General features: G+C 36.7%; 2 protein-coding genes across 2 annotated transcripts; both read right to left on the bottom strand.

Annotated features, from left to right (window-relative positions):
• Nucleotides 1-33,436: 33,436 nt before the first annotated feature.
• On the bottom strand, nucleotides 33,437-35,097 carry LOC128664751 (gastrula zinc finger protein XlCGF7.1-like). Its single transcript, XM_053719561.1, has 3 exons — nucleotides 34,962-35,097; nucleotides 34,634-34,794; nucleotides 33,437-34,051 (listed from the first exon to the last, which is right to left on the bottom strand). The coding sequence occupies exons 1-3, from the start codon at nucleotides 35,095-35,097 to the stop codon at nucleotides 33,437-33,439; spliced, it is 912 nt and encodes a 303-aa protein (XP_053575536.1).
• Nucleotides 35,098-39,640: 4,543 nt separating this feature from the next.
• Nucleotides 39,641-57,627, bottom strand: LOC128649589 (zinc finger protein 84). The gene is made up of 4 exons (XM_053702944.1): nucleotides 57,533-57,627; nucleotides 51,472-51,598; nucleotides 44,836-44,922; nucleotides 39,641-44,471 (listed from the first exon to the last, which is right to left on the bottom strand). The coding sequence occupies exons 1-4, from the start codon at nucleotides 57,545-57,547 to the stop codon at nucleotides 41,350-41,352; spliced, it is 3,351 nt and encodes a 1,116-aa protein (XP_053558919.1). The 5' UTR covers nucleotides 57,548-57,627; the 3' UTR covers nucleotides 39,641-41,349.
• Nucleotides 57,628-72,089: the final 14,462 nt, after the last annotated feature.

Genomic DNA, 72,089 nt, shown 5'->3' with positions numbered 1-72,089 from the left:
AGTCCAAATTCGTGGGGGATACTGGAGTATAAAGCCACCACGTCAATAGTTATCCAGCTGTAATTTGGCTCCCATGTAGTTTGTTCCAATTTAGATAGGGCATGAGCAGTGTCCCGTACGTAACTTGGTAATCTGCGTACCAGTGGTTGCAGGAAATTATCGACCCATTTAGACAGTGGCTCCACTAGGGAGCCTATACCTGCCACAATGGGTCGTCCCTGGACATTTTCGAGACTCTTGTGGACCTTCGGGAAGTGGTGAAAGATGGGCATCACCGGATTATCAACTGACAAACAGTCAAAAGTATGTCTGTCAATGATGCCCATCTCCAAACCATCATCCAGGAGGTCCCTCAAGATCCGCCCAAAAGAGGTGGTGGGGTCTCTGGGTAGGATGGAATAGGCCTCGTTATCACCCAATTGTCTCAAGGCTTCCGCCACGTAGGCATCCCTGTCCATCACAACAACACTACCACCTTTATCAGATTGCCGAATGACAATGTTGATATTTTTTTGTAGGTTGGTAATGGCCTCCCTTTCCCTTCTAGTCAAATTTGAGTTATGGTTAGTATTAGTCTTGGAAAGAGTAGTGAGATCCTCCATGACTCTTTTGTGAAATACCTCAAGACTTTTACCCCTAATGTGTAAGGGATAAAAATTTGATGCAGATTTTAGTTTATGTTGGCCTATCGTGTCTTTGGGTATATGATCTATATTCCCTGATAGATCCTCCAGATTAGTGAGTGCACAAATATCAACAAAAGACATATTGTCAACATCAGAGCTCAAATTCACAGCTGATGGATCAATGATAGGTAATGATGTGTCAGTCTCAGTTTCTGGAAAGAATTTTCTCAGGGTTAGATCCCTCACTAATCTATTTACATCAAGAATTGTCTGAAACAAATCAAAATTCCTAGAGGGAACAAATCCCAGCCCATAGCTCAATACTCTCCTTTCGAGAGGAGTTAGGTTATAGGTAGATAGATTTATAACTGAATTATCCATCATTGGGGTCTGTATCATTGGTACCTGTGTCGTGGAGCTCCCCTGTTCTCCCTCAACTGGTATCTCTGTTGTTGAAAGTCCCCAGTGGCTGATTTCTGTCTGTTGCCCCGTCCCCCTCCCCTGGGTCGTCTCGGGCCCAACTGAAAAACCTGCTGTGTGTTGTCAGAGCTATCTTCAGTGCCCTGGGGGTTGGTAGACATATGGTAGTGATTGTTACCTCTTCTCTGGCGCCTCCCCCTTTTGGGAATAGCCCCTGAGTTTGCATGTTCCTTTAGTATACCTCTAGTTGGTTTATCACCCGTTATATTTATTGCTGCACATGCTTGGTAAGTAGGGGTTCCCTCATCCCCCTCGGAGCCAGAGTAACCATCTGATTCAAAACTAGAGGCAAACCTCTCTTCATCAGTTAACTCTGGCTCCGAATCGGAAAAGGCGACCCTCTTAGTAGCCTTCATTTTGGGTTGTATATATAAGTGATTGCCGAGCTGTAAATATTGTATGCGTCCCTTTCAAATCGCACTAATACTGAAGAACTTCTGGCTGTCATCTGTAGTATTGTATATATAAGTGATTGCCGAGCTGTAAATATTGTATGCGTCCCTTTAAAATCGCAATAATAATTCCGAACTTCCCGTCTGCCATCTGTAGTATTGTATATATAAGTGATTGCCGAGCTGTCAATATTGTATGCGTCCCATTCAAATGGCACTAATACTGAAGAACTTCCGGCTGTCATCTGTAGTATTATATATATATAAGTGATTTGCGATCTGACAATATTTATTAATTGTCCCATTGAAATCGCCTTAATAATGCTGTTCCAAACTGTTGTTTACGTATATGTTGTATTGTAGTATTGAGTGTTAAAGTTCCGAAAGGGGCGGTACAGTGGTGAATCTGTGATGTGTATGGTTGAATCTTCTAATGACGTCATGATATTATTACCCTGCCTATGTAGTTCATAAATCCTCATTGTGTTGTTGTATTTGACTAAATTGTTATTGTGTGCTGAATAAAATCTAAATGTGTGCTTTGTGGTTGCGTGATGGGTGATGCGTGTTATGTACATGTACGTATATATTGTGATTGTGTCCCACATATGCTGACTTCTATATAGCGGTCTGGCATTGTTGTTCCTTCCCATAAAGTGTCATGTTCTGTCTCAGGATATCATGTGAGAGCCTCATTGTCTGGAACAGTTGCTTTAAAGGAAGATTAGTAGAAGCCATACTGATTGAAAATGAAAACAAATTTATTTAAACAACAAAATACTTTGTTTAAGCAAATACTTGCAGAATATTTAAATATGCTACTCAGGTATGTTAAGACCACATACAGCAGGAGTGAAAATAAAGAAAACTAGTAAGCAGAGATGCAGATTCGAAAAGGAAAGTCTTTCTCTTGGTAATAACTGAGATGTAAGATTTGCACAAGGCAGAAAACAACTTGTAAACAGGTAGCAGGTTTAAAGGTAAAGTCTTTCTCCTTGTAATTGCTGAGTCCAGGAATTGCACAAGGCAGGAAACAACTTGCAAACTGGTAACAGGTTTAAAGGTAAAGTCTCTCTCCTTGTAATTGCTGAGTGCAGGAATTGCACAATGCAGGAAACAACTTGCAAACTGGTAACAGGTTTAAAGGTAAAGTCTCTCTCCTTGTAATTGCTGAGTGCAGGAAATGCACAAGGCAGGAAACAAACTTGAAGATTGGTAACAGGTTTAAAGGTAAAGGCTTTCTCCTGGTAATACCTTGTAAACAGGTGCAAAGGAAATCTTTCTCCTGGCAATGGCCAAGTGCAGGAATTGCATAAAGCAGGAAACAAACTTGTAGATTGGTAACAGGTTTAAAGGTAAAGGCTTTCTCCTGGTAATACCTTGTAAACAGGTGCAAAGGAAATCTTTCTCCAAAGAAATACAGGAAACAGGTTCTGACTTGACAAAACAGATCCAATGTGAAGACACAAATGCAGACTAAAAGCCATCCTTAAATAGGGAGGTTTTGCACAGGGTTGGTTCTGATTAATTCCAGAATTGAGAACACCTGTGTGTTGCACAGGTGAAATAACAAGTAAGGCAAATAGTTATTTATCAGATCTTTTAAGATCCATTCTATTGCTGGAACTGGCTGTGGCTCAACATGTAAGCAAACAGAAATAGCAACCACAGAGCTACAGGTTCAAATCCCCACACAGCCCTTCTTAGCAGAATGCCTCCCAGACCTTTTCTTTTTCTTTTTCGTCTGGAAGCTTGGTTCATGACAGATGCCCCCTCCAAAGAGCGCACTCTGGGCGCTCAAAGCCTGTTCAAACATTTGAAGGTGGGATTTACGAACAAGTGTTCCATTTGAAGCCCTAATACAATCAGATGGAATGGATTCTTTGCTTGGAACAGCTGCCTGAGATTGGGGACCCTTAGAAGATATCCCTGTAGGCATAACAAGAGCTGAAAAACCAAGACAGTTTTGATTTAGAGGTTCCTGATTATACCCAGCAGCTTGCAATGGACTGGCTGATGGGCAGGGTACCTCTGGGTAGGAAAAGACCTCTCCTTCAGAGTCAAGGAATTCGTTATCTGGGTCATATCTGCCTGATGGGTAGAGTACCTCCGGGTAAGGTATGACCTCTCCTTCAGAGTCCAGGAATTCATTTTCTGTGTCATTTATATCCAATTCAACCATCTCATCCAATTCTTTCTCAGTCAATGAGTAGCTGGGTGAAGGTGGTACAAGGAGGTGTGGATCTTTAGAATTGGCAGAGTCTGATTCAGCTGGAAGGTTTGTCACTTTTATGTCTGATGAGTGACTTTTGTTAGCTGGATCTCCAGCCAGGGCAGAAACAAGGTAATGTGCAGGATTTCCAGGAGGTATTTTTGCAGAGTTCCCCAATGTGGTTGATGCAGAAACAGACGCAGTGGTATGGGTAAGGGATGTAGTTGGAGTTGTACTCCCAATGACCATCTGTTTCAAATCAGGTACCATTTCTTGAAGCGTGTTAGAAACGGTTGTTTGTAGAATAGATGTATTCTCCATAGCTGGGTCATCTCCAGGGGTATCATACAGTTTGCTAGTGGAAGTATAATTTGCTCCCTTAACATCAGAGTTCATTTTCAACTTGGCTGTATCTTGACTTGATCCTCTAGGAGGTCTTACTGGACACCCTGTGATGCGGTGACCAGGTCCCCACCAATAGAAACAGAGGTTAAGTTGTCTTCGCCGAATTTTCTCCTCTTCTGTTAAGGGTTCTTTAAAACCTTTCCTTGTTTGGGAGGTAACTTTTGACAAGGTTTCGGTTGGGAGAGATAACATTTCCACCAGCTCCATAAAGTTAATTAGTATGTCCTTAATAAACTTTAACACTGAATCCAATATAGCAATAATCCCAGAGGGCTCTCTTTTAGGGTCTTCACATTCTGTCATGTTCTGTCTCAGGATATCATGTGAGAGCCTCATTGTCTGGAACAGTTGCTTTAAAGGAAGATTAGTAGAAGCCATACTGATTGAAAATGAAAACAAATTTATTTAAACAACAAAATACTTTGTTTAAGCAAATACTTGCAGAATATTTAAATATGCTACTCAGGTATGTTAAGACCACATACAGCAGGAGTGAAAATAAAGAAAACTAGTAAGCAGAGATGCAGATTCATAAAGGAAAGTCTTTCTCTTGGTAATAACTGAGATGTAAGATTTGCACAAGGCAGAAAACAACTTGTAAACAGGTAGCAGGTTTAAAGGTAAAGTCTTTCTCCTTGTAATTGCTGAGTCCAGGAATTGCACAATGCAGGAAACAACTTGCAAACTGGTAACAGGTTTAAAGGTAAAGTCTCTCTCCTTGTAATTGCTGAGTGCAGGAATTGCACAATGCAGGAAACAACTTGCAAACTGGTAACAGGTTTAAAGGTAAAGTCTCTCTCCTTGTAATTGCTGAGTGCAGGAATTGCACAAGGCAGGAAAAAAACTTGAAGATTGGTAACAGGTTTAAAGGTAAAGGCTTTCTCCTGGTAATACCTTGTAAACAGGTGCAAAGGAAATCTTTCTCCTGGCAATGGCCAAGTGCAGGAATTGCATAAAGCAGGAAACAAACTTGTAGATTGGTAACAGGTTTAAAGGTAAAGGCTTTCTCCTGGTAATACCTTGTAAACAGGTGCAAAGGAAATCTTTCTCCAAAGAAATACAGGAAACAGGTTCTGACTTGACAAAACAGATCCAATGTGAAGACACAAATGCAGACTAAAAGCCATCCTTAAATAGGGAGGTTTTGCACAGGGTTGGTTCTGATTAATTCCAGAATTGAGAACACCTGTGTGTTGCACAGGTGAAATAACAAGTAAGGCAAATAGTTATTTATCAGATCTTTTAAGATCCATGCTATTGCTGGAACTGGCTGTGGCTCAACATGTAAGCAAACAGAAATAGCAACCACAGCCCTTCTTAGCAGAATGCCTCCCAGACCTTTTCTTTTTCTTTTTCGTCTGGAGGCTTGGTTCATGACATAAAGTGACATCTGTAATCTGGTGTACTGATGTTCTTGTTGTACGTAATTCCTAATGGTTTCTGGTGATGGAATCATGATGTTAAAAGTACAGTAAAATACATATGTTGTGTTTTGTGATTCCTCTAGAGAATGTAATGTGTTTGTCCCCCATCATTTGAATGCACATGTATGAGTGAATGTTAAAAGTAATGTATGTGCATCCATGAGTGATCATGTGTTAAGCCTATGTAGATATGCTGTTGCTGCAAGCATATGAGTTGAATAACTGAAATGCAATAATAAAGGTAAATGAGAATTGTTTCCCATTGTGTAGTGTTTGTGAATCCTGAAAAGTTGACATTATTTTTGTGTCCGTTTAAATGTAATATTTTTAAAACTAAAATTTTGTTAATAGTGATGTTGAATTGTAGTTGATGTAATATAAAATTCTGAAAGAATGTAATGGTGTTGTGAATATTCAAACAGTAAAATCCATAAATCCACCATAGGGAAATAGTCATTTCTTGATCTATTTATCATAGCTGGGTCTAACGCATGAAATCATGTCTTTTCTAGCGCTGGTATTTGGAGTTTTTCTGTCTACGCTATTTGCGTGCGTTAGGGAAATGAGGGTTTCGCGTGCACGAGCACGTCTTCCCAATAGAAGTCAATGGAGGCTCTAAAAATTGGTAATTTTTTTTTTCTAAGACTGGTTTTCATCGTAAAGTGAGTGACGTCATGAGCATGTGTGAAAAAGTAACTAAATCGTGTTCTTTTTGTAATAAATAAATATTTTGTGTATGTCATGTGGTGTATATTGTTTGTATGCATCGATGAGTGTATGTTTGTGATAATGTTATTAGTTAGATGTAGGTATTTGAGGGTCTTTTCCCGTGTGTCAATGTAAGTCAATGGGAAAATGGATTTGTGTTGTTTTTTTTCAAACACCCGAGATCTCGCAACTTTAATCCTTTGTATTTTGCTGAAAAATTATTAAATATGAAAAATAAACATAGTGTAGTGTTTGTATGACTGTAAGTGTAGTTTGTGTAATATTTTTTATTTGATTCGTGGATGTTTTTTTTGTCGGTATATGTTTACTACTGGGTCTGAGGTGTCGGTAGAAATGTGAGCGTTAGGTTTTGTTTGAGTGTCGGTAACTGAACTCTAAATACCGGAGTACGTAAGAAACCCGGGTTAGGAGCCTCTAACGCTGGTTTTCACGGCTAACGCCGAACTCCAAATCTAGGCCTTAGTGTTTTATCTAATGCTAACAAGAAACACAGACAAAAGACTAATATCTTGTTAGAAGGTTTTATCTACACCTCTGTTGTTATTTAAAAGCATGTCATCTTGATAATACTGTGTACACGCACATGCATCTTTTGTTCCACACAATACTGAAAGCTAAAGATTGTTACGATACAAAAGAACTCACTCCAATCATAAAATTCCGTTACATTGGATGAATTAGATTGCAGTTCTTCTTTATGTTCAAGGTTCTGTCCTTCATCTTGAATAGCTGAAAGACATACAAAATAATTATAACAGGAATACTTATGTAATAGAACAATGCTGATTGAAATCCATATCTCTTTTCAATAATTATTCGCTAAAACAAAAGTTCTATTTTAGTACAAATAATGACATATAAGGAGTGACTGAGTAGACATATGAACCTACATATATTATTGTCTTGTTGTTGCTCGCTATTTGGTGAATCTCGATTCATATTATTATTTTCCTCTTCAACAATTATATCTTCAATGGCATTTTGGTTTGTATCTTCTTCAATCATGTCTATAATTAATATGATTATAGTCATTAAATAGAATAATTTTATTTATTTGTAAGATATATGTGAATTAAATCTACCTTCATTGTCAGATTCATCATCAATGATGGGCATTGGCCTTCTGCGACGTTGTCGCCTCTTTTTTTTTTCCCTTTTTCTAAAAAATTTTAACATATAAATGTTAATATCAATGATGAGTTATCTTAATATTAAACATTTTAGTAACTATATTCATGTAAGGAGGTTATTATCCCTTTAAGAAGCTCAGCTGCAGATTACTTCTTTTGCTATGAGTTAGTGGATACAGTAGGTAATACACAGTTTATTTATAAAACAGAAGTAATAAACCTGGTTGTTGTTTGTGTCACAGAGGTTTTAGAATCCCCCTATGTATGAAGGGTATCTTTGTAGCAGTGAGTTTAATTAATATTGCAAGCAAGCAAGTAATATAATATAAAGTCTGTAACAAGTATGAAGTTGCACAGATTAGTTAATCCCAGAGTTTCCGTTCCTGAAGTTCAGGCTTTTGTTGTTATGTGATGAGTTTCAAAGGCTGTATAAATGAATACCTTGAATCATGCAGGATATGTATTTGGATAATACTTTTCTCCGGAGTAATAATTACTTGGTATCAAAACAGTTCATCAATGCGTTTTTTATTAAATAAGCGTTGTTAATTTTACCTTATTTATTCCTTGCTGAATGAGGCTGACTTACACTGCAGTCGGTTGCTCAGGTTCTGTCCCCGGCGTTTCCCTGCAGCGTGTGATGGCGGAAGCCTGTGTTGGGGGAGGGTTCAGCTTCAGTATGTGGCTGAAGTAAAGATGCCGATACGGTAACGAAACAAACTGACTGTGATTTACAAGGCAGAGACAACAGTGGTGAGAGTTGTGAAATCCTTATTTCTTGATTGTAATTCAGTATAACTCTTCTAAGTTTTTGATGAAATGAGTTGCAGATTGTTTGGTGTATTCAGCCACAGACGATAAAGTTGAATTTGTCCTTGTGAGACTGGAAAATAGTTAAATAGTGGATTTATCCCTTCTCAGGTGTATTTCAAGTTTAGCTCAGGTCTTCAGGAGTTTGTTAGGTCAAACGAAAATTACTAAGCAGTGATTGCCAGGAAGTTGCAGGATTTTAACAGGAAAGCAACCAATAGGTGGAGAGAAAGGAACGTTACTGCTTAAAGGTACAGTGTCCCTGACAATTCATACCTGTTGTAATTATAGCCTCAGACTCCAGAAAAACAGTCGGTAGTGGATCACAATCAGCTTCTGGACTGGATGGATTCCATTTTATTGGGCGCAGATAACGGGGCCTTTTTCTATTTTTGACTGTAAAAAATTGAAATACAATTGTATTTATATTGGTAATCGATTTTACAGTACAACATCAGACTGAAACAATTACATTGTTAATACTGTTTCACAAACCGCAATAAAGCTGAAATGGATACTTAATTTGCAATTATATTTTTGTACAAAGTTCAAGATTATGTAAACAAAGTAACAACTAATGACAGATTACAATAGAGTTACAAAATTAATACACAACTATTACATAAATACTTACATTTCATAACATAGCTTCTTATTAGGGTCCTTAATTTAGATTGTCTCCGGATTAGATCATTATAACGCTTCAGGCACTGTTTTCTAGTCCTATTATGGCCAGACAGACGTCTGACCCGTCGCACCATCTCTGATAAAATTGGATTTCTTTTATCCTGTTCCAATGTGAATATCCCCTTCCTTTTTTTCGGAAAATACTTTTCCATTGTATAGGTGATTATCAGTAATTCACCAATGGAAAACTTCTTGGAACGATTCATCTTCAAATGTATGTATGTATCTCTCTAACCATAAAACTCCACCCAATAACGGAACTAATTGTTATTGTAATTGCGCATTAAAATATACCCATTTTAAAAATGATTTATGTTTAAAAGAAATAAGTAATCGAGTAGAAACTTATTTATTGATCAATATTAAAGAAAAAATATTAAACTAGTGACATCTTTTTGTATAAATATAGATTACATGTAAGTTGTTACAAAGTGCGCAATAACGTGCACTATATTTCTACAGTCGATACAAGATAACTGGCAATTGTTACAATGCGCAATAACTGTGACGATATTTCTACAGTCGATACATTTTTTTTCATAGGTTAAATTTATTTTTAGGGCTATGTTCGTTGTTACCCCAATTGATACATACAAATAGTTTCGAATTTTAAAAAAGAATGTATATAAAAATAAAGACACATCAATTTGAAAAAAAATACACATTTGACCAATAGGAATAAAGTAAATTCTAATTGTGCAATCAAATTACAGTTACTAATTTTATTTAAATTATTCAGTAATCTATTCATATAACGCCCCATTTCTGTAACGTTCTGGAACAAAAGTTGTTAGTGATAATTGTTCATTACTTTATTCTGACTTCGAACGAAGACACTATTCTTATTAGCGCCATTTTTTGATCTAAATTTGCGATGGCTACTGGACTAGCTGGAAAGACGAAAAGTGGCCGAAGTGTGATGTTTAGTCATCGACAGAACTGTATTTTAGTTGAAGTTGTCATCGAACATTACAATGTTATTATCGGATATCAAGCAAAATCTGTCAACCCTCAAAGAAAAAAGGCTATTTGGGAACAAATTAGTCGTGCTGTGTCAGCAGAGGGTAGTTTTCCGAAAGACGTCAGGGCCTGTCGGAAGCGGGTGAATGATATTCGTAAGAATATTAAAAGAAAAGTATGTAAGGAAAAGCAGTTATCAAAAGGAACTTGTGGAGGCCCCGCATATAGGGCTGAACTGCTCGACTATGAACAGATGCTGTATGCCAGGATGGGGGATGCTGTCGTGGTGGGACTTGATGTACCATCAGATACCATGGATTTTCGAGGTAAATATCTAATTGATTGCTATTAAACGAATAGTATAATATATTCTTAACTTATATTTCATGATTCAGACAGAGCATACCCTTGTAATAATTTTTTTATATTAATATTTTATATTTTTTAATTTTAATATGTATTTAACAAAGTTTGCTTGTAAGCTTGGAAGCAGGACCATTTTTGGATGAGAACCTGGATACCGCTTGTTAATTGGATGGCTACATTTAAAAAGAAACCAATCCTCAAGCGCTAAACAGGTGTCACACCCAAAAATGGCCACGCTTCTAAACTTAGATTTTTTTTTTTGGGAAATGAAAGATAATCCAAAAAGAAGAAAATATAAAAATTATAATAGTATTGAATTATAAAAAATTTTGGAAATTCCATGCTCTATCAGAATAATGAAAGAATAATTTACACTATACTATTTCTTTAACATGTATTTTGTATATTCAGGTTTTCAATTTTTAATTTTAATTATTTTTTATTTTGTTTATATGAACTATAGAAGAACATGAACAGGCATTTGAAAATGAAATAGAAAATGCCCAGGTGGACCTACCATCCGAGTCTGAGTTGACTAGTGAACATCAACAACCCACAACATCTTCATGTGGTATACCATGCAGGGAAGAAACTACCAGTAAGTAAAAGTATATTACAAAAATGTTAATATCATTTGTATTAATGAAAAGAATGGACAATGAAATGTAATTAATATGTATTAATACGTTTCTTACTTTTCTCCTGAAAATTCTGTTTATGTAAAGATATTTAATTTAAAAACATATATATGAATTTCAATGTATTTATTGTTACAGGTGTCAGGGGATTACTACAAACGATGCAGGATTCGTCAATTACATTATTTGATGGTAATTATTGAACTTTTTTTTTATTTATTTTAATTAATTTTATTTATTTTTTTATTTTTTTATTTTTTACATTCATAGCTGAAATAGAAATCACATTACAACCACTTGTGACTGACACAGTTTGTCAGGAGGATGATGATGATGAGACACAAATAGAGGGACAAACATTAACACAACTTGAAACACCACATGTAGAGGAATCAGAATGTGAGGAAGAGATTGAGGATGCAGAACAATGTCAGATAGATGAACCGGAGAGACCAAATGAAGTTGAAAGATTAACAGATATGGCATTGTCTTTCAGAAATGAACAAAATGAATTTTTTAAACAAATGATAGAATTAGAAAAACAAAGAAATAATATACTTCGAGAACAGTTAACAGTGCAAAAGGAGTATTATCAGAAAAAGTTAGAGTTCTTGAATAGACGACATCCTGATTTATAATTCTATTCTTCATATATACCTTCAAGTTATGGGTTCTAAAATATTTAACGCACTTATAACCTTTGTTAATGTTTATTAGAGTTCACTGTTTTGATGTTAATTTTTGGTGTTAAATAAAGTTTTTTATATTATTAAATAAAAAATTTTAATTCAAAGTAAATAACGAAACTTTTTTTTTTTTCAAAGTATTCATTTTTTATTCAAAAATAGAAAAAGATATATTTAACTCTATTTTATATATATATATATATATATATATATATATATATATATATATATATATATATATATGTATAAATAACACAACACAACTTTGGTTAAAAACTATATAAATTCTATTTTAAAAAAAAATATATATATGTATTTATATATATATATATATATATATATATATATATATATATATAGATGTATAAATAACACAACACAACTTTGGTATCAAACTATGTAATTTCTCTTATATAAAAATAAAATTATATATATATATATATATATACAATTCTATAAATTTTAATTATTAAAATAAACTGAGGTATTTGAATCCAATCAGAAAATTTCCTGAAAAAAAGAAAAAATGTGTAATTAATAATATAGAACAAACAATATTAACATGTTAATACAATTTTATTAAGTAGACTTACATCTAAAAAAATCGTTCAATAATTTCAAGACGATTTTCCACTCCAGCTCTTGTGGTATGTCTTGTGACAATTTCCTGAGGAACATAAACATCTTCTGGCACATCCTCCAGACACACCTCATCTATATTTAGTTGGGAAATAGCTATATTATGCATTATGCATGACACCAGAATTATGTCATTACATTTCTCTGGTGAATATTGTAGATCACCACCAGAACGGTCCAACACCCGAAATCTCATTTTCAGTACCCCGAATGTACGCTCAATAGCACTCCTTGTCGACCTGTGAGATTCGTTGAACTTGATTTCTGATCGTGTATGAGGTATTGGTACAGGTGTCAAGAGCCAAGGCCTACAGGGGTACCCGCTGTCACCTTCAAAAATATAATACAATTACAAATTAGCGACATGTAACAACAGGTTTATGAGGTTAAAATATGACATTTTATAAATAAATATAAAAATTTTAATATTCACCTAATAGCCAACCGTGTGGCATCTCTCCACGTTCAAATGCTGCAAATAAAACCGAAGGTTAGAGTCACATACTGCTTGAACATTGAGAGAGTGGAAGTGTTTACGATTTCGATATTGCTCCTCCCTTAAAGCTGGTGGTCGAATTGCAATATGTGTGCAATCAATTGCACCTAGGACATTTGGAATGCCGGCAACTTGATAAAAACCAGATTTTACTTGGTGCCATTCATGTACATTCCTTGGCACATATATAAATTTATTTAGATGCTTCAAAATCGCTTTTAAGACAGTCCTCAAATGTCTACAAAAAGAAGGCTGACTTATGCCAACCACTGCACTGGACACAGCCTGAAAAGAGCCCGTGGCTAGGAAATGCAAAACTACCAATAACTTTAGCATTCCAGGTATTGCCCTTGTTCTTCTAGTCTGTGGCTCTAGATCATTCTGTATTAGAACATATAGATTTTGTATGCTCTCCCTGTTTAGGCGAAATCTTTTTTTTATCTGATAATCAGATAATGCCTGTAGTCCACAACGAGGTAGAAAAACTCGTGGAACTCTTTGCCGTCTACGTATTGGCAAAATCTGTTCATTTCGTCGATTTTCATGGCCCCTTGCTAAAGAAATTGCAGACAAAATCAGGAAATAATCCATCTTCTTGCGCTGAAAATATGGAGTAAATTAGATGTTCTCCTATCTCTTCATGGAGAACATTAGTAGTCGTATTAGGAGGAGAACTTTAGGCTCTCCAATGGCGCAAAATAATGATAAATATATATTTTGGAGAGAAATAGGTCGTATTCTTGAATATACACCCTGAAAAGGGCGTTTTAAAGCTTTATTTTGCGCAAATGTGCGCCTAGGCGAGGGACATTGAAGGGCGATAATTTTGCAGTCGTATTTGCACATTTTTCTGAGTATTTCAGATTGATAAATAGGAGATATATTACGACGGCGTGAATTAAGGCGCAAATTAAGGAGAATATGTTTGATAAATCGAGCCCTTTATGCAAATGTGTGCTTTGTGTACCCCATTTTAATTTCTCAGGTGACCAGAACGGTTTAATTGCTGAAAACAGTACATTAAATTCTAAGATGCTGTTTTTGATAATTTATCAAATTGACATGCCTGCAATAAAACAGTGGGAAAAAAAACAGTGAAATGTTCCTCATTTCTGCTTATTTCGGACAGGATACCTACTACAAATATTTATCCACACAGGTTTTGATAATAGAGCTTAGAAACATAAAATTACATACTATTATTTATTGAGTCAGTAGTAAAAAAAATGAATGGCATATTTTGAATCTGCTGGGTCTATTGATAAAAACAATATGTAGTTTTTATAGTTTATTCACAAAAACTTTACTTATAAAAGTGTTTTACACTTTTTTTTACTCCAAATTGATCAAAGGTTAAGCACAGCCTTCCACCCTCAGACAAATGGCCAAACTGAAAGACTCAATCAGTGGCTTGAGCAATATCTACGTTGCTATTGCTCATATCATCAAAATAAATGGACTTCTTTCCTCTCTATGGCTAAATTTTCCTATAATAATACCATCAACAGCACTACAAATTACTCTCCCTTTTTTGCCAACTATGGATTTAACCCAAGTTTCACTATTCAAACGATTCTACACATGATTCACCATCTGTTGATGTGTTAACACAAAACATAGCTGAAAATTTCCAACACTTACGTGATAACATCAAACATGCTCAGACTTCTCAGAAAAAATTCTATGATCTACGACGTAGAGCTTCTCTGAAATATTCCATTGGGGACTATGTTTGGTTATCTTCCAAAAATATTAAAATGCACTTACCAAGTAAAAAATTGGCTGGGTTGTTCCTTGGCCCATTCAAAATTCTACACATCATCAATGAAAATGCCGTCCAGCTTGACTTACCTGATTCTTTACCCATCCACCCAACTTTCCATGTATCATTATTGAAACCCTACTTAGGAGATAAGCCTGATGCACCTCTTTTACCCCCTTCTCCTATACAATTAGGCACTGATGTCTATGAAGTTAATGATCTCTTGGACTCAAGACATTATAATGGAGAGTTACAGTATCTGGTCTGTTGGAAGGGGTTTGCCCCAGAGGATGACACTTGGGAACCTCATGCACACATTAATGCTCCGAAGCTTATTGCTCGTTTCCATAGACCAGAGCTTTCCAAACTTGTTATGTTGGTGACACACTTTTTAGACCTACATCATTTTGCGACACAGTAATTTAGTTGTACTGGCAAACAGAAGGTTAAACTAACTTGTTTTAAGAGATACGGACACATACATAAATTATATAATAATGAAATATATTTACAAGTAACAGTATGTATGTATGTGCAAGAGTTAAAAAAAGTTTAATAACACCAATAGCTACTTACTATTTTAATGGGATGTATGAGGTTGATGGATTGAACACAATTTCTGAATATTTGGTGGAATATTAGATAAAGACACTCACATTTCATCATCAAGCATTTTTAAGCTTCCACTTCCTATCCATATATCAAGAGCAGGAGCAGCAATGCACTACTGGGAGCTAGTTGCAAAAAAAACCCCCACTGACTTCAGCTCAGCATTTAAGCTGCTGCCCTCAGAGCTCGTTGAGTCTGACTGACTACTGCCCGCGGTGCAAACACACTGCTGTCCCACTCACTGACTACACATGCAGTCACGAGCCAATTAAGGAGACTACACGTGCAGTCACGAGCCAATGTGCCGCCAAAGCCGCCAATGAGAATAGTTTCAGCTCCCACTGAGCTGCGCCAATAGGTTAAGATGATCTGTGTCCCCCTAGGTATCAATCACGAGTCAACCACGTGATATGAGTAGCAGGCAGGCGGAAAGTCAGAAACCAAGAAACAAAATTTTTAAAAAATTTGTGCTGAAGCAGGGACACACCTACACACTGCTGCCAACACACTAGTGTGTCCCGACACACAGTTTGGAAAGCACTGCCATAGACGCTATCCAAGTAGACCTAAATTCCAACCCGTGGTCGGCTTGCTTGAGGGGGGGGATCTGTAAGGATTCCAGTCCTGCTTTTACCTTTTGCTTCAACTCACCTCCCTCACCTGTACTTAAGGCATCACCACGCCCCAAACAAGTGCTTAGTTGTTGAGTATTATTTGCTAAAATCAGTGCTCTGTTTCTTATAAGCTAATTCATATTAAGAGAAGGTTTACTTTTACTACTTCAACTTTTGGATTACAAATACCAGCTGCAGTTTGGTCTCATTAAGGACTGATAACAACTAGTTACATTTCAACCTGAAGCGTACTATTCCAAGAAGTAATAATCTATCTCAACTTAACATCTCTACAGGAATTGCTACTTTGTTACCAACAAACGGATTCTACTTACTACCGCTACGGTATTTGTATCACTTCTACTTTCCTTTGGAAGCCTAATCTAACGGCTAATTCAAATGTCATGTTTTCTCTTGAACATTTCTAAACTGACTTTGTCTCTGAAATACTTCTAACATTTGCAACGTATGTTTCATGATAATGTTATAACCATTCTTTGATTCATTCCCATACCGGACAGTAACGGACTTTCTGTGACGTCACACAGCTTCACATATCTCAGCGTGTCACACAGCTTCTCACAACTCAGCGTGTCTCACAGCTCTCAATACACTCTCTGGTCTGTGTTCAGTTATCCACGCTGCAAACATTATTCAGTGTGCTGTGTCTCGCAGCAGATCACGCCCCTGTCAGCACCTGCAGTTTGTCTATCTCATGTCTCTCACGCTTCAGTGGTTATTTCAATGAATTCTATCTCTCCTATATGGGCTTGAACTATGCAAATGTCAAAAGTTGTTATTAATACTAATACTTATTTTCAGTCTCATATTACTTATATGGTATAACAACAATATATAACCATATAAAGTCTTCCTGCATTTCCTTATAAAAATCACTCTGAGTAAATACAGTCTATGCTGATATAATAGCCTGTACTCCAGTTGTGAAACATATATAATTTATTTAAACTCTGCAGTTGTGATTCAAATAAGCAAGGAACCTGATACACTTATATGCTTACTATTAATGCTTGTTAGTTACTGAGAAAGGAGAATTATAAATCTACCCACACACTAACCAAATAAATATTCTACTGTCTCTATTACAGATTAACAAGGGAGGAGCATTCCTACCGCTAAACTAGACCTGCAGAATTTGAATGTTAGAAAACTTGGTCTTTTTCTAAAAAACCTTATTGGGTCCATAGATACATAATAAGAGATTATTAAATCCTATTTTATATTTATGTTTTCTAATATATATACACTAGATATTCTTAATATTTGCATAGTTGTTCTATGTTTACTGTCATTATAAAAAGCAGGCGTACTCTATCTTCTCATTCAAATCATTGGGACTAAGTGTATTTAGTCTATGAATCCATCTTGATTCATGTTGTAAAATTATCCTATCCAAGTTACCCCCTCGTCTATTCTCTTTTAGCTGTTCAATGCCCATCATCTATATACCTGTCCTCCTCAAAAGAAAGTCCATTTACTAATCTAGAAATTATGTGTAGCTCTAATATTAGGCCCAGGAAAACCATCATTCAATTAAATCAAATGATTCAGTTGGCCACTCAGAACACTAAAACAACTACTTAAATGGGAAGCAGACCTACACATAGATCTAGACATACCTAGCTGGAATAATCTAATATACAATGCATGTAAGGGACTATTGAGCGCTGACATGTTGGAAAGCTGTATTAAAACAGTCTTCAGATGGTACCTAACTCCCATTATTACCTCACACACAACTAAAAATGGATCCAAACTATGTTACAGAGGATGTGGACAGGAGGGCACATACAGACACGTGGTGGGACTGTCCTCACTCAAGAGGAATTTGGAATAAACTATCACTTTTTTTAAGCACTATCCTAAACAGCACAATACAACTATCCATAGGTCAAGCTCTATTACACAAACACTTGAGGGAATTTAATAAATATATTAATCAATTTATTAAGAAACTATGCAGCGCCACACGAATATATATAGCTTGCCACTGGAAGGAAGGGGCTCCCTCTTGGGATGAGATATTGAACAAAATCAAACACTTTTACAACATGTCAGCACAAGCAGCAATACTACAAGACACTCAAGAAGCTTTCCACAAGATCTGGTTTTACTGGATTACATTTGACTTCATTTATCAATATAAAGAAAACAATCATTTGTCTCTATATTACAGCTGTATACCTTGAACTCACCTTTCAGTTAGTAGCCACATAAGTCTGAGAGGATACAGAAAATTCCACAAGGCGCGTGGGGGGGGGGGTTCCGAAGGCATTTCTCTCATATCTTTCTTCTTTCCTGCTTTTTTCCTTTAATTCTTTACTTTTTTTTCTCCTAACTCAAGGACATTGTTTTTTATTTCATGTGGAAATTGTCAAGTTTTAATCTAAAGTAGTTGCCATGTGCAAGAACGAATGTCAACCTATGTATATAGTCATCCCTACACGGAGATTTGTTAATTGATATACACCAAAGCTAGATTCATTGAATGTAAAATATGCCAAAACATGTAATGTCACATTGAAAAGGTTTGACGTACAATACCATATTAATATGCTGACATTATTCCAATATAAAAGTACAAAGAACCCAGGAAGGGATCTTTAAGAGGTGCGCTCCGTGTGTAATTTGTGTGAAATGTTAATGATACCGAATAGTTCCTTTTCCACAGGAGGCAAATAAAGATTCAGCTGTGTGGATCTTTAAAAATGTTCAATGTGATGAATCAAACCGAGGCTGCTCCCCTTGAACCCGGTGTTAGGGAATATCTATAAGAATAAAGCAAAAAGAGGGCGCCTCATAGTATAATATGTCCCATATGGATCTGTGTGTATATGTGGTGATAAAGGCTTACCAGATTCCAATGCACCGTACTGTGACCGGTGCTAACAGGTGAGCTAGCACTTGTACAGCAGCTAGTACACTGCTCCCCAATGACGTTTGGCAATAGGAAATCAGCCAAGATCTTGTCCCAGGAGAGATGGGATCAACAGAATGATGCAAGCAAACGGACAACTTCCAAAAAGATTAAAAGGTAAAAAACGCTTTATTGACATGCAACACGTTTCTCGACCGCAACTGGTCGTTTCTTCAGGCAGGTAAAAGCAAATACAAAAAATCTTAATCAGTAGCATTATATACAATTGTGATATTTAAAAAACGGAAGTGTCAGACCTAGAGAAAACCAATAATAACACAGGTAACAAAATTGTTTGTATCTAAACAGGAAAACCCAACCCATTAGAACACTTTTACAGTTTTTATCAGGGTTACAAATGACAATGTGATACTCTCCAATAATATCTATTAAATATAAGTAATCCGTATTTACCAATGTGAGTTATACTCTCCAAAAACAGTAAAATAAAATAAAGTAAACAGTAATAATAACCGTAATAATAACCTAACCAAAGAGTTTATATGGTATTTGAATAATATTGTTAGTTTATCTGTTTAAAATATGATTTGCTAAAATACAAAAGGGCTACAATTGTAACCACACAGAGATCAGTATTAGCCACCAAGTAATGATATTTATTATATATAAAAAAAGATACTTTAAATTAGGGTTGCACCGATACCGATACTAGTATCGGTATAGGTACCGATACCAAGTATTTGCATGAGTACTTGTACTCGTGCAAATGCACCGATACTTAAACCGATACCTCCACTTCCTACCCATATGCTACCTTGTGGCGTTTTTTCATACTGCATGTTCCCATTTCACTTTAAACTGGAGTGGAGACCACTGTTCCCTCTAAGGCTAGTGTTGTGTGCGGCCCAGCAGTGAAACAGTTAATCAAGTAAGCACACCCTGCAATTAGCAAACTTTGCACAATGCAGACTGGAAGGTATGGTTCTCTTATTAACTGTTTCACGACTGGGCCGCACACAAAACTGGGCTTAGAGGGAACACTGGTGGAGACTAAACTAAAAATTGTTTACTACTGTTCTGCCAATACAAATTGCTGTTATTTGTATTATTGTAGTAGAGATCACTGTACCTCGTTCAGACAAACCCCTGAAGTACTGGGCAGTTAATAAACAAATTTCCAGCTCTGGCTAAAATGGCCCAAAAATATCTTTCTGACCCATGCAGTATGGTGGAAAGTTACTGTTCAACTTAGAGTCGAACCTCCATACAAATGTCAGATTGATGTTATATAACAGCCCTACAACCCAATTGCATCACCACTTTAAATTTAATATTTTCTTGTAATATTTTTTATTTATAAACATGTTCAGTAAACTTTTGACAAATAAAACTGTTTTATTATTTCATAATGTCTTTTGAATTACAGTCCTTTATAATTATAAAGAAAGAATCTTAAATAATTAGTCTTTATTGTGCTTGGCAAACTGTCACATGACATTAAAAAAAAGTATCAGTAATTGGTATCGGCGAGTATTTGAAAACAAGTATCGGTACTTGTACTCGGTCATAAAAAAATGGTATTAGTGCAACCCTACTTAAGGTATCTTTCAAGACTTGTGATGTGACAGCCAGGAGTACATAGACCAATAGCGCTAAATATGTATTTACATTTACCACACAATATCCTGAGGGTTATATTCGTTTGGAATAAATGTAAATATTTAAAGTATCTTTTTTATATATATATAATAAATATCATAACTTGGTGGCTAATACTGATCTCTGTGTGGTTACAATTGTAGCCCTTTTGTATTTTAGCGAATCATATTTTAAACAGATAAACTAACAATATTGTTCAAATACCAGATAAACTTTTTGGTTAGGTTATTATTATGGTTATTATTACGGTTTACTTTATTTTATTTTACTGTTTTTGGAGAGTATAACTCACATTGGTAAATATGGATTACTTATATTTAATAGATATTATTGGAGAGTATCACATTGTCATTTGTAACCCTGATTGTACCTTTTACACCTGTGTTCTAATGGGTTTTCCTGTTTAGATACAATTTTGTTACCTGTGTTATTATTGGTTTTCTCTAGGTCTGACAACTTCTGTTTTTTAAATATCACAAGTGTATACAATGCTACTGATTAAGATTTTTTGTATTCGCTATTACCTGCCTGAAGAAACGACCATTTGTGGTTGAGAAACGCGTTGCATGTCAATAAAGTGTTTTTTAGCACCGGTCACAGTACGGTGCATTGGAATCTGGTAAGCCTTTATCACCACATATACAAACAGATCCATATGGGACATATTACACTATGAGGCAACCACATTTTGCTTTATTATTCCAATATGTTTTACTGATGTCCTTGTAATTTTTATTGTAAAATATATAATTTAATAAAAATTATTTTAATTAAAAGAAAAGATGCAGTTTGAACCAAAATATCATCCAGGTAAGGTGCCACTGCAATTCCTTGGGATCTGGCCACTGCAAGAAGAGCTCCTAGCACCTTCGTAAAGATACTTGGAGTGGTAGCTAAGCCAAAGGGCAGAGCTACAAACTGGAAATGGTTGTCCAGAAAGGCAAAACGAAGGAACTGAAAATGATCCTTGTGGATCAAAACATGCAGGTAAGCATCCTTTAGGTAAATAGTGGTCATAAATTGACCCTCCTGGACTAACGAAAGGATGGATCTGATAGTCTCCATCTTGAAGGACGGAACCTTCAGAAACTTTGAGACACTTCAAGTCTAGAATGATATAAAACGCTCCCTCTTTCTTGGGAACCACATATAGGTTTGAATAAAACCTTTGGCCCCGTTCTAAGGAGGGCACTGGGACAATCACTCCCAAGGAAGCTAGGTCGTTTACACAATTCAAAAAGGCTGTCCTAAAAAGAAGGAATCTGCCTCTAGGAGGTCGAGACCTGAACCCTATCCTGTACCCCTGGGAGACCATGTCCAAAACACATGGGTCCTGAACGTTGCGAAACCAAGCGTCTTGAAAAAAAGGATAGTCAGCACCCTACACAATCTGTTCCAGGATCCGGGGCCATCAGAGGAGGGCTTCTTGTTCTTGATTCAAGACTGGTTAGGCTTGCAGGTACTCTTTGATTGGTCTGACTTGGAGGAGGCTGGATATCTATGTCCCTTGTTTGTACGAAAGGGGCAAAAATTACCAAACTGGCGACCCTTGGATCTAGTTTTCTTATCCTGAGGGAGGAAAGCACCTTTCTCCTCAGTCACTGTGGAGATAATAGAATCCAGGCCTGGCCCAAACAGCGTATTCCCCTTAAAAGCTAAAGAGAGAAGTCTGCATTTGAATACCATATCAGCAGACCATGATTTCAACTAGCTCTACGGGAAAGTACTGCAAAACCAGACAACTTAGCATTAAGACGGATGATTTGCATAATAGCGTCACAAACAAAGCAGTTAGCTGTTTTGAGGGCCTTAATCCGATCTTGGATGTCCTCCAATGGAGTCTCAACTAAGACAATTTCCGATAAAGAGTCGCACCAAAAGATGGTGGCTCCAGCAACCGCAGCTATACTTGCAGCAGGTTGAAAAAAGCCTCCTTAGGTACCCCTCCACCTTTCTATCCATGGGGTCTCTAAAGGAGGTACTATCCTCAAGCGGGATCATAGTATGCTTAGCCAGTGTAGAGATAGCTCTATCTATCTTTGGAATGGTACTCCACAATTCCAGATGAGAGTCAGGAACAGGAAACATCTTCTTAAAGTTAGTAGACAGGGAGAATGGAATCCCAGGTTTCTCCCATTCATTAGTAATTGTGTCCGCCATGCGAGCTGGGACAGGAAAACTTTAGGAGCTTTGGGTCTAACTTAATAAACCCTGTCCAGCTTAGAAGTTCCTCAGATAACTTAGGCTCAGGGACATCCAGAGTCGATAAGACCTCTGTCATATGTCCATTCCCATCCTCCTATTTTGCCACCTGTCTCTTTAAGGATTCAGTCAACTCAGCTAAGGGCTATATAAGCTCCTCCTTTTCCCTTACTCTTTGCTGGATTATTTTGTGACTTCCTATGTGAACGCCCATCTTGATTCAGCTTGCTGAAACTCCTCTGAACAAGTATCTTCCTCCAGCTTCCCTGTGGATCTACACTTTAGTTCTACCTGCTCACCGTTCACTGCAGATTGGCATACTGCTTCCCAGAACTGGCTCTCTTACCTCCTAAGCCGTTCTAGTTCCAGTACAAGGAGCTCTCAAGCAGGAAACGTCTGAAGCAGTGACATCATCCGCTACAGCCACATTCCTCACTGCTCTCTGCAGCACACAGCTTTACACAGCCTCCTTCACAGCTGCACCACTGGGACACAGACAAACCCTGAACAAAAGCAGCTATCCTAACAGGAACCTCTCTAAGCAGCACACAGGTTGTATATGCTCTTGTAGCACTGAAGTATTGTTTTATGCAAACAGTGCAGTATTATTATCTGCTATATGTGAATCCCTACATTGCCATATTTATGCTGTCTGCCTATTACATTGTATAATAACCAGTGTGAGATTTCTAGCAACTATTGCAGTAGTTATTGAGCCAATTTGTTAAGTGCCAGCTCTGAAGGATATATCTTTTGCCTTGCTTTATGTTTCTTGAATTCTTTCCATAATTCAGGATTATGTTGCTCAGGCTATACTAAGACACAGATTCAACACCTGTGACTATTTGTTGCTGTTTAAGCTGTGTCACACAAACAACCTTTCCTTCCTATTGTTAACTACTGACATACAAACTAGTTAGAAGTCATATTATTATATAATTATCTCAGGATTCGTTACATAATAATCCAGCCTTAAAATGACTTCTGAGGATATTTCTGAACAGCTGCTTAACCTCTCTCAGAGGCTTGATAACCTGACACAAAATATTAGGGATCTGCAAAGTGATAATGAGACTGTGAAAACCTGTTTGAGAGATTTTTATGCAGCTAAGGTCCCACCCACTGACAACCAACCAGAACCACAAGCAGTCCTGAAAAATTTTCAGGTAACAGATCCCAGTTCAGGGAGTTCAAAAATGCTTGCTTGCTGTTGTTTGAGCTTAAGCCTAAGACTTTTACTACAGATAGGCTTAAGGTTTTGACAATTATTTCGTACTTGAGGGCTGAGCCCCGCGCTTGGGCTGACGTTTATTATGAACAACAGGACCCTATTCTAAACTCCTTGAATGATTTCTTAAAACAAATGTCCTCGTTATACGAGGATCAATTCAAGCAGAGTTCAGCTGAATCCGCTATATGTGCTTTGAAACAACACCGTCAACCTGTAGAGGACTACATAGCACAATTCAGGATCCATGCTAGGGACTCTCTTTGGAATGAGGCTTCCCTCAAAAATCCTTTCCACATAGGTCTCAAAGAGATCAAAGATGAACTGTCTAGGATTGGTATTCCTCAGTCTCTTGAGGAACTATAGACCCTATCCATCACTATTGACAGGCGTGTCAGAGAACACCGTATGGAAAAAGCAGGTGGTACTTCAAACTTCAGGAAATACACCTCCTTCCCTGCTACAACTTCCAAGGTTCAAGATACCTCGGTTCCCATGGAGATTGGTTTCGTTAAGGGTCCCCTCACCCCTCACGAGAAGAATAGGAGAAGTCTACTTAACCTTTGCTTGTACTGCGCTGCAAAGGAACACGATATTAAGCAGTGCCCATCTCTCTTGAAGCAGAAATCAGGTATGTCTCCAACGTACTGTCACAGCATCTTACCGACACAACGTAACGTTTCTTACTTTTGAATGTCTTTTTTCTTTACAGTGGCGTCGGCACTCGATCACAGCTGAGGGCTTGGTGGACACCGGGGCTTGTGGGAATTTAATAGACCTTGAGTTTGTAAGGGCTAATAAAATACCCATTGTGGCAAAGCATACACCTGTGTCTTTTAATGCTGTAGATGGTACACCACTTTCTTCAGGTCCTGTAGTACACCAAACCGTTACCTTACTTATGTGTGCTCCTTGTGGTCATACAGAACAAATTTGTTTTGATGTTATTTCCTGTCCTGTTTTTCCACTTATCCTAGGTATAACCTGGCTAAAAATTCACCAACCCACCTTCTCCTGGCATGACATGACACTATCCTTCCCTTCAGCTTATTGTTCCACTAATTGCTACCCCAACTCTGTACTCTCTATGGTTACTCACACTTCACTTCCCACATAGGTCCTACAACTGCCCTATTGACTTACTTCCAGGCACCACAGTCCCCTTTGGGCACATCTACCCACTATCTAAACCAGAGCTCGACCATTTGAAGGTTTATATACAGGAGAATCTTGACAAGGGTTTTATAAGGCCTTCAACCTCCCCAGCTCCTGCTGGTATCTTTTTGTGTGTAACAAAGACCATAGTCTAAGACCCATAATTGACTATAGGCAGCTAAATAAGATCACCAAGAAAAACAGATATCCTCTACCACTTATCCCCGAGCTGATAGAGAGATTACGTGGCACTAAGGTTTATACCAAGTTGGACCTAAGAGGCGCCTATAATCTCATTAGAATCAGGGCCGGTGACGAATGGCTGACAGCATTTAGAACCCGTTATGGTCTATTTGAGTATACTGTCATGCCATTCGGGTTATGCAATGCCCTGGCAACATTTCAAAACTTTATCAACAACATATTTTGTGATATTCTTGACACTTATATAGTTGTGTACCTTGACGACATTCAGATTTTTTCCTCCTCACTTCCGGAACACATCACACATGTCAGAACTGTTCTCTCCCGGTTACGGTTACATAACCTTTATGCTAAATTGGAAAAGTGTTCTTTTCATACCACACAAGTCTCCTTCCTTGGCTATCGAATTACTGATACAGGTATTAGCATGGAAGACACTAAGGTTAATACCATTACACAGTGGCCTACTCCACGTAATAAGAAAGAAGTCCAGAGGTTCTTAGGCTTTGCTAATTTTTATAGAAAGTTTATTCACAACTTCGCTACTCTCACCAAACCTCTGTCAGATCTCACCAAGATGCATACTAAGTTCCTTTGGTCCCAACAAGTCCAGCAGGTGTTTGATTTACTCAAGAGGTGTTTCACTACCGCTCCTATACTCCAATTCCCAGACACTAGCCTTCAGTTTGTGTTAGAGGTCGACGCCTCTGATTATGCATTGGGGGCAATACTGTCTCAACGCAAATTGTGTAAACATCCGCTACATCCTGTTGCTTATTTCTCCCGACTCATGATTCCCGCAGAACCCAACTATCCAGTCGGTGAGAAAGAGCTACTAGCCATCAAATGTTCCTTCGAACACTGATTAGCCCTGTATCAGATTAGCCCTGTAAAATAAAAGGAACAGAAATGCACTAAGGAGAGGAAAACCCTGGTAAAAACATCATAAATCCAGATCATGCAACAAAACTCGAGGAACGGAAACAAAAGTGTAAAACAAGGGTGAACTATAAAACCTGGAGGTGCGCTAAATAAAGAAATGCTTAAATTCTAAAAGTTCCTTACTATCCCCTTTTGTATCCACAACACATAAGCCCAAAAAACTTAATGCCCAGTAATAGTTGTGAGGCCAACTAATGTGTAAGTAAGCATGTCTGCCAAGTCCCCTGGCTATAATGGACCATGACTCCTCATGTACTTACTAATAGCATGGGGGCAATATGAGTGTCAGTGTAATACACCTAGCACCCCAACCACTGTGCTTATAAAGCAAGGAGTATATAGACTAACCAACAGGAAGAGGCTAGGGACCTGTCCCTGTGACAGGCTTGTGACTAACTACCTTACTGAGTAACTGTGTCACTTCTCCATAAACCAGTTTCCCCTCTGACTCTCAGTAGCAGCTCTGAGGGGGAAATTCAGGTCTCAACTAATCCTGAGAACCCCTCTCAAAAGAATCTTGAGAGCACCTCAGTTCTTCATCAACTTTCTGGTAGGCAAAGTTTAAATTGGCATATAAGTGAGGTGGGAGGGATGAAGTACTCTTGAGAGTTTAAACTTGGCCTTCTCCTAGTGGCTAGGAAGTGAATCCCATGCATAATTAATCATGGACTTTCACCACTTTATGAAAGAAATAAAGTATCCAAACTTGAAACAACTTTCCAATTTGCTTCTTTGACCAAATTTGTTTTATCCACCTAGAATCCTTTGTTGAAGGAATAGAATGCAATGACAAGGGGGGTGTATGTGCAGCCACCAATCAGCAGCTAACTCCCAGTAGTGCGCTGCTGCTCCCGAGCCTACCTAGGTATGCTTTTAAACAAAGGATACCAAGCGAATAAAACAAATAAGATAATAGAAGTAAACTGCAATGTTTTTTTAAAATGAATGTTTTGAGTTGCATGTCCCTTTAAGACAGTGCTTAATTATCCCGGGAGCCGGGGCGCCACTGGCGCTTTAAAAATTATGTCTGGCACCTCAGTTTTCTTTCCATAATTGTCCGTTACCTACTGCCACTTGATCTCCACTAGTTTACTTGCGGCTGCGGCAAGGTCAGATGTGCAGGGGCTATTGAGCATGCACGGAGGGTTTTTTGTGGCCGTAAGAGTGTCAGAACACGAAGCTGTTATTGAAGACTGAGAAAGCAGCAAAGTGGGCAGTCTATCCTGCATTGTACCAGGCCTGGACTGGAGTTTAAAAACAAAATGACTTCCTATTTGGTCATAGTTACCGTCCTTAAGTCACGTGACATTTCACCCTATAACAGTCCTTTAGCGCACGTGATCGCAGGTGGCAACCGTTACCAGGTCCCTCACTCAGAGTCAGTGAATAGTGCAGATGCGGCGAGCTTTGAAACTCTCACTGTTGTCTCAGGTGGGTTTTAAAGAGTTTTCCTGTCCGAGTAGGTAATGCTATGGCTCACTGACTCAAGAGGAATGACTTTTTTAACTTCCCCGGGTCCAACTGCGGTTCTATCTTGTGACTGACTGATCAGCCAATAGTGTGTGACTGTACCCCAGCTAGCTCTCTAGGTACTACAAGTACTGAGGCAGCGTTGGGAAAAACAATCAAAAGCAGCAGGTGTACTGAGGGACTGTCCATGACGAGATTGCTGTTGTCTAACTGCTGGGAGGGTAGGATAGGCTGGGTTCCTGCATGCAGTGAAAAGTAGCGTTCAACCCTGGGTAAAGGCCACTGACGCAGCCAGAGCACAGGTGTACCGACGAGGGTCCATGGCATGAGATTGAGTGCAGTCAGTACATTTAAAGCTAGCACGAGTCTCAAGTCCAGATCTCAACACAACATAAAAAAATGTATAACTTTTCTAAGCATTTTCTAAGATTTTTTATGCTATCAATTGTCAAAATCAAATAATAAATTATATTTAGCTGCACTGCTAGCCGTTCATGCTGATCTATTTATATATCCAGTTCAGTTTATGAGTTCACTGATACAGTTTATTTCTTTATTTGTACTGAGAATTGTTGTGCCTTGCATAAGAAAGCGGTTTAAACATATTTGATAAAAAATGTTAAATAAAAACTAATTCAAGACTAGCAGGAAATTCATATCTGTTATTGATGTATTAACACTAATTCTCTGATAAGGACAACACCCTGTAAAGGGCAAGTCCCAAAAGCCACTTTTTAGGTGTAATAATAAAATTGAGTATATTGACCATAAAATAATTCCTTATTTTCATGTTGCTTTTAATTTTTATTACTGTGTCAGTATATGGCCGGGTTATAACACAATATATTTAATAATTATCCTTTAAACTAAACCCCAATAAAATATGCATATACCAAAAACCATAAAATTTATATAAATTCCTGAATTCTTTTTATTAGTTGATATTTATAGACACACTGAAATATATTTGTAAGAACCAGAATATGAGTCAAACTATATAGTGTTTAAACTGTTGCAATACTCTTTACAAGACAAACCAAATTGTAACTTTTTAACTAACCTTATTCACAATAGAATTTCATTCAATTAACACAATGAGATTCCAAGATATTTAGCTACTAACATTCAGCAATACAATCAGCTATATAGCTACAATTGATTCTAATACAATTCTAATTAGGACACTAAAAGTACATATATTCTTAATGTAAACAGTCACTTTAAATGCCCATTTATTTAAGCTGAAATAAATTCTTAGTTACTTATAATTAAAACTAGGGCTGCACGATTAATCGCATATGCGATTTAAAACCGCGATTTTAAAACCGCGAGAGTTCGCGATTTTTTGCTAACTAAAAAAATCCTCAGAAGTGGCTGCAATATTGATTTGTTTGTGATTTCTTGCAAACCAGCTCCATCTAGTGGTTGCTTTTAGCACACATTTGTAAAATGGCTGTTTTTACTTTCACTTTCTGTTCTCATAAGCAGCCGATCAATCTAGAAGTCTAAAAGCAGAGCCCATGCAGGAATGAATAGGAAAGTAAACCACTTACTTATATTTCCCCCTAGGGACGTCTGTAGTCTGAAACTTAAGGTATGTAAACATTATGGAACCTCTCTAACAATCTCCTGCTCCTCTGAGAAACGGCTCAAATACATAGCAGATGCAGTTAACCCCACGACTCCCAAAAAGGCTAAAACTGCAGTCCCTTCTGCTACTTGGTTAACTTAACTGCATCTACAATGCTTTTTTATATATATATATATATATATCTGTGTGCAACTGTGTATGTGATTGTATATTATATATGTGTGTATGTATATATATAATTGTGTGTGTATGTGGCTTATACTGCTTCATTTGTTAATCATACCACTGTCCTCAGTTAGAATGACTGTCCAAGAAAAAATGACAATGGTGTGTGTCATAAGACCTAACTGGCTAGTGGCTACTATTTAATCACATCACAGGCAGCAAATTTTATTTGAACTATTTTGTGGTTTGTATTGTTATGCTCCAAGAGTGTATTGGACATTGAGAAACATGTACATTAAGATTCTGTAGTGTTAAATACACTTTATAATGCAAAATTAAGGTGTTATAGTCATTTATAAGAAAATCGCAATTAAATCGCAATTTTTTTTTTGCCAATATCGCCCAGCCCTAATTAAAACCAATTCTAAGATATATATATATCTTTGCAAAGATAAACAATTTAGAATTTATGATTTGTTTAACAATATACAGGCTATGAAAACAAGGTTAAAATACAATTTATTCCTTTAAGTCTGCTACCTACAGCAACATTGGATGTTTGTTTTAAATATTTTGCATACAAAAAGGCAAGCTAAAAGCTATTCAGGACTATGAATATAATTCTAAAATATAAATATGCTCTTTAAATCTATCAGTTGTAATTTAACTGCAGCGACTATGCATATATTTTGTTTTAGACATTTACCTGTAATTAGCAACCTTTTTATACTTTACCCAAATGACCAAAATTGATAATGCAATTTCCAAAAACTTTCTTGTTAGGTCCAATCTCACCTCAGAATACCAAAATTGGAGTATTGCTGCATATGGAGAATAAAAAGTAACTATTTGCTTATAATAACTGCAGCAGTTATTCGTCCAGGGTTTCAGCAAAAAAAAAATTACCAGCCAAAGTTTAGCTCAAGTTAGCAAGAGTTAGCCAGCCCTTTTTCTCTCTATGCTTGGGGTTAAATCATCTGATATCGCCCCACCACTTTTTTGTTAAGTGCCATCATTGGTGAGATTGGGAACACATTACGGAAGCTTGTCTCGGATTGGTTATCTGGGAAGCATTTCTCTGATTGGCCCTAGGCAATGTATGGTTACTATGGAGACGCATCTTTTAACAGTCAAATCTTTTGGCTGAAATACTGGATTTTGGCCATCGGGGGGCAACATGACAAACAAACAGTTTCATTTAATCATTTCTAACATTTAAAAGCATTTCTTTAAAATGTGTAATTTAAAATGCTATAATTTCTTTACATTAATAAGTTACATGTTCACATGTACTGGACTATGTCACATTATTCATTCTGATTATTTTAATATGAAACATCAGTATTCTTTTTAATATCATATTACATCAAAGTAATTACTGCTAACTATTCCAAAATGAATAGTTATATATTCATATAAAAACCACAGCATATTTCATATTCAGTACTGCACTGCATCCCAACATAAATATATTTCACATTTCTAATAAATCCTGAATGCATGAATCTTGTCTATGCAGATCTGAAATAAAATAATAGTGTTATTAAATGTTATGTTAAAATAGAAAATATCCAAAATTGTCAAATATGTATAAATCTATTTGCAGCATTTATCTAAAATGTTACTATCAGTGCTTTTTAGGTCCATAAATATCTATATTTATATCAAACCCAGCATTTATACATCCATTATACAGACATTCATCCAGATATCCCATTACATCAGTTGTTCCTATAATTTTCATTAGATTTCTGGAAAACAGAGAGAATAGAAAAATGTGTTTATCTTTAAGTCAATGAGTCAGTATTTGTATATTTGACACAGCAGGCACTAATTTGCATCGACATGTGAATGGTTATTTTCCCACAAAATATGTCACCTATGCCAGACTACTAGGCTACTTTGTAAGGAGTAGGACATTTTATCACACATTTCCAGGTAGTGACCATATGGTCTTTGAAGACAATTTCTTTGTTCTCCCTGAAATAGCCATGCAAGTAATTTATTTGATGAGTGAGAGAGGGGGCTGGTTTACATACAGTGTCCCTTTTGGGTCCCATAAAAAAAATGAATTATTTGGTGTACACAGACATATTATTATTAATAAGTATACATGTGTATATTATTTGATGATATTCTTATACCCTGACAACTGTAAGAGGATAACATTTTATACAACTAAGGCTTTGTGTTCAAAAGAAAATGTCATACCTATTAGAGTACCGGCACCCCCCCCCAAAAAAAAAAGCCCTGAATACAACCATAAATAAGAACACACATTTAAAATAAATTAAAAAAAATTATATATATATATATATATATATGTGTGTTTATATTATTTTCTTTTTTTTCTAATTGAACATGTGTTTTGATGGTTGTATTATTATTTTACAAGCGTGATAGATAATAGTATGGTCACATCAGTTTAAAGAGGCATGCATTGAGATGTGAAAGTGTAAAAAAAAAAAAAAAAAAAAGCAGTAGAGGTCCTTGATGCAATAAACAGGTCTAATCTTTTGCAGCTAAAAAAAATAATAAAGACAAGATATTTTGTAAGGATTCTTCCTTTACTTACAGATTTAGGTTAACTTATTTTCACATACACACACACACACATCAAAAAACAAAATAAAATGCCTGGCTCCTAGATTTTGAACATATTTGTCAAGCACATGCTTTCAATGTATTTATATTATTAAATTGACTTTGTTGTCTTGGTATGCCTTGCTGAAAAGCCTTACTAGTTAGGCTCAAGAGCAGCAATGCACTACTGGGAGCTAGCTGGTGACTGGTAGCTACACACATGCCTCTTGTCATCGGTTCACCCGATATGTTCAGCTAGATTCTATTAGTGTATTGCAGATTTTAACAATACATTTAACCTCTTGGCAGGTATTTTTGCTCTGTTGCTTGCATATAAACAACCTTTTTTAGAATTTTCTTTTTGAACTTTTAAGTCATTTAAAGAGGATATTAAACAATATATAAATTACGATTTCATGTTGCTTTGCCACAGTCATTTTGTTTGCAAAAGTCAAACTGTTTCGCAGTTTCTCATCTGATAATCTTTGCGGAGTCCAATTAGTAAAATATATGTGGCAAAGTTAGGCTTGTGCTGCCTGCAATGTGCATTTGAAATTTTCATAGTTACAGGAAAATAACAGAATAAATAATGAAAGTATATTTATTTTACTATACATAATTAAACATCTTATGTAATCTATAAGCATTTACTGTCCCTTTAACTCCCTAACTACAGCTAATGTACGCCGGCTATATTTTACAAATTATGGGGTTAAATGGTGTGGCTCTTGCCAAGAGGTGAGACCACACTGCTTTCTGGAGTGAGGCATGTAGTAATATTGCATCTTGCCACGCTATTACAGGGCTAAAAATACCTTAAGGACATGCAACGTAAAGGGTACATCTGTCGTTAATGGATTAACATGTTTTGCTCTAATGAATTTCTGGAGTAGGTATTTTTAAATTGCATGATTATTTGAACTACGTATTAGACCTTTTGTATCTCTTGCTTTTATTTTAAATTAAATGAAGATACATAGTAATGAACATATAATGCCAGCATTAATATTGGTACATTTATTCAGATTGTACAAGTTTCTCTGCACAATCTGAATAAATGAAATGACAACAAAAAAAAAGGGAAAAGAGTCAAGCCTACTCAAAAGTGCCAAGTTATTTAATAAAATAAAAAGGTGGGAAGGGAACAGATATTCTCCCCGGTCTAGGCACCAACCCAGAGCATACTTTATATCTATTGTTTAAAACATCAGTTACACTACTAAGGTGCTAAGGCCAATTTGGGTAGTTTTTTTTTTTTAAAGACATTTCCATGCGACCATATTTTAAAATAATTATTATAAAAAATTTTTTTAAAAAAAAATAGATGTTCCTGTGCCTAATAAACCTAGGTAAGCATACACATGTATCCAAATGAGACACAAAGATTTTTTTAACAGTTTTTCTAAAACCTTTCAATAAAAAAAAAAACATTTCCAACATATTTATTTGCTACCCTGTTTATACATTTCATAGAAGTGTTATGCTATTTATATCCTATTGTAACACTTGCAAATCCAGATCATTTTTAAAGCATAAATAACTTATTTGCTTAACAATAGAACATGTGTATTTAGATGTTCTAAGCAAAATTATCCCATGTAGGACTATGCATGGTAAATGAATAAAATAATTGAAAAATAGCTGCAGATCAGTTAATTAAAATATACACCACACTATTTTGTTTTCTCCTTTCTTCCTTTAGGTGAATTGGTTGTTAAAATATCATTTTTCTCTTCAATCGTATCCCCTTTCATTAATTTCTTCATATGCACATCCCGATGTGAAATTAGCCTGCCAATATAATTAAAGGTTTTTCCGCACACCTCACAAGCATGTGGCTTCTGTCCTGTGTGGATTCTTTCATGTCTGCGGAGATTAGAGCTTTGAGAGAATCTTTTGCCACATTCCTCACATTTAAAGGGCCTTTCTCCGGTGTGCGTTCTCATATGACTCACATAAGATGATCTGTCAGTGAATTTTTTTTCACATTCTGGACATGGATATGGGGTCTCTCCTGTGTGAATTCTCTCGTAGGAAAAAAGTGATGAATGTTGACTAAAGCTTTTGCCACATTCTTTGCAACTAAAGGGCTTTTCTCCTGTATGTGTTCGTTGATGTATAACAAGAGTAGTTCTATCAGCAAAAGACTTTCCACATTCAAGACAATGAAATGGCTTCTTTTCTTTATGAGTTTGCCGATGTGCACGAAATAGCTCTTTGTCATTAAAAATGCTGCCACACTCCGTACACTGAAATGGTTTATTTTCATGCAACAAAAGTATTGAATGCTAAACAAACCTCTTCCCACACTGAGAACAAGCAAAAGGTTTTTCATCTGTATGACTTAGCTCATGAAATTTGAGAACAGAACGATGGTTAAATTCCTTTCTACATTTAGAACATGAATAGGTATCTTTAACAGGGACTGCTTTTGGCCTATTACTCATATCACCCTTACAACATGAAGAGCACAAACTACGCTTGTGCTGAATATCCATTGCATCAGCCTGGCTTTGTTCATTACTATAAAGTGGCTTTTCATTTTGCTTTTGCTTTTCGGATCCTGTTTTTTGTTTCTTTGGGCTAAATCTTGTCCCACATTTCTTACAATCATCAGTCTGTGAGCTTGCCTGCACTCGTTTAGATTTGTTATCTGACAACTTACTTTTATACATTTTCTTACACTTTTTCTTCTTTACATGTAGTTTTCACTTCCTATTTATTTTATGCATTGATGGTTTGCCATCTTTAATATTTTCTCCTTTGCTAGTCAAGATACGCTGCTTTTGTAAACTCCTACCAAGGTTGTATTTTTGAGATGGAATGCTTTGTGTTGGGGAACTTTGTTTCTTGTTGACGTCCCTCTCTACCGAGTTAAGTATTTTTATTTTACTTTCATCCCTTTTGGGGTCTTCATTATCATTGTCCATGGATACTTCAACCGTTTCGGATTTATCGAAAAATAAATCATGGCCAGAACCACACTTTTCTCCATTTTTTTCTGTCTCTTCATTTTTATTTTCCTCTGACTCTTTGTTTACACATTTAACATGACAATAACATGTACATGATTTTTTGCCTGGATAGGTTATCCCGGGAGCCGGGGCGCCACTGGCGCTTTAAAAATTATGTCTGGCACCTTAGTTTTCTTTCCATAATTGTCCGTTACCTACTGCCACTTGATCTCCACTAGTTTACTTGCGGCTGCGGCAAGGTCAGATGTGCAGGGGCTATTGAGCATGCACGGAGGCTTTTTTGTGGCCGTAAGAGTGTCAGAACACGAAGATGTTATTGAAGACTGAAAAAGCAGCAAAGTGGGCAGTCTATCCTGCATTGTACCAGGCCTGGAGTTTAAAAACAAAATGACTTCCTATTTGGTCATAGTTACCGTCCTTAAGTCACGTGACATTTCACCCTATAACAGTCCTTTAGCGCACGTGATCGCAGGTGGCAACCGTTACCAGGTCCCTCACTCAGAGTCAGTGAATAGTACAGATGCGGCGAGCTTTGAAACTCTCACTGTTGTCTCAGGTGGGTTTTAAAGAGTTTTCCTGTCCGAGTAGGTAGTGCTACGGCTCAATGACTCAAGAGGAATTACTTTTTTAACTTCCCCGGGTCCAACTGCGGTTCTATTTTGTGACTGACTGATCAGCCAATAGTGTGTGACTGTACCCCAGCTAGCTCTCTAGGTACTACAAGTACTGAGGCAGCGTTGGGAAAAACAATCAAAAGCAGCAGGTGTACTGAGGGACTGTCCATGACGAGATTGCTGTTGTCTAACTGCTGGGAGGGTAGGATAGGCTGGGTTCCTGCATGCAGTGAAAAAAAGTAGCGTTCAACCCTGGGTAAAGGCCACTGACGCAGCCAGAGCACAGGTGTACCGACGAGGGTCCATGGCATGAGATTGAGTGCAGTCAGTACATTTAAAGCTAGCACGAGTCTCAAGTCCAGATCTCAACACGACATAAAAAAATGTATAACTTTTCTAAACATTTTCTAAGATTTTTTATGCTATCAATTGTCAAAATCAAATAATAAATTATATTTAGCTGCATTGCTAGCCGTTCATGCTGATCTATTTATATATCCAGTTCAGTTTATGAGTTCACTGATACAGTTTATTTCTTTATTTGTACTGAGAATTGTTGTGCCTTGCATAAGAAAGCGGTTTAAACATATTTGATAAAAAATGTTAAATAAAAACTAATTCAAGACTAGCAGGAAATTCATATCTGTTATTGATGTATTAACACTAATTCTCTGATAAGGACAACACCCTGTAAAGGGCAAGTCCCAAAAGCCACTTTTTAGGTGTAATAATAAAATTGAGTATATTGACCATAAAATAATTCCTTATTTTCATGTTGCTTTTAATTTTTATTACTGTGTCAGTATATGGCCGGGTTATAACACAATATATTTAATAATTATCCTTTAAACTAAACCCCAATAAAATATGCATATACCAAAAACCATAAAATTTATATAAATTCCTGAATTCTTTTTATTAGTTGATATTTATAGACACACTGAAATATATTTGTAAGAACCAGAATATGAGTCAAACTATATAGTGTTTAAACTGTTGCAATACTCTTTACAAGACAAACCAAATTGTAACTTTTTAACTAACCTTATTCACAATAGAATTTCATTCAATTAACACAATGAGATTCCAAGATATTTAGCTACTAACATTCAGCAATACAATCAGCTATATAGCTACAATTGATTCTAATACAATTCTAATTAGGACACTAAAAGTACATATATTCTTAATGTAAACAGTCACTTTAAATGCCCATTTATTTAAGCTGAAATAAATTCTTAGTTACTTATAATTAAAACTAGGGCTGCACGATTAATCACATATGCGATTTAAAACCGCGATTTTAAAACCGCGAGAGTTCGCGATTTTTTGCTAACTAAAAAAATCCTCAGAAGTGGCTGCAATATTGATTTGTTTGTGATTTCTTGCAAACCAGCTCCATCTAGTGGTTGCTTTTAGCACACATTTGTAAAATGGCTGTTTTTCACTTTCTGTTCTCATAAGCAGCCGATCAATCTAGAAGTCAAAAAGCAGAGCCCATGCAGGAATGAACAGGAAAGTAAACCACTTACTTATATTTCCCCCTAGGGACGTCTGTAGTCTGAAACTTAAGGTATGTAAACATTATGGAACCTCTCTAACAATCTCCTGCTCCTCTGAGAAACGGCTCAAATACATAGCAGATGCAGTTAACCCCACGACTCCCAAAAAGGCTAAAACTGCAGTCCCTTCTGCTACTTGGTTAACTTATCTGCATCTACAATGCTTTTTTATTTATATATATCTGTGTGCAACTGTGTATGTGATTGTGTATTATATATGTGTGTATGTATATATATAATTATGTGTGTATGTGGCTTATACTGCTTCATTTGTTAATCATACCACTGTCCTCAGTTAGAATGACTGTCCAAGAAAACATGACAATGTTGTGTGTCATAAGACCTAACTGGCTAGTGGCTACTATTTATTCACATCACAGGCAGCAAATTTTATTTGAACTATTTTGTGGTTTGTATTGTTATGCTCCAAGAGTGTATTGGACATTGAGAAACATGTACATTAAGATTCTGTAGTGTTAAATACACTTTATAATGCAAAATTAAGGTGTTATAGTCATTTATAAGAAAATCGCGATTAAATCGCAATATTTTTTTTTTGCCAATATCGCCCAGCCCTAATTAAAACCAATTCTAAGATATATATATATCTTTGCAAAGATAAACAATTTATGATTTGTTTAACAATATACAGGCTATGAAAACAAGGTTAAAATACAATTTATTCCTTTAAGTCTGCGACCTACAGCAACATTGGATGTTTGTTTTAAATATTTTGCATACAAAAAGGCAAGCTAAAAGCTATTCAGGACTATGAATATAATTCTAAAATATAAATATGCTCTTTAAATCTATCAGTTGTAATTTAACTGCAGCGACTATGCATATATTTTGTTTTAGACATTTACCTGTAATTAGCAACCTTTTTATACTTTACCCAAATGACCAAAATTGATAATGCAATTTCCAAAAACTTTCTTGTTAGGTCCAATCTCACCTCAGAATACCAAAATTGGAGTATTGTTGCATATGGAGAATAAAAAGTAACTATTTGCTTATAATAACTGCAGCAGTTATTCGTCCAGGGTTTCAGCAAAAAAAAAATTACCAGCCAAAGTTAAGCTCAAGTTAGCAAGAGTTAGCAGCCCTTTTTCTCTCTATGCTTGGGGTTAAATCATCTGATATCGCCCCACCACTTTTTTGTTAAGTGCCATCATTGGTGAGATTGGGAACACATTACGGAAGCTTGTCTCGGATTGGTTATCTGGGAAGCATCTCTCTGATTGGCCCTAGGCAATGTATGGTTACTATGGAGACGCATCTTTTAACAGTCAAATCTTTTGGCTGAAATACTGGGTTTTGGCCATCGGGGGGCAACATGACAAACAAACAGTTTCATTTAATAATTTCTAACATTTAAAAGCATTTCTTTAAAATGTGTAATTTAAAATACTATAATTTCTTTACATTAATAAGTTACATGTTCACATGTACTGGACTATGTCACATTATTCATTCTGATTATTTTAATATGAAACATCAGTATTCTTTTTAATATCATATTACATCAAAGTAATTACTGCTAACTATTCCAAAATGAATAGTTATATATTCATATAAAAACCACAGCATATTTCATATTCAGTACTGCACTGCATCCCAACATAAATATATTTCATATTTCTAATAAATCCTGAATGCATGAATCTTGTCTATGCAGATCTGAAATAAAATAATAGTGTTATTGTTATGTTAAAATAGAAAATATCCAAAATTGTCAAATATGTATAAATCTATTTGCAGCATTTATCTAAAATGTTACTATCAGTGCTTTTTAGGTCCATAAATATCCATATTTATATCCAACCCAGCATTTATACATCCATTATACAGACATTCATCCAGATATCCCATTACATCAGTTGTTCCTATAATTTTCATTAGATTTCTGGAAAACAGAGAGAATAGAAAAATGTGTTTATCTTTAAGTCAATGAGTCAGTATTTGTATATTTGACACAGCAGGCACTAATTTCCATCGACATGTGAATGGCTATTTTCCCACAAAATATGTCACCTATGCCAGACTACTAGGCTACTTTGTAAGGAGTAGGACATTTTATCACACATTTCCAGGTAGTGACCATATGGTCTTTGAAGCCAATTTCTTTGTTCTCCCTGAAATAGCCATGCAAGTAATTTATTTGATGAGTGAGAGAGGGGGCTGGTTTACATACAGTGTCCCTTTTGGGTCCCATAAAAAAATGAATTATTTGGTGTACACAGACATATTATTATTAATAAGTATACATGTGTATATTATTTGATGATATTCTTATACCCTGACAACTGTAAGAGGATAACATTTTATACAACTAAGGCTTTGTGTTCAAAAGAAAATGTCATACCTATTAGAGTACCGGCACCCCCCCCCCCCCCAAAAAAAAAAAAAAGCCCTGAATACAACCATAAATAAGAACACACATTTAAAAAAAATTAAATAAAATTATATATATATATATATATATATATATATATAAGTGTGTGTGTGTGTGTTTATATTATTTTCTTTTTTTTTTCTAATTGAAAATGTGTTTTGATGGTTGTATTATTATTTTACAAGCGTGATAGATAATAGTATGGTCACATCAGTTTAAAGAGGCATGCATTGAGATGTGAAAGTGTAAAAAAAAAAAAAAGCAGTAGAGGTCCTTGATGCAATAAACAGGTCTAATCTTTTGCAGCTAAAAAAATAATAAAGACAAGATATTTTGTAAGGATTCTTCCTTTACTTACAGATTTAGGTTAACTTATTTTCACATACACACACACATCAAAAAACAAAATAAAATGCCTGGCTCCTAGATTTTGAACATATTTGTCAAGCACATGCTTTCAATGTATTTATATTATTAAATTGACTTTGTTGTCTTGGTATGCCTTGCGGAAAAGCCTAACTAGTTAGGCTCAAGAGCAGCAATGCACTACTGGGAGCTAGCTGGTGACTGGTAGCTACACACATGCCTCTTGTCATCGGTTCACCCGATATGTTCAGCTAGATTCTATTAGTGTATTGCAGATTTTAACAATACATTTAACCTCTTGGCAGGTATTTTTGCTCTGTTGCTTGCATATAAACAACCTTTTTTAGAATTTTCTTTTTGAACTTTTAAGTCATTTAAAGAGGATATTAAACAATATATAAATTACGATTTCATGTTGCTTTGCCACAGTCATTTTGTTTGCAAAAGTCAAACTGTTTCGCAGTTTCTCATCTGATAATCTTTGCGGAGTCCAATTAGTAAAATATATGTGGCAAAGTTAGGCTTGTGCTGCCTGCAATGTGCACTTGAAATTTTCATAGTTACAGGAAAATAACAGAATAAATAATGAAAGTATATTTATTTTACTATACATAAACATCTTATGTAATCTATAAGCATTTACTGTCCCTTTAGCTCCCTAACTACAGCTAATGTACGCCGGCTATATTTTACAAATTATGGGGTTAAATGGTGTGGCTCTTGCCAAGAGGTGAGACCACACTGCTTTCTGGAGTGAGGCATGTAGTAATATTGCATCTTGCCACGCTATTACAGGGCTAAAAATACCTTAAGGACATGCAACGTAAAGGGTACATCTGTCGTTAATGGATTAACATGTTTTGCTCTAATGAATTTCTGGAGTAGGTATTTTTAAATTGCATGATTATTTGAACTACGTATTAGACCTTTTGTATCTCTTGCTTTTATTTTAAATGAAATGAAGATGCATAGTAATGAACATATAATGCCAGCATTAATATTGGTACATTTATTCAGATTGTACAAGTTTCTCTGCACAATCTGAATAAATGAAATGACAAAAAAAAAAAAGGGAAAAGAGTCAAGCCTACTCAAAAGTGCCAAGTTATTTAATAAAATAAAAAGGTGGGAAGGGAACAGATATTCTCCCCGGTCTAGGCACCAACCCAGAGCATACTTTATATCTATTGTTTAAAACATCAGTTACACTACTAAGGTTGTAAGGCCAATTTGGGTAGTTTTTTTTTTTTTTTTTTTTAAAAGACATTTCCATGCGACCATATTTTAAAATAATTATTATAAAAAAAAAATAGATGTTCCTGTGCCTAATAAACCTAGGTAAGCATACACACGTATCCAAATGAGACACAAAGATTTTTTTAACAGTTTTTCTAAAACCTTTCAATATAAAACTAAAAAAAAACAACAACATTTCCAACATATTTATTTGCTACCCTGTTTATACATTTCATAGAAGTGTTATGCTATTTATATCCTATTGTAACACTTGCAAATCCAGATCATTTTTGAAGCATAAATAACTTATTTGCTTAACAATAGAACATGTGTATTTAGATGTTCTAAGCAAAATTATCCCATGTAGGACTATGCATGGTAAATAAATAAAAAAATTGAAAAATAGCTGCAGATCAGTTAATTAAAATATACACAACACTATTTTGTTTTCTCCTTTCTTCCTTTAGGTGAATTGGTTGTTAAAATATCATTTTTCTCTTCAATCGTATCCCCTTTCATTAATTTCTTCATATGCACATCCCGATGTGAAATTAGCCTGCCAATATAATTAAAGGTTTTTCCGCACACCTCACAAGCATGTGGCTTCTGTCCTGAGTGGATTCTTTCATGTCTGCGGAGATTAGAGCTTTGAGAGAATCTTTTGCCACATTCCTCACATTTAAAGGGCCTTTCTCCGGTGTGCGTTCTCATATGACTCACATAAGATGATCTGTCAGTGAATTTTTTTTCACATTCTGGACATGGATATGGGGTCTCTCCTGTGTGAATTCTCTCGTGGGAAACAAGTGATGAATGTTGACTAAAGCTTTTGCCACATTCTTTGCAACTAAAGGGCTTTTCTCCTGTATGTGTTCGTTGATGTATAACAAGAGTAGTTCTATCAGCAAAAGACTTTCCACATTCAAGACAATGAAATGGCTTCTTTTCTTTATGAGTTTGCCGATGTGCACGAAATAGCTCTTTGTCATTAAAAATGCTGCCACACTCCGTACACTGAAATGGTTTATTAGTTATGTGGGCTTTTTCATGCAACAAAAGTATTGAATGCTGAACAAACCTCTTCCCACACTGAGAACATGCAAAAGGTTTTTCATCTGTATGACTTAGCTCATGAAATTTGAGAACAGAACGATGGTTAAATTCCTTTCTACATTTAGAACATGAATAGGTATCTTTAACAGGGACTGCTTTTGGCCTATTACTCATATCCCCCTTACAACATGAAGAGCACAAACTACGCTTGTGCTGAATATCCATTGCATCAGCCTGGCTTTGTTCATTACTATAAAGTGGCTTTTCATTTTGCTTTTTCTTTTCGGATCCTGTTTTTTGTATCTTTGGGCTAAATCTTGTCCCACATTTCTCACAATCATCAGTCTGTGAGCTTGCCTGCACTCGTTTAGATTTGTTATCTGACAACTTACTTTTATACATTTTCTTACACTTTTTCTTCTTTACATGTAGTTTGCGCTTCCTATTCATATTTATTTTATGCATTGTTGGTTTGCCATCTTTAATATTTTCTCCTTTGCTAGTCAAGATTTGCTGCTTTTGTAAACTCCTACCAAGGTTGTATTTTTGAGATGGAATGCTTTGTGTTGGGGAACTTTGTTTCTTGTTGACGTCCCTCTCTACCGAGTTAGGTATTTTTATTTTACTTTCATCCCTTTTGGGGTCTTCATTATCATTGTCCATGGATACTTCAACCGTTTCGGATTTATCGAAAAATAAATCATGGCCAGAACCACACTTTTCTCCATTTTTTTCTGTCTCTTCATTTTTATTTTCCTCTGACTCTTTGTTTACACATTTAACATGACAATAACATGTACATGATTTTTTGCCTGGATAGGTGATAACAGTTTTTTTTCTACTCTCATCCATAACGCTTGCATCTTGGGTTAAGCTTGTGCTACTTTTCTTATCTTCATCATAGCATCTTTGTGATGTATTCTTTGAAATTAGTTGATCATCATTATTACATTTACTATTCTTGTTATACACATTAAGTTTTCCTGTTAAATTTGAATTCACTTGAAAGAGTGTGTCACTAAAATCTGTATTGTGTTTGCTTGTCTGTGAATGTTGCAGTTCTTGTTTTTTTGGGGAGATCTCCTCATTTAACAAACTAGTAAAGGACTGAAGTATGTTATTTATCTGAGAGTTCGTTTTTACCCCCCCAGAGATGTTTTTGTGTTTAACTGAACAAACAGATAGACACTCCCCATTACTCACTCTCTCTGGGACATCATAACATTTTAGTGGCAACCCTTGCTGGCAATTATTGCTCCTTATTGTATTTTCTTGTTGACAATCTATTTTTCTTATTTTTAGACCAGTCACCATCTCGCTGCTTACTAAATATTTATGTGACAGTCCTATTTGATTTCGACTCAGTTCCAGCAAGTCCTCCTTTTTCTTTTTACATATTGCTGAATCTTTAGAATTTTTTATTTTTATTGATTTATTATAATTTGTGCCAGCAGTATTTGCAATCTTGTTTGAATTACTGCCTTTTGTGTCCATAATTCTTTTCTGGTTAGAAGTAAATGATTTAACGCTTTGAACAGCTGGTTTACCAGCAACATTGAGATTATTTTCAATTTTTTTATCGCTAGCGCACTTCTTGTTTTTGTTATGATATTTTTTTCTACTCTGGGTTAATTTATTCATAAATGAAACTTCTTCACTTTCAGAATTGTTAAATAAAGCATCAAAATCATCTGTATAATCATCTGAGTAATCATATATAATATTTGCTTCATGATCACTTAAAGAGAGTTGTGTCTGATTTATCATTTTCCTATCTTTTTTACTACTTGTGTGATAAGTGCAGCTACAAGATTTTGATGATCTCTTTGTTCCACATTTATTACATTTAATCTGCACTGTACTTGCCATTTGTATAATATTATTTCGTTTGTTGTGCTTAGAAATCTTTGTTTTATTTTCAAATTTATGTTTTTTAATACATTTCTTAAGACCGGGGTATGTTTTATGTTCACTTAATGTTCTTTCATCTTCTTCAAACTCTGAAAACCCCTGGGATTCACTTTTTATTTTCTTTCTATTCTTCTGTATACATGGCCTTGTAAGTGGATGGGTTCTTTTGCAACCCGAACACCTTTTTAGATTAACATTCAGGTCATAGCTTCTACGACCATCCTCATTTTTCACTGTCTTTTTTTGTAAATGGGTTAGATTTGTGCCTTTTTTTGTATTACTAGTACACGACTTTGATACCTTCGAGTAAATCGTAGATTTCCCTGAGCTTTTTACATTGTAAACATATGGATATATGCCCTCTTTCAGTCTACACAAACAAATTATAAGCTCTTTGCGATTACTCAAATTCCACTCCAAAGGTTTCTTTATCAAATCCAATGCATGTTTTTTCCCCACTGACTTAGAAAGATATTCATCCATTTTAACTGTGTGTATTGGGCCAGACTGAAAACCACTCTTCTTATTTGCTGACTGTAAAGCTCCTAATGTGTCTAATTTTGTGGAGTGCTTCTGAGATTTATTTATGGAAAAATCTGTAGAAGAATAAGAAAAAAAAAAATTAAAAAATGCCATATTAAAGGCTTTGATATTCATGTTTAAAATTTCATGCTCATATATACTGAAAGCCACTCTCACAAATAAGTACTATTTTTTAGTATCCATTTTCTTTGTAAAAAGAATAATTTAATTTCCAATTAACACATATTTTACCGTTTGTTTTTATTATGATTTCTAACCCAACTAATTAGTATAATTAGTATAAATAAAATGTGATAAAATTATTTTAAATTATTTCCACCATGACTAAATTTGTATAACTTTAAAACATTGGTCAAATAGATTACAGTAAATCTTCTTTGCTACACGCTAGTCTTTTTTTCCAGCATTGTAACCTACCATTTCTGGTGCTGTCATCAACTGCCCAACAATCATTCATCCATGGTTCATAGCCATGATCCATCTTCGATATTACAGCTGGCTGGCCTAATTGAAAAATAAGATTATCAGATTAAATATAAAGCAAACATTAATACATGTGCAAAAAACTACACTGTTACAGTATAAGAATACATACTCTAAACAGGTATATTTAGATATTCACATCAGGGCTGTGGAGTCCTGGACTCAGAAGCATTTTTAAGTGAAGTTGGAGTCAGTGAAAAATTAGATATGAGCATTCTTGCACTTCGGGTGCTAACGAACGAAGAAGGCGGCGGCCGCAAGCCGTATTCAGCTCTTTTCAGAGCCTGACTTAATCTTGTGAAAGTGCAAGATACAGATCTTGGTTTGCACAGATTTCAGTGTGCTGCACTTTCATAAGAATAAATCCAGACCCGAAAAGAGCTGATTGCGGCTTGCTGCTGCCTTCTTCTGCAATCACAGCAACTGAGGTGCATGAATGCACATAGCTAATATGTACCAATGCTATTTTATGGAAAGATGAAACACAAAATATTCCTAATCAATCATATTACAAAGCACTAAACATGTTAAAATATATTTATTTGCAGAAAAAGACATTAAAACTGCTCATTTTGATTTCAAAACTAGCAGGTAGTGTGCACCAATTGGTTGAAGAGCATACACACGTATCCCTTTCACAGCTCTATTGAATGAACGGAGGCACACCCACAAGTATAAGACCAAAATAATTTACATTTTCATAGGAACACACATTTATTAAAATAAAATACTGCAAAAACATAACAAATGCCCTCTTAAATTCACTAAAGCACTTTACTGTCCCTTTAACACTAATCCTGAAGTTATGTTTAGATTATCTTCTTAAAAAGGGACATGAAATCTATCAGATAGAGAATACAATTTTAAAGGGACACTGAACCCAAGTTTTTTCTTTTGTGATTCAGATAGAGCATGCAATTTTAAGCAACTTTCTAATTTACTCCTATTATCAAATGTTATTTATTCTCTTGGTATCTTTATTTGAAAAGCAAGAATAGAAGTTTAGATGTCGGCCAATTTTTGGTGAACAACCCGGGTTGTTCTTGCCGATTGGTGGATAAATTCACCCATCAATAAACAAGTGCTTTCCAGAGTACTGAACTAAAAATTGTCTGGCTCCTTAGCTTAGATGCCTTCAATTTCACATAAAGATAGCAAAAGAACAAAGAAAAATTGATAATAGAAGTAAATTAGAAAGTTGCATGCTCTTTCTGAATCACGAAAGAAAAAAATTGGGTTCAGTGTCCCTTTAAACAACTTCCTAATTTACTTTTGTTATCCAATTAGCTTAAAGGGATAGTCAAGTCAAAATTAAACTTATTATTCAGATAGAGCATGCAATTTTAAGCAACTTTCTAATTTACTCCTATTATCAATTTTTCTTCATTCTCTTGCTATCTTTATGTGATAAAGTAAGAATGTAAGCTAAGGAGCCAGCCCATTTTTTGTTCAGCACCTGGGTAGCACTTGCTGATTGGTGGCTACATTTAGTCACTAATCAGCAAACACTACCCAGGTGCTGAACCAAAAATGGACCATCTCCTAAGCTTTTTTCAAATAAAGATAGCAAGAGAACAATGAAAAATTGATAATAGGAGTAAATTTGAAAGTTGCTTAAAAATGCATGCTCTACCTGAATCATGAAAGTTTGATTTTGACAAGACTATCCCTTTAATTCTCTTGGTATCCTTTGTTGAAGTAGCAGCAATGCACACGGGTGAGCCAACAACATGAAACATATGTGAAGCCACCAATCAACAACTTCTGAGTCTACTTAGGTATGCTTTTCATCAAAGAATACCAAAAGAACAAAACAAATAAGATAATAGAAGTACATTGGAAAGTTGTTAAAAACTGCATGCTCTCTCTAAACCATGAAAGAAAGAAAAATTCAGTTACATGTTCCTTTAAAAGGGAAAGTCTACTCCAAAATTGTGATTTCCCACTCCCCAGTTTTGTGTGACTGTTATATTAATATACTTTTTACTTCTGTGATTATCTTGTATTAAAGCCTCTGCAGAATGCCTCCTTATTTCAGGGCTGTTTACGACCTGCATTTCAGCCAATCAGTGCAGTCTCATTTGTAACTCCACAGGAGTGAGTACAGTGTTATCTATATGACATTCATTAACCAGCTCTTTCTTGCTGTGAAAAGCTTATAAAATGAACGGAGTTGAAGGCGGTCTGCATGGGCTTAAAAACAGGCAGAGGTTTAGATGTTATAAAGTATATTAATATAACAATATTGGTTGTGCAAAGCTGGGAATGGGTAGTAAAGGTGTTATCTAGCTTTTTAAACAATAACAATGTTGGAGTAGACTGTCCCTTCAAGTGTGCCATTTCTGTTCTAAATAATTATATTTATTATTATAATATTGCATTTTTATTATTGTAATATCAATACAAATGAAAATAAAGAAAAAAAAGCCATGAAGTTAAAGCTAATTAAATAAAGGATATAAATCTTGATTATTCAAATGGTGGTAATGAAATGTTTTATGGAATCATTCACTATATTAGTAAGTTCTCAATTTTTAATATATATTTAGCTTTCGTGTTGGAGAATTAAAAAAATTGAGGAGTTGAAGCATTTATAGGCAGAGTTTTCTGTTCAGACTCTACATCCCTGATTCGCAAAAAGAAATTAACTTAGAGGTAAGCACAGTTCTTTTAAATCAGAGGGTGATTAAGATCACAAGTGTCACAATTTATAATGTAATAGAAGATAGAGAGATAGAGAGATGATAGAGATATATATATATATATATATTTATATATACACATACATACATACATACACACACACACAGTTGTATGCAAAAGTTTAGGCACCCCTAACAATTTCCATGATATTCATTTATAAATAATTGGGTGTTTGGATCAGCAATTTCATTTTGATCTATCAAATAACTGAAGGACACAGTAATATTTCAGTAGTGAAATGAGGTTTATTGGATTAACAGAAAATGTGCAATATGCATCAAAACAAAATAAGACAGGTGCATAAATTTGGGCACCCTTGTCATTTTGTTGATTTGAATACCTGTAACTACCTAGCACTGATTAATTGGAACACACAATTGGTTTGTTGAGCCCATTAAGCCTTGAACTTCATAGACAGGTGCATCCAATTATGAGAAAAGATATTTAAGGTGGCCAATTGCAAGTTGTTCTCTTTGACTCTCCTCTGGAGAGTGGCAACATGGGGGTCTCAAAACTCCTCTCAAATGACCTGAAAACAAAGATTGTTCAACATTATGGTTTAGGGGAAGGCTACAAAAAGCTATCGCAGAGATTTAAGCTGTCAGTGTCCACTGTGAGGAACATAGTGAGAAAATGGAAGACCACAGGCACAGTTTTTGTTAATGCCAGAAGTGGCAGGCTATGTAATATATCGGAGAGGCAAAGGATGGTGAGAACGGTCCAAAACAGCCCACAGACCACCTACAATATCATCTTGCTGCAGATGGTGTCACTGTGCATCGTTAAACAATTCAGTGCACTTTGCAGAAGGAGAAGCTGTTTGGTAGAGTGATGCGGAAGAAGCCTTTTCTGCACTCACACCACAAACAGAGTCGCTTGAGGTATGCAAATGCCCATTTGGACAAGCCAGCTTCATTTTGGAAGAAGGTGCTGTGGGCTGATGAAACAAAGATTGAGTTATTTGGTCTTAACAAGGGGAGATTTGCATGGTGGCAAAAGAACACAGCATTCCAAGACAAACACTTGCTAGCCACAGCCCAGAGGCAGAACGTTTCTTCACTTTCTGCGATGAGATTTTTTTTATGAAAATTTTTCTGCAGGTCATTTTTAAATAAAATGCAACTTTAAATTAGAGAGTTACTCTAAGGCACCAGTTCAATTGCAATGTGTTGGTTAACATAAAAAATTCATTTTTAATGTTTTATAATATAATTGCATTGCAAATTAGCTGCATACAAAAAAATAAATTTTAAAATATCTATTGAATAAATCTGTTTCCTTTTCTATTGGTCTAACATAGAAATGTAGTAATAAAAAAGATGCAATGCTCATACTAATGTCTTACATTCAGAATAAACAGCTTTGCAGACTGGGAAAGGCTAGGGGGCGGGTTTGAGAAAAATCTCTGAGAGACAGTCAACAAGCAATGTCCTGCTGCTTTCCAGTACTACTGCATATTTGCTCACTTCAAACAGCACTTTGCTCTGGATGCACTTTAAGGAAAACTTACACAGTGTAGCCAGAGCACAGCTCTGTTTAAAGAGAACAGCCTAATGTGGAGCAGCACTACAAAGTTCAAGTGCTAACTGTTCCTGCTTGTGTCCTGTTCTTTCTGCAGACATGCTGCATTTTCTGCGATGACATCTCAGATCACTGTATGTTCAGCCTTGGGGAGCCACAGTAAAATTTGGTGAATGTTCCATCATGCTGTGGGGCTGTGTGGCCAGTGCCGGTACTGGGAATCTTTTTAAAGTTGAGGGTCGCATGGATTCCACTCAATATCAGCAGATTCTTGAGAATAATGTTGAGGAATCAGTCACAAAGTTGAAGTTATGCCGGGGCTGGATATTTCAACAAGACAACGACCCAAAACACTGCTCAAAATATACTATGTCATTTATGCAGAGGAACAAGTACAATGTTCTGGAATAGCCATCCCAGTCCCCAGACCAGAATATCATTGAAAATCTGTGGGGTGATTTGAATCGGGCTGTCCATGCTCGGCAACCATCAAACCTAACTGAATTGGAGATGTTTTGCAAGGAGGAATGGTCCAAAATACCTTCATCCAGAATCCAGACACTCATTACAGGCTATAGGAAGCGTCCAGAGGCTTTTATTTCTGCTAAAGGAGGCTCTACTCAATATTATTGTGATATTTCTGTTGGGGTGCCCAAATTTATGCACCTGTCTAATTTTGTTTTCATTTCACTGCTGAAATATTACTGTGTCATTCAGTTATTTGATAGTTCAAAATAAAATTGCTGATCCAAACACCCAATTATTTATAAATGAAAATCATGGAAATTGTCAGGGGTGCCTAAACTTTTGCATACAACTGTATATATAAATGTAAATATCAAAGTCTTAATTGTGCAATTTTACAGTGTACATTTCATACTTTGTATGCTTTTCTTACTTTTTTTGATTTTCCAATGAGAGGCTGTAACGCATCCTGCAGGTCCCAAAATCGTGAACATGCAACATTTTACACAGTGCTTTTTTGCTCAATACAGGAACCTATGTATATATGTTCCTAGCTAACCACAGTCAACGAAAAAAATAAGCATTGAAAAATGTATGTTTGTGTACTGCAAATCAGTTACAATTTTTCTAACAAATTAACAGGTGTAAATACTTCTGAAACTTTTTCTTTTACTACACAATTAAAATTGTATATTACAATATAAAAATGTTTTATTGTTCATTTAAGCAGTAGTTTCAACTTTTTCTTATTGTAACACCACTGACAAAATTTAAATGTAAACTGTATATAAAATGCGTCAGGTAGTGAATGGATAGAAAAATAAAAAGCCCACAAGAGAATGTGTGTTATTAAAGGACCAGTAAATACAGTAGATTTGCATAAACAACAAATGCATGATAAAAATACAATGCAATAGCACTGAAGTTCAAATGAGTAGTAGATTTTTGTTATGACAAATTTAAAAGTTATGTCTATTTCTACTCCCCCCCTGTATCATGTGACAGCTGTCAATCACAAATGCATATATGTATATTCTGTGAATTCTTGTGACTCAAAATGTGTAAATATAAAAAGACTGGGCACATTTTGTTAATGGAATCAAATTGGAAAGTTCTTAAAAAACGGATGCTCTATCTGAATCCTGGAAGTTTAATTTTGATTTAAGTGTCCATTTAATATCAAACCTAAAGGGATAGAAAGCTAAAAAAATAAATGTGCATGGGTGCATTTCAATTTGAAACAGAAGCATTTTTGCAATATAGTTCCATTAGCAAAAATGCTTCTACTAAAAGTTATTACTATTTTTTAGCAGCATACTCACATATCCTGTGAGGGCCATGCACCAGTATTCAAACACCATGCATGCTCTGAGAGCCGACTGTGGGGTGTAATACTTCCCTGAAGATATAATTTGTGTCATACAAGCCACTGCAGACTCTGAGAAAGATTGGTGTTTGAATACTGGTGCACGGGCTCTCACAGCATATGTGTGTATGCCACAGAAAACCTGTAATAACTATTACTAAAAGTATTTTTGCTAATGGAAGTATACTGCATAAATGGGGGTTTTTTGTTTTTTTTTAAATGAAATGCCCATTTCAGTTTTGACCTTTTTAAACTGTGCTAAAAGCACATTTGGTTCATTTTTGTTATTGATTCAGCTTTATTAACATGTTCTGAACCATAAAAGAAAAAAAAGGTTGGGTTTTATGTCCCTTTACACATCTGACGTCAGGAGCATGCAGTTCAAAATCGTGTCAGAATTGGAAAATTCATCATTTATTAATTATGAAATTAGTGCAAAATAAAACAGTGAAATAATAACGGCAAATAAAAAAAAAAACATTCAGACATTCAATGTATCATGGTGAACTACTTACCCAAGGAGACTATCATGTTGTAATTTTCTAGCATGACTTCCTTGTAGAGTTCCTTTTGACATTCTGCTAAAAGATCCCATTCTTCCTCCGAAAAGTAAACTGCAACATCATCAAAACATACTGGCTCCTTAAATGAAAAGAATGTCTACATGAATAAACAATATAAACAAATCAGTCAGTTATTAATTGATGAAGGACAAAATGCTGCTAGATTTCACTCTTAAACAAATATTCATTTTAAATATACTTTTGATATACTTTACCGGAAGATCCCTTTTTGGATCAAAATGTACTGACAACATTATTACTACGTATGCGCAAAAAAAATCATTTACAGCATTCGTTTGGAAAAGAAGTGCCAAAAATGGCTCCTGTTTGCAGAATTTAGTAGAGTAAAAGTCCAACATACAAATTTCTGGATTTGCTCAAATGTTTGTGTGTTGCACTTTTTACTTTAAAGAGACAACAGTTTAGTCAAAATTAAGAGACTTTCATGATTCAGATAGGGCATGCAATTTTAAACAACTTTCCAGTTGACTTTTATCATTAAATTTGCTTTGTTCCCTTGGTGGTATTTTTGAAAAGCTAAACCTGGGTAGGTTCAAACTGATTTCTAAACCACAGCAAAAAGATGAGCAAAAAAAGGGGTACAACGTGGTAACTAGCAGTGATTTATTTAATATACATCCAGGGGATATAATCCGTAATAAGATACATACATTAATCTCACTTTTGATTGAATATGATGTGTTACTGTCAGAAGTTAAGTCTAAATTGGATAAGGTTCAGTTTGATATGGAGAAATTTAGGGAGTATGAGGTGTATTCTAGATTTGAGATCATTTATAAGAGAACACTAGAAGAATCAAAGAAATTGGTAATTCAAACAAAACATACTAAATTTCTGCGAGACCAGAAAGATTACTCATTAGGTAGTGTTTACATTTGGCGGCGACGCCAAAGAAACAAGCAATGGTCCAATTTAGATGATCAGGAACACACTACAAGCAATGTAAACATGTCCAATAATAATAAAAATAAAAACAAAAATAAGAACAAAAGAAGAGGTTATAGGTATAACAGGGATAACAAACAAAGGCAAATAGATTCAGTTCAGGAAACTCCCAAAAAATTGACATTCCTAGATTCAGGAGGGGATACCTCATAAGAGGATAGATTTGCTTCAAGTTATGAAGGGGGATCAAGTGATGATCAGTTCTCTGAAATAGATAGCCATATGGAAACAGCTTGCACTTCTGCACCTACTAGTGGTCCTTCTAAAGGAATATTGAAAGGCTCTGCTCACCAGGGAGCTAAACCTAAAGCTAAATCAGGGCCTTCTCTGTCACAAACATTTATGCCTCAGGTTTTTCAAGGGGTACAGAACCCATTCAAGGGGGGAGGTGGGAAACAAACTATGAAAACCCCGAATCTCCAGACAGGAGACCAGGTACAACAGAGATACCCGTTGAGAGTAATGAAAAACAGAAAACAAAACAAATACATTTAGATGTGGTTATCAATATCTCTGGGTACAATTTAACTGATATTGAATGTAAGGTACTTAATTATGGTCTTGGATTTGTTCCATCAAAAAAAAATTGATCTTTTCCAAACAATAGTTGATGTTAACAAACTAATTAGAGACCTTACGGTTCATAAGTATTTTTCTGATTCAGAGCCCAATTTTGACTTTGCTGATATGGGACATGGCTCCTCAAGTAATGTAGTTTGCAGTAATCTAGACTTTGTGGATACATGCACTCTGATATCCCTTGAGGGTTTATCTAATGAAGGAAATATTGGTAATGATGGTTCTTCAACCAGGATTCCTTCACTTAGATCTCCATCTGCCTTTTATCCCATACATGTAAGGGGGAAATCACTTGAGGTATTCCATAAAAGAGTGGTAGAAGATCTAACTAAACTATCCATAACGGCTACAACAGGGCCCTATAATCTTACCCTAAAAGAGAAATCAGCTATAGCCAGCCTACAGAATAATGAGGATATTATCATAAAACAATCTGACAAAGGCGGCAATGTAGTTGTCATGGATAGGGATCACTACATAGCTGAAGCATATCGACAGTTGGGCGATTGTGAAACATATGCTTGTTTACCAGGGAACCCTATATCTAAGTTCTATGGTGAACTGAGTCATTTGGTAGATGAGGCGGTGGAAGATGGATTAATAGACTGTGTTACAGCAGATTCTATGTTGGTTAAAGGGACAGTCTAGGCCAAAATAAACTTTCATGATTCAGATAGAGCATGTAATTTTAAACAATTTTCCAATTTACTTTTATCACCAATTTTGCTTTGTTCTCTTGGTATTCTTAGTTGAAAGCTTAACCTAGGAGGTTCATATGCTAATTTCTTAGACCTTGAAGCCTACCTCTTTCAGATTGCATATTAACAGTTTTTCACCACTAGAGGGTGTTAGTTCACGTATTTCATATAGATAACACTGTGCTCGTGCACAAGAAGTTATCTGGGAGCAGGCACTGATTGGCTAGACTGCAAGTCTGTCAAAAGAACTGAAAAAAGGGGCAGTTTGCAGAGGCTTAGATACAAGATAATCACAGAGGTTAAAAGTATATTAATATAACTGTATTGGTTATGCAAAACTGGGAAATGGGTAATAAAGGATTATCTATCTTTTAAAACAATAACAATTCTGGTGTAGACTGTCCCTTTAAGAATCCAGTTGTTCCCATCCTCCCCCACCTACCTAAAGTTCACAAGAGTACAACTGACGTCAAAGGTAGACCAATTGTGGCAGGGATTGGTTCCTTACTGGAGCCTTTATCTAAGTGGGTGGATCATTTCCTCCAGCCCTTGGTTAAGAGGTTACCCAGCTATATCAGGGACACCACACAGGACATGTGTGTGATGGAAGGTGTGTTCTGGAGGGAGGAGTACAGTTGGTTAACAATAGATGTTGTTTCACTGTACTCCTCCATCCCTCACACACATGGCCTGAGGGTGATAGAGTTCTACCTGGATCTATACACAGATATTTTGATGAATGGAAGGAGTTCATTGTGAGTTTGGTAAAGTTTCTTCTTGAACATAATTTCTTTATGTTCCAGGGCTGCTACTACCTCCAGAGACGTGGGACCACTATGGGGGCCAAATTTGTGGATAACCTTAATGTCAATGAGGTTGGAATTCAGTTCACCTTTGAGTGGAATAAATGTGCAATCTCTTTTTTGGATATTACCCTCAATGGGATTCCCAAAGAAAATAGGAGTTGTCTCTTCTCTTTTTAGGAAACCTATTGCTGGCAACACTGTGTTGCATGCTAAGAGCATTCACCCCAAGCATATTTTTGGTGGAATTGCTAAAGGTCAGTTTATGAGGATACACCGTAACTGTACCCAGCAAGAAGTTTTTCTTGAGGAGAGCAGAGACTTGAGTAGAAGACTCAGAGAGAGGGGTTATCCAAGGGAGATTGTATGTAGGGCCCAGTCAGAGGTGAAAAAAATGGATAGGACATCTTTGTTAAAAAGTACTCCAAGTAAGACTAATCTACCCCTTAAAAATGTTAAACCAAAATGTATTACTCAATTCTCTAATCAGTATGAGGAGATATGTAATATAATTGGTAAAAATCTCCCAATACTGATGGGGGATAAGAAATTGAGAGGAAAAATTGAAGGAGGGTGTATGTTTGTAGCGAAGCGTGCTGCCTCGCTGGGCAATATACTTTCACCTAGCTTACTTAGAGAACCATTAGCAACCAATTTGTGGCTGCACCATGAAGGTACTTACAGATGTGGTAGACGTACCTGCAGTTCTTGTGACCATATTCAGGTTGGTAGGTCCTTTGTGTCTCGTCACTCTGGAGAAAGTTTTGATACCAAGGGTTGCATTAACTGCAGGAGTACCTATATTGTCTACCTGATTGAGTGCGTAAGCTGTTCCAAATCCTATGTAGGTAGAACTACTAGGGATGTGGGAACCAGAGTTAGAGAACATCTATCTTATATATCTGGAGATAGACCTTGTTCAGCATTGTCCAGACATTTTCTGGACATTCACCACAAGGATGTTACAACTTTTAAGTTGCAAGCAATTGAGCAAATCCCCAGGACTCCTAGAGTAGGGGATAGACTATCTACATTGTGTAGACAAGAGACCTACTGGATATTCAAATTGAATTGTTTGGAACCAGTGGGTTTCAATTCTGAGCATGATATACTGAATTTCTGGCACAGATAGATAGATTTTCACATAGGTTCACCTATTACCCACTATTTACAGTTTATTGGTGGATAAAGTTCTGTGCATATGTTTTTGGTCCTCCTTTATACAGTTAGAATAATGTTTCTACCTCTTTCACTTAGCTAAATAGTTTCTTACTATAGAACTGAGTTGATGGAATAAATTTAGCTTAGGAATGTATATTTTGATATACCAACTATTCTATTTTGCTATGCGTTACCATTTGCCATATTACAAGGTAGGCAGTGGAATTTCCACTAGTATGTTTGGGAAGTTTTTAGGTTAACTAAATATCTGGCGACAATGATATTAGTCACCATCTATACTCTGTGGAAAAATATATTGTACTAAGAAATAGCATGTATCACTGTTTTTGCATGAAATGATTGTGTTCCTATGTACTCTCCTTCTCTTTTGGATTATGATTAACAGCATTTTTTTTTTAAACAAAGTTTATATACATTTTTCTCCTTTTATTTTCCTCTCAATATTACTTTATGTGTCTTTAAATTGTGTGTTTCAATACGTTAATTCATATAAGCGATCCGTGATCACCAAAAGAAAATCATTACCAAATATCCTAAATTTATTTCAAGCATCACAAATGAGGGAGCAGATTTAGGAACTTTCCCATTACACAGAATAGCACATGACAACAGGCAGAACGGATCACATGAGTAACAGAGCAGCCATTCCGTGTAGATCACGATTAGCATGCGCCACAGGAACAGTACAAGACCCAGCCTAAATTAAGGAAAGCACAGTAGCGGCAGCTGATCTGCACAATCATAGTTCTCACACAAATGTATGGCTAACTGTGGCTCATACCTAGTGCCTCTGTACTAAGCAGCATTTAGTTGCTGCCCTGTATATTATTGTATTAATCCCTAACTGGCAGACAATGGTTGCAGCACATACCCGGCTCTGATATTGCATGCTGTGGTATTTCACTGTGCATAGACCTTTCTATGGCACAATGTATTGCCCATTAATAGTTAAATGGACAATGGCTGTTGCATGACCCCACTAAGTGATTGTGAGTGGGTCAGCAAGCTGCATTTTGCACTAGGAACAAGCAGTTCTCTGTGGCTCCCAAAGGTACTCTATGTGTTAACCCTTTTATCAGAGTTGGAGCATTGCAAGTGTTAAAATTACATGTACTCATTTTATTTATTTTTTCATTAGAATTATCCTTTAAATATCAACTGCCCATATAAGGAGCAATGCTTGCACATTCCAACTTTACCATGTAAGATAGCATTATCTTTGAAAAACTTTCTTTAAATATGGTACTTTAAAATAATTCTATAACATTCATATTACATTTAGCATAAGATCCCCCTGTCCCCAGCCACAAAGCTGTTTGTTCTCATCTACAGTTTAAACGACACATTAACGTTTATTCGTATTATGAAATAACACCTAAATTAAAAAAAAAAACATTTAAATCGCTATATAAATCTTTTCTCGGTGTCAAATGCTTTGTTGATTTATTACTCTCCAAGCATAAAGGCGTGACAGGACATATTTACAGCACATTCGCCTATTATAATTTTATAGTAAAATAAAGTAAAATATTCTAGCGCCGAGAACATGACCTTATAATGCTTCGCAAACTCAAAGTCATACCCCATCGTCACCGTTACACTCTAAAATATCGTCTTAAAGGTTGGGGCTTGAAATTAACGTATGACAGCCAGGTTGCCAAACATTGCTACTTCCGTGTTACAACTTTTTTAGGGTATACCAACTATCTTTAGATCATTTTCCGTATCATGTGATTAGCTTTATACTTCTGATTACCATAAAACGCGCACGCCTTTGTACCTCACCTGTTTGGCTTCCATTTCGATACGTAGCTCTCGTTACGAATACTAACTGGAAGCAAAGTAAGCCATCCAGCTATGTGATGAAAAGCGAACGAAAGCCGTAGAGAGTGGATTTCCTGTGAGTGATGCATGCTGGGAAGAAGAGTATGGTGCGTTCAAAGTCCTATGTTACAATCGCGCGAAAAACTACAATACCCGTGATGCCTTGCTGACTTTAGGTTACATCATTGGCTCCCAGAATGCTTAGCTGCTATTGTGTATTATTTGTAAAATGGATGGTGTGTGGTTATTGGGTATTGATTTGATCAAAAGCCTGCACACAGTGGAGTATGTTGGTGGAAGGCTACGTTGAGTTAATGCAATTAAATTAATTAGTGTGTACAATGATAGCCATTGCATCACATAGTTGCCAACAGTCCCTGATTTCCAGGGACAGTCCCTGGATTTTGTTGTATGTCCCTGGATTTTTTTTGTCCCTGGAAATGTCCCTGAAAATCTCTTTGCACAACATTTGTTGTTTGTGTGTATATATAATATATATATATATATATATATATATATATATACACACACACACATATATATACAGATAGATAGATGATAAATAGATATAGTGTATTATTTAAATATAATCCATTCCTAATGGAATATTATTATTATTGAATGGGTTCACATATTATTTGTCTTTCTAATTTTGATGCTGTGTTGTAAAAATAACCATATGCCCAGAATGTGTTCCAGGGACTGGGTAGGTGTAAGAGCTTGGTGCTGTAATCTGTATAATAAACTATGGATAAGTCTAAATTATACCCCCTTAATGACCACAATGTACCCTGTATGTCACTGGTCGTTAAGAGTTTTTTCAGGACATAATAGCACAAGTCTAGCAAGAACACGCTATTAATGCCCTCCCTCCAGCAGGCTTTGTGGAATAGATCAGTCTCAACGCTGGTGGCAAGACCGCGCTATAAAACAATCAATTCCCAAAAAAGGGCCAGCGACATACAGGGTACGTCGCTGGTCCTTAAGGGGATACTATTACTTTCAAATGGGTGTGTTTTGATTGCAGAACTGAGTGGATGGAGCAGTTGAACAGTAGGTCGTCAATACTCCAGTAACCCGCTTGCTTGCCCTGCTGCAAAGTGTCCCTGGAATTTTTTTTGAAATGTTGGCAACTATGGCATCATGATCAGTAAAAGAAGAGAGCGTGGGCATGAAAATGAGATAGCTAAGCAGTATGCATTAAAAGGAATAAAGTGGCAATAGGACTGGTCAATCATTTCTGGTCAGCAATACATGTTGCTCAGTGGTTTGTGTAGATTTATATTATAACAATGGGCTAAATCAGGGATGGCCAACTTCCTAACATAGGGGTTGCAGGTCAATATTGTAGCAGACTTAAAGTGAAAGTCAATCCTAGCGTTTTAAAAAAAACGCTAGGATTGACTATTGAAACAAATAAAGGGGACTTCCATTCATGAAGTATAAAATACTTTATGTAGAAAGCTCCTTTGTTTAAATTGATCGCCGTTCTTAGCTGCTACAGCAGCCCACGGCTATAAAAATTTTTGCTAAGAGGTGACATTTTCACCTCTTAGCCAATAGCCCAGCGGTAAATCCGGCTACCATGGGTGCCAAGTCGGATTTACCGCGCAGCTTTTGGCTAAGAGGTGAAAACGTCAGCTCTTAGCAAAACAATTTTTTAGCCGTGGGCTGCTGTAGCCGCTAAGAATGGCGATTGATTGAAACAAATAAAGCAGCTTTCTACATGAAGTATCTTATACTTCATGAATGAAAGTCCCCTTTATTTGTTTCAATAGTCAATCCTAGCGTTTGTAAAACGCTAGGATTGACTTTTACTTTAAGGGTTGCATATACATTTAAAATTATTAAAGACACAAATAGTAATATACATCCTAAAAACTATCCATGGCACAGGGAATTTAGGTTATGTTACCAGGCACTCTCATTTAAGAGGGCTTTTTTGAGTTGTGATCAACCCAAAGCACACATTTCTGCCTTCCTGGGGCTAAAAACCTATGGCACACATTCTTAGTTCTGCTTTTTCTTTGGGGCCACAAAGACTAGTGCAGAGGGCCACATGAGGCCCTCCCTGGAATAAATTATAAAATATCACATTAGTGTATAATGTATTGATGGGCGAATAATTTGCAACATTCAAAAAATGAAATTCATTTTAACACGTTTGTTTTGAATGCTTGTACAACATTCTAACATTTGTTTAATGTAATAGTATTTCTACTGCTTTTTTCAATGTAATATTCAATTTGAATTATGCAATATATAAATTAAAACATTTTGAATTGATATATTTATTTATTTTCAAATCTTTATTTAACATTCATTTTTGTTTACATAAAACAAAAGGGTAAGTGCAACAAAGTACAAATCATGGCATTTATACACGACCTTACAAATATATTATTCGAAAGAGAAACATTTTCAGCAATAGTCATCATGCTCCAGAACAAACAAAAATTGTACATCTTACCCCTTTATCTTAGTAAGTAATCCATCAAAATATACATTGTCCAAGTCCGAAAATGGATCATTTTCTGTACAACATACACTGAAACATAAATAAAAAGAACTAAGCAAAACTACAACAAAAAGGAAGAAAAAAGAGGAGGGGAGAAAAGAAAAGAAAAAAAGGGAAAGGAACATGTAAGGCCAGTGTCCGTAACACTGTCAGATTATAAAGGATTGGATCACAACTGCAGATTTTAAAGGATTAATTGGCAACTGTAGTTGTTTTGTTGCTTATTCTGTCACAAGAGAGTAGCGAGTCTGCTATAACTTGTAAAGTGATTGACGATTTAGTGAGTCATAGAAGGGGCGTGGCTTCAGCCGTAGCAAGTTAGTAAGTACAATTTACTGAATGTACAAATTTGGTTAATGTTAGCAAGTTCGTGGAAACACTGCGCGTGTAAATCAGTTCAGTTGGTACAAAGAACTAAGCTGTGTTATAATGCCTACGAGATCCGTTTATCATAGGGGAAGTCTGTGAGTCCGCAGCAGGATGCAGCGTTTAAGTCCCGGTCTGAAGCTGAATAATGAAGATATTTCCAATGTTAGAGAAGTTACTTGCCGAGAGTTGGATGTCCACTGTAGTATGCTTATAAGACAAGCTGATGACAGCTGCTCTGTAATAGTTGTAACAGATCTTTACTCTGACGGTGATGTCGAGGAGCTGTAGGAGGGGGTGTGTGCAAAGTCTGTGGCAGCAGCTGAGAGCTGAAGGTCTCTCCAGAGACAACAGAAAAGTAAAAAGTCCGTAATATCAAGTTATAGTATTTGCATATAGCACAAAGCAGGTTTTCAGAGAAGTTGATCTGGAAACTTAAGCAGGAATGCTGGATAAGCTGAGAGGTTTGAAGCCGGTTAGTTCAGACGCTGAAAGCACTGATGTGAAGTAGTACAGACAACGGAACAAATTAGTTGGCAAGTGTTGTTAGGTGTGCTGAGACTTTATAGGGAGGATTTAAAGAGACATATAGGATATGTGATTCAGCAGTAAGGTAGATGTATAGAAACATGACAGAACCTTACCCAAAGTTATATCAGGTTTTGCCACCAATGCGACGGGAAATAATCCAGCTGCAGCAACTGAAGGAAGAGAGGGGAGGTACGGAAAGAATTTAAGACCTGCATTTGTGTGTCAATGGGAAGGGATTGTATGACTTTCTCCCATTTCTGAAGAAAGATTTTTAATTTATTATCCGTGTATATCAATGGATCTTGTTGTTCAACTGCCATTTGATATAACATATTTTTAATAAATGCCGCTATTGTTGGAGCTTTATTATCCTTCCATGTTTTTAGATTAATTTGTCTTACGACTAAGATTGCTAGGTTAATAAACTGGGTATTTTGAGGTCTGCGCGGGATCGCTAAGAACACAAGTTGAACATCCAAAGTGAGGAATCTGTTTAGCCAGAATGTTACTTGTGATCAAAGTTTCTGAATTGTAGGACAAAAGAAGAAGGCATGCAGTAGGTCTAAGGCTGGTCTGCTACATCTAGAACAAGCATTGTTGCCTTGTGGATACCATTTTGCCATCTTTTTAGGAGTAATATATGATCTATTTAGTATTCTGATATGTGCTTTGGTAAATTTGGTTACATTGAGAAAACGTTCAATAAAACAATTAAAATTTAAGCTTGGTATATCTGTAGACCACTGATGAAATAGGCCTATCATCTTGGCTTTTGCCTCCTGCGAAATTAGAAGGTTATATATGAATGAGATAGAGTGAGAGCCTGCTTTTCATAGCAGTGCCTAAATTTCCAAGTGACCAAGAAATACTATTTAAGAGTCTATTTGAAATAATATAGTGTCATACCTGTAAGTATGCAAAAAAATATTTATGCTCTATATTACATTCTAAGTTTAATGAATCAAATGACTTGACCATTTTAAGATGGGGATCAATTAGTTGATATATGAACTTGAGCCCCTTTTGTGTTCATTTTTTGAAGGCTAACGATTTAAGAGCAATATTGAATTGTGGGTTGCCCACTATTGGCAGATATGATGACATATCTTTATCTAATTTTAAGAACTTACAGACCTTGTTCCATGCTACAAGAATATTATTTATGGTATAATTTGGTATTCTCTTTTTCATACTTGCATCTATGTTTGAATGTAGGATAGCTTTTAGAGAGTATGAGGAAACCAAGGCTTATTCATCTGCCAAGTTGGTGATGAAATCTGATTCAGAGAACCAGTCTAAAGCAATCTTAATTAGTGTTGCCCAATTGTAAAACTTAATATTAGGGAGGGTAAAGCCCCTGTCTTTTCTAGATAATTTATTAATAGATATACTGTGTTTCCTCTTACCCCATAGAAATTGTGAGCAGTTAGAGTTAAAACTCTTGATGTCCTGAGCCTTCAGTAGTATAGGGACATTTTGGAGAGCAAATAATAATTTAGGGAATAGAATCATTTTAATAAGGACAATTCTAGCCAATAGAGTTAATTGTAATCTAGTCCAATCTAGTCCAATTCTGCAGGAGGAGAAACCATTTTTGCCATAGAGGCAGAAAATTTAGCTCATACCATTCATTAGGGTTTTTGGAGATCTACTTGAATAAAAGGATTTAAACGAACACTATCCTTCTTTTCAACTACCCATAAAAGAGATGCAGAAGTTCACCTTGGGAATGATCTAGGGCAGATCGATACTCCTTTTGTTGCTCCTGGATTCAAATAACCCAAGCCCTTGTCACAGAATCAAGCAGATATGATTAACCCCAGGACAGCAGCTCCACTCAGGTAAGCAAGCATGCAGCACCCAACACTTTGCTTAGCATTACCTACTCTACGGACCATACACTTCCTGTCATGGTCTTAGCTTCCTACCATTCTTGGGCCAGTAGCCATGTACTTAACCACCTTAATTAAATTATATTATGGGCATGGGGCTTACTGTGCAAGGAGTCAGACAGCCTATCAAGTATTACCTCTGGATATCAATCTCTACTACAAGTCTTGTGATTCTTCCCAGAGAATAGTCTTGGTATAGTGATATAATCAGATCCGCCTTGCAACTCCACCTCATTTCTTGGGAACCCTTCCAGAAAGTAACTTTTGAACCTTTGAAATGCCACAGCAAAGCAGGCAGGCTGTACATTCTCACTATGATTTACTTTGCAACCCGTGGCTGTTGCCTTCACAAACAGTTTAGCAGAGACAGTCTCTGATATTCTGACCACACCCTCTGTAGGGATCAGTTTTAATCTAAGCACATACTTAGAATACCCTTTTGAACATAATATAAGGTCTACTGTTTTGACTAGGTATTAGGTCTCTTAAGACACAATACTTCAGCAGTTAATCTCAGCAATAGATATCATCCATGTGTTTGCCAGATAAATACTCCCATAATTGCTCCTGATTGGCTACAACCATGCCAGTATTATAGTTATCACAAGAAAATACATACTAAGTGCATTGGATGCAGTGAAGATGTTTATATGACTTTATTATTATTATCAGGTATTTGTAGAGCACCAACAGATTCTGCAGCGCTATAAACATAGGTGGTATACAAGATAACATTTATAGGAATCAAATGGGTAGAGGGCCCTGATGAGAGTTGCACTGTTGTAGTCAGCTCTTATGACGGGGATCTAGAAAACACCTGGGCTCATAGGCTTACATGCTAAGGGGTTCAAGGGGATAGCAATGGAGTTAGGAAAGGTTAATATAGGTTGCAGGCATCCCTGAATAGTAGAGTCTTTAGGGAGCGCTTGAAGCTTTCAAAACTAGGGGAGAGTTTTGTGGAGCGCGGCAGGGAGTTCCATAAAATAGGAGAGTAGGAGATTGTGAGCAGAGCAAAGGGGACGGGAGGGAGAGTATCTGGAGACAAGGTCTGAGATGTAGGGGGAGCAGTGCAGTTGAGGGCTTTGTATGTCAGAGTGAGAATTTTGTGTTTAAGCCTGGAGGCAAGATGAAGCCAGTGAAGGGATTGGCAGAAAGGTGCAGCAGATGAAGAGCAAAGTGTAAGGAAGATGAGCCTGGCAGAGGCATTCATTATGGATTGTAAAGGAGCTAGGCAGCAGCTAGGGAGACCAGAGAGGATGGAGTTGCAGTAGTCAATGCGGGAAAGGATGAGTGTCAGAGCCTGTACCTTTTAAGACCCAGCAGCTATCACCTAGACCTGCCTACCAACCTAATAAAGCACCTGAGTCTACAGCGCTCTGTGCTTAGTATTTTGTTATAGTAGCCTGCTAGCTGCTGTTCACTGAGCTCTACTTTCAAATTGGATTACAAGGATTACATTAATCAATTCTACTTCCAGCAAATCTTAATATCCCTTGCATTTACTCCTCTATCAGACTCTCCGGTGCAGTTCTTGAACTGTGTTTATTCTGTGGCAGTTCCTGCTTGTGTGAAACTACAAGTCCGGTCGCACTTTACACTTCACATTCCACATCGATTTACCTACCTTGATCCAGAGCTGAACAAATCTCAGCTCCTCAATCAACTTGCTGTGCAGCACAAGACAGGATCATCTAACATTCAGTCTCTCACTACGGAACTACAAGCGCAAGAGTGTGTTACAAGATCACAGTCAGAACTCCTCCCACTCTCCGGTCATTCCGTTTTGATCTGCATTGAGGCAGTAGCACACAACGCTCTGGGAAGCGTTTACTGTCAGGTACATCTGATAAATCTCCACTGTTTCTCTGGGCAGAGACCACTTCAGCTGAAGCCGGTTAGCAAGTAAGAGTTTATAGTTACCATAAATTCCTTTACAAGGAGGTTACTGATAACAGTTCTGAGAACATTATCAGCCAATTATTAGGTGCATCTACTGATCAAACTACACAGTTTCTATTGTTGTTTTAGTGTGTATTCCAAGTAAACTACAAGTCAGTACACACTTCCTTGCTGATTTAATTCCTCATTATTTTCTCTGTGAACTTATTTCCTATAAGTCCAGTTCCATACTACCTTATAAAAGATTAAGGTTTCATACAAGACTAAATTCATTTCCTTGCAACAGATTGCACTTCCTCTGTAGTGCTTCTATGTGTGGAGCTGATACAAACTCACATTATAAATATATATATTTATTCTGCAAAGACATTCTGCAGTTGAGCTTCAAAACCAATTTCATATATTCATCAATTCTAAGAGAGCTATTACATAATACTAAGCCTAATAAATGGAGCCAGCAGAATTACCTCAGCTCGTATATAATCTGACCCAGAGGGTTGACCAGATTGCTCAGGCGGTTAGAGACCTGCAGGTTGAGAACCAATTACTGCGTTACATTATAAAGGAATCTATTGCGCTGAAAGGCGCTCACGACATTTCACCCGAACCACAGGTCTCCCTACCTGAACCATTTTCAGGAAACAGGAAAAGCTTCAGCCTTCGCCCTCGCAGTTACCCAACAGACCGAATTAAAGTTCTTTCAGTTGTGTCATTTCTCCGTGGAGAACCTAGGGGATGGGCAGACAATCTGTGTGAACACCAACACCCCATTATGTCATCACTCAGTCTTTTCTTTGACAACATGGATGAATTATATCTGGATAAAGATGTCCAACTAACTGCTGAGACCATGATGAGAGACCTTAAACAAGGGAAGAGGCCTGTAGAGGACTATATTTCAGAATTTAAGCTTTACGCCTCAGATTCGATGAGGATTCCAGTCGCTCTTCGGAACCAATTTAGATTAGGGTTAGCCAAAACCCTCAAGGATGAATTAGCCAGCATTGATTTGCCACCCACCTTGGAAGCTTTGATGAGGGTTACCACCCAAATCGACAGAAGACTCCGTGAGAGGAGATATGAGAGATACCACACTGATAGCTCATCTAAATCCAGTCCTTCCCCTGCTCATAGTTCTCCTGTAAGCCCTACTCAACACTCCGTACCAATGGAGATTGGGGTTGTTCGAGGTCCCATTACAACAGCAGAAAGATTTCAGAGGAAAACACATAATTTGTGTATGTACTGTGCTGATGCCTCGCACAGCGTGCAGGATTGTCCACTCCTACTAAAGAACAAGAAAAGTAAGTGCATATCTACTCTTTCAACTCACCTGTACCATAAACAAATAACTTATTGTGGTTTATCCCTTGTTTTACAGTGGGACCACAAAAGAATTCATACTGATGCCATCGTGGATTCCGGTGCATTTGGAAACTTTATCAATTCCAGTATAGCTATCACTAATAAAATTCCTCTTGTTTTGAAAGCAAAACCACTTGTCAGAGTTATTGACGGGTCTACTGTTACCACTGGTCCCATAACCCACCATACAATACCATTAGCAGTCATAACAAACAAGGGTCATACTGAACATATATCTTTTGATGTTTTGCCCTCACCACACTTCCCTTTAGTCTTGGGCATATCATGGTTACAACAACATGAACCTACTATAACCTGGTCATCTTCTAAAATATCTTTTAACTCGACTTATTGCATTAATACTTGTTTCCCTAAACAGTGTCTTCTACAAACTACTCTAGACCAACCGGTGTTACCTACTGAATATATCAATTTCACAGATGTCTTCAGCAAAACCGAAGCAGAGAACCTCATCGCACTTACGACTGCTCGCTACAACTGCAACCTGGAGCCAGCATTCCATTTGGAAACGTATATCCGTTAAACCAACCTGAATTGCAACACCTCAAATCCTATCTAGAGGAGAATATAAAGAAGGGGTTCATTAGAGCATCAACATCCCCGCTGGGGCCGGTATGTTCTTCGTCCGGAACGGACAGCTCGCTCCGCCCTATCATAGACTATCGGGAGTTAAATAAAAGAACAGTAAAGAATCGTTACCCCCTCCCCCTGATTCCGGAGTTGATCGAACGCCTCTCAGAAGCCACCATATACACGAAACTCGACCTCAGAGGGGCTTATAATCTAATCCGTATCCGTGAAGGCGACGAATGGCTCACGGCTTTTCGTACGAGATACGGATTATTTGAATATCTCGTGATGCCATTCGGCCTTTGCAATGCCCCGGCAACTTTCCAACATTTTATTAATGATGTTTTCCGAGATTTGTTGGACACCTGCATTGTGGTCTACCTAGACGATATCCTCATTTATTCTAAATCTCTCACTGAACACAGAAAACATGTAAGATGGGTCCTATCTCGACTACGTGTTCATAAATTATATGCCAAGTTAGAGAAGTGTCAATTCCATTGTACACAAATTTCATTTCTCGGCTATGAGATATCACCAGAAGGCATAAGTATGCAACACAAGAAGGTGGAAACTTTATTAGACTGGCCGCAACCCAAGAACAAAAAAGAACTTGAGATTTCTAGGATTCTTGAACTACTATCGTAAATTCATCAAAGGTTTTTCAAAAGTAGCCAGACCTCTCACCCAACTCACTAGTAATTCGAAACCTTTCTGTTGGTCCGACCAAGCATCCACTGCCTTCGATTTCCTTAAATCCAGTTTCTCAAGTGCTCCTATACTCCGTTTCCCAGATTCGAATCTGCAATTCATTCTAGAAGTTGACTCCTTCGACTTTGCTACTGGAGCTGTGTTATCTCAGAGACGAACTCTATCAGAACCTCTACATCCAGTCTCCTTCTTTTCCAATATTATGAGTTCAGCGGAGAGAAATTACTCCATAGGAGATAAAGAACTCTTAGTGATTCGCAGGGCTTTAGAAAACTGGAGACACTTATTGGAAGGAGCTAAATTCCCTATAACCATCTACACCGATCGTAAAAATCTACAATATTTACAGTCCAACAAAACCCTCTCTGCTAGACAAGTCCGTTGGTGCTTGTTCTTTGCAAGATTCGACTTCCACATAATCTACCGTCCCGCAAATAAAAACGGAAAAGCAGACTCTCTATCCAGGATTTATACAAAACCAATTCCAGAGTTCAACACAACTTCTATCATACCCAACGAGCATTTAAATCGTCCTTTCTTCTTGTCTTTTGAAAGAGATACAAGGTTCATATATGAATGACAAAGACCTACCACTGAAACAATTATCAGAAAAATCTGGTATATACTACCATGATGATAGGATATATGTTCCACCCAGTTTAAGACGTACACTCCTACGAGATCATCATGATTCACCTTTCTCAGGACATCCTGGTGTGAACCGAACAACAGTTCTTGTACAAAGATCTTTCTGGTGGCCTGACCTTAAGAAGGCAGTTCATGACTATGTTACCTCTTGTTCAATATGTGCTACCTCAAAATCAGAAAGAAACATACCCTATGGACTCCTAATGCCACTTCCTATTCCACATAGACCATGGGAACAAGTCTCCATGGACTTTATCGTCGATTTACCACCTTCAAGGAGATATACTACTATCTTAGTCATAATCGACATGTTTACAAAAATGGGACATTTCATCCCTTACCATAAGTTGCCAACTTCAGCTGAGACTGCAAATTTATAAAACTCCACGGAACACCTTCCAGGATAATTACCGATAGAGTTACCCAATTTACCTCCAGATTCTGGACAAAACTCTGTAACCTGTTACAAATAAGCCATAGCTATACCACCTCCTCCACCCGCAGACCAACGGCCAAACTGAGCGTTTAAATCAGTGGCTCGAGGAATACCTCCGATGTTATTGTTGCCAACAGCAAAACGACTGGATAGATTATTTACCTATGGCTGAATTTGCTTACAACAGCTTACAAAATTCTTCCACTAAACTATCACCATTCTTTGCTTCATATGGATATCATCCCACTTTTCAAATTAATTCAGAAGTATCTTCATCTTCCCCTCACTTAGAGGATTATAGCAGAAAACTTATCAATAGATTTTCTACTATCACCCATAACATTCAGAAGGCTCAAGAGAACCAAAAACATTATTACGACCTCCGAAGAAGAACACCCCCATTGTATGTCATAGGGGACAAAGTTTGGCTCTCTACCAAAAACTTACATCTACAGGTACTATCCAAGAAATTAGCATCCCGTTTTATTGGTCCGTTCCCTGTGAGACAAGTAGTTAATGAAAACGCTGTCACATTGGATTTACCCCCTTCAATAAAGGTACATCCGACATTCCATGTCTCATTAATCAAGCCATATAAAGCTGCTAGGAATACTGATCTAATCTTGCCACCTACCTTACCTTCAGGGGAGACTGATTTTTATGAGGTTCATTCTCTACTAGATTCCAGATTTCGGGGTTCAGTTTTGAAATATCTGGTGCGATGGAAGAACTACCCTCCAGAAGATGACACCTGGGAACCAGCTTCCAATTTAAATGCTCCTCGACTTGTGTCTCTGTTCCATAGGAGAAATCCAGACTGTCCTGCGCCTCGAGCTATGGGACAGCTCGCTTGAGGAGGGGGTGATGTCAGAGCCTGTACCTTTTAAGACCCAGCAGCTATCACCTAGACCTGCCTACCAACCTAATAAAGCACCTGAGTCTACAGCGCTCTGTGCTTAGTATTTTGTTATAGTAGCCTGCTAGCTACTGTTCACTGAGCTCTACTTTCAAATTGGATTACAAGGATTACATTAATCAATTCTACTTCCAGCAAATCTTAATATCCCTTGCATTTACTCCTCTATCAGACTCTCTGGTGCAGTTCTTGAACTGTGTTTATTCTGTGGCAGTTCCTGCTTGTGTGAAACTACAAGTCCGGTCGCACTTTACACTTCACATTCCACATCGATTTACCTACCTTGCTCCAGAGCTGAACAAATCTCAGCTCCTCAATCAACTTGCTGCGCAGCACAAGACAGGATCATCTAACATTCAGTCTCTCACTACGGAACTACAAGCACAAGAGTGTGTTACAAGATCACGGTCAGAACTCCTCCCACTTTCCAGTCATTCCGTTTTGATCTGCATTGAGGCAGCAGCACACAACGCTCTGGGAAGCGTTTATTGTCAGGTACATCTGATAAATCTCCACTGTTTCTCTGGGCAGAGACCACTTCAGCTGAAACCGGTTAGCAAGTAAGAGTTTATAGTTACCATAAATTCCTTTACAAGGAGGTTACTGATAACAGTTCTGAGAACATTATCAGCCAATTATTAGGTGCATCTACTGATCAAACTACACAGTTTCTATTGTTGTTTTAGTGTGTATTCCAAGTAAACTACAAGTCAGTACACACTTCCTTGCTGATTTAATTCCTCATTATTTTCTCTGTGAACTTATTTCCTATAAGTCCAGTTCCATACTACCTTATAAAAGATTAAGGTTTCATACAAGACTAAATTCATTTCCTTGCAACAGATTGCACTTCCTCTGTAGTGCTTCTATGCGTGGAGCTGATACAAACTCACATTATAAATATATATATATTTATTAAGCAAAGACATTCTGCAGTTGAGCTTCAAAACCAATTTCATATATTCATCAATTCTAAGAGAGCTATTACAATGAGAGAGTGGATTAAAATATTAGTTGTGTCCTGGAGGGCGGAGCTAGGCCATGAAAGCAGATGGCCGCATGTAGGTGAAGCTCCATGTTCAGGGACATCAACACCCGCTTCTAAAGTGCCCATACGGAACGAAACCCACCTAATACCATCAAGGATGACAGCATGTTCAGGTCCTACTGCCTTTGAGAGGTTTTACACACATTTCTGTGTCCGTTTGTGAAACGGCTTCTACTTCACGGCCTGCCAGGCGTTATCTGTGGCCTGGTGCTGGCCCATGTCAGATGCGCACACAAGCACCTACAGACAACAGCTCTGCAGGACTCTCCTAAAAGCGGATCGTAATCTACTGAACTTGGGGACCGGAGCTCTCAAGACCAGCATGCCACAGGTACTTTTTCCTAAGGATCAGAGCCTAGGCTAGCCTCGCATATTGCGACACAATATCATAGCCCCTCACTACACGCCACAAGCTGACAGCCATCACTCATGCCCATAACATACAGTAAAACACTACATAGTGGTGTATAAATATAACGATCACGGCCAGGGCACATGGCATGTTAACTCAGGGACAACATCACGAACCCTGCTATATAAACCTTCAGAAATTCAGAGGGCTGGTCACATAATATCAGGCCTTGAGGACTTTATCAGATCTCCCATCTGACATGCGCAAAAGCCCCTGCCACGCTCTAAAGCGTAAAGGAGTCACACATTTTTCAGATTTGTGGAGTGGAGGGACATATCATATTCACTAATATAAATCTCCACAGTTCACTTCACATTACACTACTCTGATGAGAAACATCTTCAAATATCAGCACGACAGCAGAATCCTCACACATTAAAAAAAAATAATGGCTTCCAGAAGAAAAGTCTGACAAACCAAATAAACCCTTATTAGCACAGCAAGCTACAGTCAGTAGCTTCTTTCAAACATCTAGTTGCGACGACCCATGATGAACATACCATCACTGAACCCAACCTACAAGGATCTATGGACATTCTGATATCCATAATGTCAGATTATGCGCACCAATTAAAGGCAGACCGCTAATCTGCCCACAAAAACAGACTTTGATGTGACAGAATTATCTAATATAAAGAAAGGCATAAACGAAATTGGGAATAGGTTAGAATATGTGGAGGAGGGAAAGATTCCTTAAATTCTTTATTCGACAACTTAACTACTCAAACTAATATCCATGACTCACAGATCGAGAGCCTACAGGACAAAATCGAAGACCTCGATAATAGAAGTCGCCGAAATAATTTAAGGATTAGGGGGATACCAGAAACTGTGACCCTTGCCGAGCTCCATGGGTATTTACAAGGTTTCATCCAGCACCTACTTAAGATTCCATTGTCAGCGGATATGGAGCTTGACAGGGCACACAGAGCTCTTCGCCCTCCACCAGCACCGAATCCCCCCCCCCAGAGATGTGATCCTGAGATTTCTTAGATTTGTGGACAAAGAAAATATATGGAGAGCAGCGAGGACATCCTAAACTATACACTACCTGGATCACGATATTCAAGTATTCCTTGATTTGAGCCCAACAACGGTCCAGAAAAGAAAAAATATCAGATTTATCACGAAAACTCTACAGGAAAAAAAATATAAAATACAGGTGGGTATTCCCCTTCTGTTTAA

The sequence above is a fragment of the Bombina bombina genome, chromosome 1, assembly GCF_027579735.1.
Source record: "Bombina bombina isolate aBomBom1 chromosome 1, aBomBom1.pri, whole genome shotgun sequence".
Lineage (NCBI taxonomy): Eukaryota > Metazoa > Chordata > Amphibia > Anura > Bombinatoridae > Bombina > Bombina bombina.
Note: the sequence above shows the minus strand (reverse complement) of the source record. Positions and strands in the feature narration are given on the sequence as shown.

Excerpts from the sequence above, each read along its gene's own strand:
- LOC128649589 (XM_053702944.1), bottom strand. Across the intron at positions 44,923-51,471 it reads CAACATGATAGTCTCCTTGG|GCCAGCCAGCTGTAATATCG; the intron begins GTAAGTAGTTCA and ends TTTTTCAATTAG. Across the intron at positions 44,472-44,835 it reads TGATGACAGCACCAGAAATG|ATTTTTCCATAAATAAATCT; the intron begins GTAGGTTACAAT and ends ATTCTTCTACAG.
- LOC128664751 (XM_053719561.1), bottom strand. The coding sequence starts at position 35,097 with ATGCAGGATAGACTGCCCACTTTGCTGCTTTTTCAGTCTTCAATAACA. Across the intron at positions 34,795-34,961 it reads TGACCTTGCCGCAGCCGCAA|AGTCAGAGGAAAATAAAAAT; the intron begins GTAAACTAGTGG and ends GTGTAAACAAAG. Across the intron at positions 34,052-34,633 it reads AAATAAAAATACTTAACTCG|CATTCAATACTTTTGTTGCA; the intron begins GTAGAGAGGGAC and ends AGGTTTGTTTAG.